This window comes from Plectrocnemia conspersa, unplaced genomic scaffold (genome assembly GCF_051122295.1).
Source record: "Plectrocnemia conspersa isolate PC_06_02 unplaced genomic scaffold, ASM5112229v1 ptg000011l, whole genome shotgun sequence".
NCBI classification, from domain to species: domain Eukaryota; kingdom Metazoa; phylum Arthropoda; class Insecta; order Trichoptera; family Polycentropodidae; genus Plectrocnemia; species Plectrocnemia conspersa.
The window spans coordinates 7,464,409-7,536,497 of NW_028277175.1; the positions used below are offsets into that span (position 1 = coordinate 7,464,409).

The 72,089-nt window shown below is 30.6% G+C and overlaps 1 protein-coding gene and 1 non-coding gene across 3 annotated transcripts; one reads left to right on the forward strand and one right to left on the reverse strand.

Moving 5' to 3' along the window:
- Window positions 1-20,782: 20,782 nt before the first annotated feature.
- Window positions 20,783-20,854, reverse strand: TRNAD-GUC (transfer RNA aspartic acid (anticodon GUC)). The gene has a single exon. It is a non-coding gene; the product is annotated as a tRNA-Asp (tRNA).
- A 27,544-nt stretch (window positions 20,855-48,398) lies between these two features.
- run (segmentation protein runt) lies at window positions 48,399-67,938 on the forward strand. Of its 2 annotated transcripts, none has more exons than XM_088198222.1 (3): window positions 48,399-49,017; window positions 55,226-55,393; window positions 66,283-67,938. In XM_088198222.1, exons 1-3 carry the CDS (start codon window positions 48,561-48,563, stop codon window positions 66,906-66,908), a joined length of 1,251 nt encoding a protein of 416 aa, XP_088054348.1. In that variant the 5' UTR covers window positions 48,399-48,560; the 3' UTR covers window positions 66,909-67,938. The 2 variants fall into 2 exon arrangements, with proteins under 2 accessions (XP_088054348.1, XP_088054349.1); XM_088198223.1 differs by having other exon boundaries at window positions 48,416-49,017; window positions 55,238-55,393.
- The last annotated feature ends 4,151 nt before the right edge of the window (window positions 67,939-72,089 follow it).

The following is a 72,089-nucleotide window of genomic DNA, read 5'->3' on the forward strand; positions in this document are numbered from 1 at the left end:
AAGCCACTGAGAAAATCCACAGCTGCATAATATATACACAGAAATATGAATGATTTAAGAAATTTCGGCAATTACAAACTATTTTTTTTTATTATTGTTCGTTAGCTATTCACTCTATTAGCATATCTAATAAAATATACTATAACCATGCCTGTTTATGTGGCTATAAATAACATAAAGTTAATAATATTAATTTCGCAAAACAAATAAAGAGCACAATATTTCTGTAGATAATGCAGCCGTACATCGAAAATAAAATGAGTATTTGCATTGTTGTAATACACAAAATCATAAAAAATAATACACAGCTGTGATCTTGGGTTAATCTTTTTTTGTATTAGGAAAATTAAATATTCATAATATTTCACTACAATAGTTTGACAAATATTCGAAAACAAATAGTTAAAAAATGGGCAAATATATTTGGTATTCAAATATTACAATATTTAGATTGGTCTCCTCTAGTACTATACATATTATATTTTAAAAAAATCTACAGAACTAAAAAAAATATGAATCACTGATTAGATTTTAACTCGAAATTCAAGAAACCTTTGGTTAAGCAACCTCAAAATTAATTTTAAAACTAAAAGATTATATGAAAAATATATATGTATTATTTGTTCATTATCGTGACGCATTGGGGTAGCCCATTAGGTCATGAATGACTTAATTTAATTAAAATAAATCAATAAATAAATTATAAAAATATAGAAAATGTTTATCAGACGAAAATTTTTTTTAGTATAAACTATTATTAATAATTATAATAATATTCTAACAAACACAAAATTTATTAAATCAGCCAACAAATTGAATTTAAAATCAAGAATTATTACAAGTGTAATTTATTTATAATTCTTAATTCAATTAAAAAGTATTGATATGATCAAAAATATTTCTAGAAATGATGTTATATTTTATAAAAATGTAGTGTAATCGATTAAAGAGTATAAATATTATAGTAATTTTTTTAGAAAATTTAACAGTATGTAATATACAGTATAGTTTGTATGACTGTTTTGAAGAGTACTATTACACATTAACATAACGTGCCAAGTTTCTCGCGGATCTGTTTATTTTTTATATTTATTTTAGCAACAATATAAACGAAGTTCACGCATAATTTAAATCAAATAATAATAATAATTACTAACACATCATCCGATTAATGTATAAATAATTATATCATGACTCAATTGTATAATACACAGAAATAAATTATTAAGAAAAATATCAATGTTTAGAAGAGAGACAATTAGCTTGATTTTTCAACATTCATTACACCACTGAAACCAGAAGTCCCCAAATATTTGTCGCGAGATTCATGAATGGTGCAAGTAACGAAGTTGCGGTGCGGAATGTGTCGCCGTAGCAAATCCATAGACAAAGTCCCTCCTGCGTGGGTGGCTACAAAGCGTAGCTCTCGTAGTACACGACGTAGTCCACAATAGGCGGGTCGCTCCTCTCTCCGCGTAGGTACAATGGTGTCTAATGAAAATTAACTAGAACAATGGGCTCTATATTTGGCTGCGCGTTGTGGACGAGCCTTTACATAGGAGCAGCAGTATGTAGTTGTCGAGCTCTAATTTGATAGCGCACCGGCTCAAGGACAATTTACGCGACACGTGAACGTGTTACGTCGTCCACGGGTGAACTATAAGGAGGTTATGTTCTTTCGGTGTTAAGGGATGTCGAGGCGGTCGTGCCCGGGAATGGCAATTCTGGGGATGTTTGTTGTGTTATAGATTAAATGCATGTTGTACTTAGTTCTTGTTATAATGATACAAGCATTGTACGTGTTCATCATAATATATAACATACTCAACTTATGTTAAATTCATAATATGACTTATTATAATAATATACAAGGCTATTAGTAATTAAATTATTATTTAGAACAGAGTTTCCAAACTTTACCTGCGATCAGGCCAGCCGAGAGGGAGGGAGAAGAGAGAGAGGCCCGACTCTGAATATATTTATAAAAAAAGTAAATACCGACCGCAAATAATGAATTTGAACTAAACTGCAGATGTTTGAGATGTATGTATTGTGATTTATTTCAGGTATAAGTTTTTTCAGCCTTTTTTATACATACAAGAAATAAAAGGAGTGGAAATTAAAAAAATATTTGACATGAGAGGAAATATTCAGCGAATGTAAATTAGTAGCAGTAAATTTAGGTATTCAATCTGAAAATTCAGACCAAATTTCTGAGGAAGAAGCAAAGAAATAACGAAAAATCAACAACAGCGCTGGCTGAGTTATATAAATTTTAAAAATAAGTCCCTGTGTCCCAAAAAAAAAAATTTGAGGAAATATTGTGCACATATTTCAAGATCCATAATAATGAAAAATGAACCATTCCTATCGTATATTTCACCGAAAATGCACTTTCGCTAATGGTTAATTCTACGAAGTCATATCGAATCTCGGCAAAATTTTGAAAAAAACACATTTATTTTTCAATCAAATAAAGTTTGTGAAAAACAAGATTAGCTCAAACATATAATTTTATTCGAATTTATATTCAATAACTTACTATCTGTTGTATACAATTTTTGGAACATATAGATCGGAGTCGTTTCATATTTGTTTTGTGGGGAATCACATGTAAATTAAATCAAAAAAATTAAGATCCAAAATTTATAGAGCATTTTAAATACATAATTTTATCGAATTAATTTTATATACCATAGCTAGTAATATTTGGAACGAATTTTATATGCATAAAAATCATATCCGTATCGACGTTTTTTGTGTAGATATGCATATCAATTAAATAACAAGAAAATAATTAACCGCGTTCGAATTATTGAAGTGATTAAAACAACAAATTTGCGTCTAAAAACGTCCAATACAAAAACGTAAAACGAACTTAATAAAAATTTGCAACGCACACCTGTTTTTGAGGTAAGCGTTAAGCAATAATCAAGGGTGGGCCTTTCCAATATTTTGTTTTTTTCAACGAATGAATTCTGCGAATTCGGTCATAGTAAACACGGCAAAAATGTTTTTTGAAAGCATTACAAAGCATTTTTTTGTCATCGCATTTCGAAACAAAATAAAGGCGCATAAATAATCATAGATTTTAGAGCGGCACTAGTCACTCGGGTATATTGAGAAAAAAAAACGACTATTGTGTTGCTCAAGTTTAAACCATTGTTTCACTCTAAAAAAATCCAAGTTCCATTTATAAATGAGATAATATAACGTTAACGAGATATTATACATATTCTAATAATTATTCGAATATTTGATTGAGAACCCTAGTTACAGCTTAGTAAGAAAATCAAAGACTTTACTGTTACTAAGAATGAATTCCGAACTCAAAAATCATCATCAATACTTCATGGAAAATATTGCAAAATAGTTGTTTTTAAGTCATGTAAGTGCTTTATAAATATTTTTAAAATTTTGTCATTTACTTTAAAATTGAATTCAATCAAAAATAATGTAAGACAGAAAAACATAATTATTCTGTTCAATCCTTTGAGCGGTACCGCCGTACATGTACGGTGGTTTACTGTTTTGATGTACCCCAGATAGTTAAATAATAAATAAAAAATATTATATTTAAATAATATTTTTTAAAGCTAATTTAATGAAAATTATTAATAATAAGTGAAAATAGTATTTACTTTATTTAAAATGAATAATAACCTAAACATATTCAAAATCTATAATAAATTAAGAATATTTAAAATCCATAATAAAATAAAAAATATTTTTTATTATATTATGGAAAAAAAAATATACAACTTACAGCAAAATAAATTAAAACCAAAATAAAATGGTTTTAATTTATTTTTATGTAAAATCTAAATAACCGACTGCATCACAACCATTGTCACGCGATCGTCGTAAGAGATAGTATCCCCAAATATTAATAGATAACAAAATACGTTTTATTAGCATTTATACGGTTTGATCAACATTAACCTCAATCTTCATACGTACTAGATATATATTACATGTTCACGTTTAAAACGTGGCTAGTTCAGTCAAATCTAACATATATGTGTATTAAATCGGAAGCAATGATAATGTTTATGTATTATAGAAGGAAAAACTCACTTTTTGTGCCTCGGAGCCCATCGCCGGGAATTCAAAATTTGAAGATTTCATTACGAAGATTGTTTTATGATTGTTTATCTTGTTTAATCAATGTTATTCTTCTTATCCTCAACACAGTATGTATATATTTAATTTTCATGGTTATAATAACACACCTAGTTAATTTGCAATCCGATTATTTATATTCAGTCAAATGACGAATTAATGAAAATTATTGTCGCGTAGCAATATTTTATTATTAAATAATAATTATTTAAAACTGTTGTCATGGTACTGTCGGCCATCTTGTTTTATATTTGAATGCTTATTTTTCATTGGTCGAAACAACCGGTGCCTCGGAAAGCAATGAAGCAAATTCAAATTTTATTTCTATTATTATTTATTATTATAATTAAATATATTTCTTTTGTTTACGTCTATTATTTATTATACAATGTTCATACAAATAGATACGATTTAAAAAATATAGAATTGAACGGAAAATGTTTTATTTAAAGTTATGAGCGTCCGGAAGCGGAAGTAGAAGTGGCTTAGAACAATTATATATATATATATATATATATATATATATATATATATATATATATATATATATATATATATATATATATATATATATATATATATATATATATAAGATAATAAATAAATAATTAGAGAAATATTTATGAAAAAATACGTTAAATTCACTCACTCCCATGTGTATAAATTAACAAAATAAATCAAATTTTTAAGTAAAATTAAATATAACACTTAAATAGTTATAACAAACGTGCTAAGCTAAACGATATATTAAGACCCTAAGTTTTTCATATATATTATTATTTAATGTCTATACACTTTAACTTAACTATTGTATGATAAAGTTAGACATTAGTTTCGTTGTGATTTTTCTACAATATAATTCAGAGTGATAATATTTTGTATTAAAAAATAGTCGGTAGCCAGAGATGACATTAAAAATATAACTTTTACTTTCCAATCGTTTCGTTTGTAGATTTAATGCAAAGGTACTTCCTCGCAAATAATTTATAATTGGTAAATTCAGCCAGAAATAGTTTGTTCCATTCTCAACGTTTGCAGCACATATTGATATAAAAAATAATTTTATTTCATGATTTTAATTACAAAACTTAATATTTTCCATGTTATTCTTGAAATCTTCAATTTGCTTTGAATTATCTGTATTTAAATTTAATGGTTAGATACCTATATTAATGTTTTTTTTTATATTATTCATTTAAAAAATTGTTATTTATTTTACTATCCTTTTTTTATGTACTTTTACAGCACATGAACTATAAATGTTACCCTTTTTTATAAGAAATATTTTATTTATACATTTATGTAATATACAAAATTAAAGATTATTTATAATTGATGCACAAAATTAGTATTTTAATACGCACTTTACTACCTTATTACTAAGTTTACACTTAAATCTACCGAAATATTAATTTACAACATGCAAACAAGGACCGCCAGGGCCGGCTCTATGATAATATATTACTCTTAATTGCCATTCGATGCGTTAATTTATTAATCTCGGCGTTTCGCCTTGTGCGAATATTGTCAGAATTATATATTATACACATGCAGAAGGGGTCGTTGTATAGTACCTACTTTAGATATTTAGGTAGGTGGGCGCGATTGCTGTGCAAGTCGTATCGCCCCTAAAGCTGACCAGTGTATAATCAGATTCTAACCCCTTCGCATTGCAAATAGAGCGGGGGTGGCCGTTTATTCCTCTTTTCTTTTAACTGCCCCCGTTCCTTTCCTCTGACCGGAGGCCCTGCTAATCCATCGCAGCTTCCGTAAAGTTAGGGGCGGCGCATGCATTTTAATCAAAAGCCATCTGATGATTGGCTGTAGGTATTTTAATATTAAAAATAGTTGCATCACAGTAAATTAAATGTCATAAGAAACTTCATAGTTATTTTAGAGGCAAAACTATAAGTCAAATTTTAGCTGATCAAAACTTGATGTTACATTAAATTAACACATTTTTCTTTATTTTTTGAGCATTCGAAACACATGTTATTGTAAATAATTATATTATGATTCACTATACATTGCCTGATTGTATAACATACACGTGCAATAATCTACTAAGCACTATGTTTTAATAAAATTAAAATATTATAGTTTTTAAATTATATATCAAATAAGTATTAAGCATTAATTTAATATTATTTTTAATTTGTTACGCAAAAACCGCAATGCATTACAGCTTTATCAATTACACCAGGAATATGTTATCTTTACAATTGCACAAATGTGAGATCGCATTAATTAGTTTTTCAGACATTAGTGATTGTTTTGTGTAAAATATGGATATAATTCGTGATAATGGTGTCCTTTATCCGCGGACAGGAGGTCTTGTGACAATGGAGAGAGGGTCGTGCCCCCAGGCGAGGCTATTATGTGAACTCTTTGCGCACATGTAATGCAAAATCACCAATACACACAGGAAATTATGTATGTAGATGTTTAATGCATGTATTATAAGTACTGGTTTAGGTGTGTATAAGCAGAACTCATATATCCTGCATAAAAAGCTCATACATAAAAGAACGCGACGTACAAAAGCTGCTACCTTAGAATATGAAAGCTCGACAAGAATGCGGTCAAATACAAACCATTTGAAAATATTCAATTATTCAATATGAACCCTTTTATTAAATTGTATTGTTAATATATAAATATAATTTGTAGTTATTTTTTGTATGTACGTTTATCTTCTATTAACAGTTAATTAAGTTGATATTATCCTGTTTAACAGCATATATTTGATTAAATCTACGGTGTGTATATCTTATTTTTTATATTAAAACCAATGATCTTTTTCTGGACTTTTATAACAGTGAACAAACCTATTTGTTTGATCTAATAATTTTTATTAAAAATTTTATTAATAATAAATATATATTAAACAATAAAATTAAATACGCTGAAAATCTACCTAAGCTTATAAGCAATAAAACTAGCAAAATATCAAATTTAAAGCTTTTCTAGAAATTCCAATTCATTAAGCTCAAAAGTACATTAATATATATTTGTCAAGAAGCAACACATGGTGGATTTTATATAATACATTGAGACAAATTAATTTTATTTCCTTTTAATTTTAAAAAGGTATTGTGTTTTCTAGAATCGATTAAAATACATCCATCCTTCGGTTTGTACGGTACATGCTTCACACAGTCTAGAAAGAAACATTTTCATTCATTTTCCAAGCAACTTTGGTTACTTTTTAAATTTATTTTAAGCCGCAAAGAAATGTAACAGTTTATTTCTGACAAAAATAATAATAAATAATAAAATGTGGGGGACCGATTTATTTGGCCATAAAACTAGGTGGCACAGCAGCGAAGGCACACTTTTTGGTGGACCACGACGGGAGTGCGACGGCCTGATCATTCGTATAACATTCAACAATATGTAACATATTAAAATAATTTTAATGAAATACTACTGTAGCGGCCTAACATGTGTCTAATTAATACCATTGTGATAAATTATACTATTAAATAATTTATTATAAACATAATAGAATTTAAGTTGAAATATGTTTTTTTTATTTAATTAATTTACACAAATTGACACAAAAATGTTTATAACTTTTAAACTATAATAGTATAAATATTGAAGAAAATACATTGATTAAAGCAGTACGTATAATTAGATTAAGAAAATATTTTATTTAAATAAATATATTATTAGAAAAATAACTTATTAATTCATATAAATAAAATATGTTGTATTAAAACATAGATTCTAAAATTATTAAAAAAGTGCTAGAAGTGGTGACTAAAACATTTTCACAACACATAATTTAAATGACGCTGATTTACATCTCCCGGCGCTAACGAATATAAATTGTACTATAGTTATTTATATTTTAATAGTCTATTTCAATATTTAAATACGTGTGGCTTTTTGTTTTTTTATTGAATAATATTGCAATTTTTTTTATTGAACTTCGTTCCACTACCATTTGATTGAGTGTACGTACATGAGCGTTTGAGAGCGGGCACACACGAACTAGCCGGGATTTAGTAATTAAAGGCCCACGGTGTACATACACGCACCGGTACGCATGTGTCTGGACATCCACACGCGTACCCCTTGTCTAACCCTTACCGCCTCTCTTTAAAAACGAAGATATGCATTTTCTGGGGGATGCGAAAGGGTCAACGCTCATTGGCGTACTTTATTCTAATCCGCACTTAAAAGGATTTAAAAGCGACATTTTGGATAAAATATCAATACAGACTCATAATTTGTATTCAAATTAAACATCATGAATCATTATACAATAAAAAAAAATAGATTCAGATTATCATTTTAATAATTATAAATTAAATCTGACGTTTTGTTTAGAATGCGCCATTTAATACGCGCAGCAGGTTTATGAAGCTCTGTCGGTTAAAAGAACGGTCAGTTCGACGCGAGGGCTAACCCGTCCCTTTTTCCCTTTATTCCCTTTATGACCCCCTGCTTTACATTCAGAAAACAATGACCTCGCTCGCCCCCAACGAGCCATCAACTACTGCTTAGTTTATGAGAAGGGCACGCCGGGGGACGTGCGTAATTAATTGTAGAAAACGGATAAGATTTACACGCATATCTCTGTGCAATAACATGGTGTACTTCGGGGCAATTGGCCGAGAAGAGAAGGAATCGAGGAAGTGGAAAATAGGAGCTGACCTGAACTTGGAAGTCTTGGAAGAGAGTACATAAATCAATTGTGTGTTAAATTGCAAGTGAACGGCCGCAAGGGGACCGAGCGACATTTGCTCGTTGGCTATAAATTAAGTTCAAGTTTTAGAAAGTACATTAGAAAATTGTCACAGTATAAAGCTTTAAATTTGACTAAATATTTAAACAATAGACTTCATTAATCTATTTTATTTATAACTGGCAAGATTAATAATAACTATATCTGTCTTAAGATAAAAATTCGAATATTCAGCGTCTAATGAATATGGCGATTTAAATATTTTGCTTTAAATATATAAATAACACAAAAATATGGATTTCTGTAATTTAATAACAAAAAGTACATGTTTTTGTTATCTTCAGGAAAATTTGATTAGTGTCTTAAACATTTAAAATATATTTACTCATAAATTTGTGTATTGGAATTTTAAACTTTTCTCACACGCGACAAATTAGATAGTATAATTCCATGGCATACTATGGTATTTTATGTCTGTCTTAATATTGTATATATATAAAAGCAGACATAAAATACATACGCAGAGATCGCACACGATAGACGACTAGTATAAGTCGCTGACTATTGACCTGAAGAACCTGGGTTCAAATCCTATTTTAACCTTGGTTTTTTTTTTAATTTCTGTCGTGTCTGGTAGATTGGAATTAGTGACTAATATATAATTTATTGTAATTTCAATAAATCATCATAGATTAGATTTTTTTATATTTATAATAATAAAAAACATGGATTTATTTCAACTTTTAAATCTTCCAAGCCTTCCAATTTGTTTTAATGTGTAATATTACACATATAACTTTAAACGCAACAGAAAAAAATAAACCTTGCAATATATTATTATTATCTTAAGTTATTACTATTAAATTAATATAATTCCGATCGATCATTACAGTTTAGGTTTACCTAGATTTTCCTAATCTCACGGATGAATTTCGTGATGATTAATTAAATCCGAGATAAGTCGTACATATAATTATTTAAAATTATCTAATAATGAGATCATCATATATGTATTTAACAAAAAAAAAATAAGTTATAAATGATATAAGTATTTTAGATTTCTAAAAATAGTAATATTTTTTACCATAAATAATTTTTGAAGAATAACATAATAATATCTAAATGAAAAATTTAGAAAAATAGTAAATTGGTAAAGAAACGGAAAACAATTTATTTGGAAATTTTTTAATTATTGAAAACCTATAATATAATATTTAAAACATAATAATAAAAACAAACATTGAAAGTATGATTTATTTTTTTATGAAAAGTTTAGTGGTATTCTTGTGTATTTATTTTGTATTTAATAAGCTGGTTTATTAATTAAGAGCGTATTTAGTAATTGGTTAAAAACAAAATTATTTTAATATATTCTAAATTAACTCAAAAAAATATTTCATAAAATATCTTTCAAACCCTAATGACAAAATTACAAAAGAAACTTGACACATGCATTTCAATATAAAACTATTTAATAGATCAGTTAAGGGAAGAATTAACTGCGATAAGTAAATTAAATAATGTAGTGAACCTAATATTTAACTCTTTTTTAAAATACAATTCACCAACAATTAAAAATTCTTATTATGATCAAATACATACATTATAGAGTAATATTTTATATTAAACTATTGTAAATGTCGGTCTTTCACTATCGTGAGGTACCGCAGCTAGAGTGTGTGAAAAACGGGACACGCATTTTCTTGGGTTCTGATTTAAAAAAATATTTTTAGTATTTAATTATAAAAATTAGATATCTTATAATATATTTTGTAGCTGTTCTTAATATGGTGAATTATAAAAGAGATCAAGAGATATTTCTACATATTTTTATAAATGTTCACCAGTTAGCTAACAATTTGATTTAATAATTGACATTCCAACACAAAATAATTTAATAAAATAAATAAATTCGCAATTGACACTGGACATAAAACAACACATGGAGGAATTCATCAAGGGTGTCCCGCCTAACAGAATCAAGGGTGAATGAAAGGACAGTCGAAAGAGGGGGCGGACAGCATGAAAGGAGGTCCGGTCATTCCCTGGCGAGTAAATGGGAGAGCCGGGAATACTTTGGACGCCGTAGCTAACAATAATAGGGCGACTTATTAGCGGCGTCTATCTGACCACACCCTGAAGGAGCTAGCCCAGTGTGCGTCTCACCCAAACTGTCTGCCAAATTGCCGAAGAAACGACCCTGTCCACTTTCACTGTCTGTCTTTGGTACCTTTGAATATTTGGCTTATGATAATGCTTATTGACCTTTTTTTAGATTGTAATTATTAATTTAAAAATATTATAAGATCAGTATGAACATATCTAATATTGTTTTATGGACACAATTAAAGATATTTTACTTAATATCATATTAGATGTTGCTTATAGAATCATCCATATTTTATTCTACAATAATTTGACTTGACCGTATCATTTCATTTTTGTTATTGATCTAAAACATTCAATCTATATTTTCTTTTGCTGTTAAAAAATAACAGATAAAGCAAGAAGATATGAACCATTTTTTACTACATATTAATCTCTGATTTTCAATCATAATTTTATTGTGAATCGATTATAATTTAGCAGTGCATTAAATTCACATGGCCATAGTACAACGCCTTTCAACCGGATATGAGCAGCCAGTGCGAAAAGCTTCGCCGATGAGTTATTTCACAGTTAAATTACGTTTTATACGCGCTTTCATTACGGCGGCCGCAAGTTGCTTTCGACAATTAGGCATATAGGGCGCCGAACGCAATTATTCAATTCTTCTCCTTACCAGCGCCCTATTGTTCTCTCTAAAACTCTCTTTATGTATGTGTATACGTATGTAAACTCGCATCCATCTTTGCCGCGAAAAGTCTTACAAATTGTGTACGAAGCGAAGGTCGCGAGAGGAAATTTAATCTACTGCTAGCTCCCTAGAATTTATCATACGTATGTGCCTAATAAATACCAGGGGCGCTTAAAACTGAAAGCAAATACGATATAATTATATTTACGAAATAAGAGATGTGTATATTAAACACATAACATTAACATCAGCAATATAATAAAATGACGCAGTTAGAGTAGAAATCTTTGCTTAAATTGCCAAATAGATATTTTTAGAACCTCAATAAAAAAACTATTAAACAATTGATCAGCGATTTATCTCTGTACAGTGTTTCAAGTTAAGCCACAGTCAAAATACCATTTTTTTCTTTCAAGCAGTCCCACCATTGCTAGATTTGTGTAAAACGCAATTAACCTGTCAAAACATCAGATAAAAATTTAAAATAAAACAGTTCCACATAAATCACCAATTATTTTTCAGAGTCGAGGAAAAAATGTTTGTTGAAGTTTTTCCATTTACCCGAACGCTACCATAAAAAATCGCTTTGATTTATATTCAATGATTTAGCCCTGAACTTACATCCGATGTAGCTTACACTGAATCGATACAAATGCTTTCACTTTGATTATCAGATCTTGTCCATCCAAGTAGTCACATTGAATCACAAGAGTTTTATTTGATTTTCGAAACGGCTTAAAGACTACGACGGAACACAGCACGTATCTATATTATTTATTATTTTTTTAGATTAAATTTAGACCATGCTGGCCTAACAGGTTACCCCAATGCGCCACGATAGTTGAAAACAAATTTTAAATTTATAAAACATAAAAAACGTATATATACATAAATATAACAATACTTAAACATAACAAAAAAATATAAAATATCAAAATTAAATTATACAAACTGGATCAGATCCTCGTAGCTAACATTAAATAAGTCAATTTGTAATGCCAGCTTATTAAGGAGCCGGATGGCCACAGCTATAGGCGAGTCGGCAAATGCGGATGTCCTAGCTCCAACGACATCAAAAGAGGTCGCGATCGTGATTCTCGAAAATGTTCCGGAACCCAAAACTGGAATTCCTCGAGAATAGCTGGATTGTCGACAGCACCTTTTAGTAATTTGAAAAAATGCATAGCGACATACAGCTTTCTGCGAGAACTCAGCGAATCATATCCCAACGCTCCTAAAAGAAAGGCGCTGGGATATAAGTATGGATAATAACCAAATGTCCTTTTGTAAAGGTATCTTAAATACCTTTTTTGAATTTTTTCCACTAAAGGGAATATTTGGCTATTCGGGGATTCCAAATTATAGATCCCGATTTAAGAATGCTACGAACTAAGGTGTCATAGAGGATGCGAATAACTGACGGATAGTCAAAGTAAAAGGCATTCCTCATAACAAAGCCGAGCATCTTGGAGATTTATCACAGACGTCGTGTATGTGTAGAGAGAACCTCCATTTGATCTCGAAAGTGATTCCGAAAACTTTAGTGGAAGTTTCTCTAGTCAAAATGTTACCACCGAGATGGTAGAAATAAGCTGATGGCGAACGGGATCGAAAAAATGACACAGTATGGCACTTTCCGACACTAAAGGGCAGACGGTTTACGGAAGCCCATCTCCACAGAGAGTCTAAATCACTTTGTAGAGAGAAGGAGTCCACAACAGATCGAATGCATTTATATAATTTTAAATCATCTGCGTACAGAAGAAAACTTGAATTTTTAATTGCTGTATTTATGTCAGTAATAAATAACACAAAAAGCAGAGGTCCCAGATTGGATCCTTGAGGAACCCTCGAAAGGGTAAAATATTATTTTGACAATCGGCCACCATAGGTTACAAACTGTCTACGATTGCTTAAATAACTCGAGAATAACCGAGTTAAATTATCCGAGCAACCGAGGTTCGACAATTTTTTTAATAATAACCTATGACAAACTTTGTCAAAGGCTTTCTCAAAATCTGTATACACGAAGTCTACTTGAATTCCCGCATCGAGAGAAGTTGTCACCGTTTTGGTGAACGACAGAAGATTAGTAACAGTGGAACAGGCAGTACGAAACCCGTGCTGTTGGTCTAACTTGCCGAAAGTGATTATAGAGATATTTATCAAATACATTTTAGAGGAGCAGCGAGTAATAATAATAATAATAATAATAATAATTATAATAAACATTTTATACATTTACAGCGAGAAATAATAATAATAATATTTATAATATACATTTAATTGCACACAAAACATGCAGCCATATTTTAACTGATTTGATCCATAAATTTGGCTTAAACTATATTTATGGAACAAATTATTTAAAAAATAATAATTTTATACTGTAATATTAATTTTGAGTTAACTTTTTAAAGCCAATTAGCTGCACTCCTCGAAGCCTAAAATTTAATATTTTAACCTTGTACATGCCAGCGCATGTATAGACAAATAATCAACACCGAGTAATACGCACTAAGTATAATCGAATAAATAAAATTTCAACTGTATAAAATAAATCTGAAGTAGATACTCCGAACTCATCCAAAATCTCTGGTCTTGTTTTTGGACGTTGCGACCATAAAACGCAAACGATTACACGTCGAGTTACGACATCATTTGCCAACGCCCCTCCTGTCATCATTTTCCAGGCCACCTAGCGGTAATGAGCCGGAACCAAAACGCTTACTCTTGCGGACGAATGTCTCTACTGTAGTCGGGACACGTCCCAAGTACACATACGACACATACACATGCGGACACACGAATATTGTACAACCTAAACATTATAAACTAAAAAATTCGTTAGTATAGGTATTATGATTATTGTTTTTATGTCTGAAAGATCATATGTCATTCATGAATGAAATACAAAATTATAACTCTGATACACTGGACGACTTTGGATGGGTGAGTCGTGTCAGCATTCATATGCTAAAGAAGACGCAGCTTATTCTCACATGCATGCTTCATGATTTCTTCTTCGACAGTCTTCACTTGCCAGTCTAGATTAAGGCTGTCTATTATATATTATATTATCGCAGATTTATAAAGTGCAACTACGTTTTTTACCTTTCTCCTTATTATTAAAAAATATAATAACTAAATTAAAAATTGCACTTTATGCAACATTAGTACTAAACAGTTTGTCTGTTTTTTTACACAATGGCAAATTAAAGCTATTGGTGTATATTTATATATGCAATTTAATAATCCATTTTGCGTTTATATATTTAAATATATATTTAAAATAAGGAGTAAATATTTATTATAATATGTTTATATGGTTTAAATAAATACATATTATATACCTTTTAAAGGACCATGAATTTCGGAACGTAGGATTTGGAATAAAAAAGTATATTTCGTATAAAATGACATTAACTATTTTTATAACAGTCTTACATTTCTATTAAACAAAATAATTTCATAAATGAATAGCAATAGGCTATGTGATTTACGACCAGGTGCTTTCAATGTGTTTCTTCAGCTTCTGTATACATATTTTTCTTATTTATTATATTATGCAGATGAGGTGTTTGTCTATCCGTCACCTGGTACGTATTTGCGTTTCGCACGTGCCATGTGTCGATTCGCATTAATCAGATTCCACGTGCGACGTCGGATTCCGCCGATAAATCTCGATCCGCGTCCAAATTTCAAAACTCGGTGTGACCATCTGCCACCGGCGGGAATTTGGGACAAGTTTATCGCTCCGGAACCGGGCGGCTTCTGAAGGAAGCTGGGCAAAAATAACAAATATGATGCCCTCACGCGTGAGCCCACACACGCTGAGTTGGTTAACCCTGGTTTGAGTGAAGAAGGAAAAATAACGAAAATTTTAAAAGATTCAAAACAAAACCATTCTAATGTCACAATAAAATTATCAGCATTTTAAATTAAAAAGTTTTATAAGATGGACGTAAATTAATGGAATTTCGATAGAGAAGACTCATCAATGGAAATTCGGATTAGTCATTCAAATCTCCGAACTCATTACTAAAAAACTATGCCAAAAAGAAACAGACTATAACGGAGAATCCTAGCGGAAGTCATAGTTGAGTTGACACTGTAAATCAGACAGCTGTCGATAATCAAGCGTATTCAAAGTGACATATACAAGAACGTCGTTTCAGCTTTTACCAGTAACGAGGGCCAAAGCTAGTTAGTCAATGGTTGTTTTTTAATATTTCAATTTCATTTTATTAAATGGCATGTAGTTTGCTGGTCAAATTCAAGGCGGTCACTGTTTAAATCCACGTCAAATTAATAAAATCATGTCACGTCGTCGTAGTGGAAACGCTCTGTTATCTAGCATTCATATTAAGACTTTTTATAACAATATTACGACTTACAATCTAGTTACCGAGCGTTCCCACTGCGACGGCGCCGACACGATTTTATTGCTTTTGACGTGAATTTTTGACTTCTGAGAAGGGATAATTGTTTTTGCGCACTCCTATTGAGCAAAACTAAATTTGAAAATACTTTGATCAGCCCTCTTATATCAGAAATCCATAATAGCATCGGTTAGGATAGTTATCATATGTTTAAAATATAGTAATAACAAAGTGTTAGTACTATATTTTAAACATATGGAGCAATATGTGAGATGCGACGTCTGTCTGTAGTTCTTCTGCTTATTTTCCCCTGAGAGATGAGATAGCTTAGTTTGTATTTTGAACTATACGTAGTTTTAGAACCTTCATTCTGTTTGGTTTGGGTTTGAACAGAAAATGGACGTTTCGCAACTGTCAAATAAAGTTTCTTAGACGTTTTAGAGCAGCATATAATTGCACTAGCGCCAATCAGTTAAATTATATTTACGCTAGAAGAAATATATATATACTGGTGAAAATGTATTTGGACTTCACTAGTGAAAATGTATTTTCACTGAAAAATATAGAAAATATATTGGTCATGAGTATGACATACATACATGCTTTTGGACTTCTAAATGTTAAATTATATATTCATAAAAATGTTATTTATATGGAATATAATATAACAAAATTTTAGGACATGATAACTTAAGTTTGAATTATTTCGACATGAAACTATAAACTATAATTAATAATTCCATTAAGTTTGTTACATTTTTTGGGGTATAATGGCAACAATTAAAAATATAAAGAAAAAATTGCTAATAAAATCTATAAGAGGTATAAAACGTTTTGAAAATATAAATTAAAATAAAATTTAGATTTATAAAAATATCAAATAAACAAATAATATTTTATATAAAGAATTAAAAAGTTAAAAACTAAGTTTAGAAAAATAATATTAATATTAAAAAAAAAAACATTTTTTTAAACAAAATTTTCATAAACAGTGAACTACTTAATTATTGCGTTTTTATATTTGACGGATTTTTATATAAATATAATTTATTATTTACTCTGGGCAGTTTTTACCCCGCGCTCACTCAATTCACGGTTATCAATTCTAAAACCATCAAAATAACACATAAGACGTGCCAACATCTGTTAGAATTCTTCAAAATGTCCGTCACAATAAATAGCGTAATTTATTGCAAGCATTTCACACTGCCACACAATATCAAATTTCACAATATTTTATTTTAAAATTAACAATAAATTTATACAGTAAATTCTTCATAACTTTGATTAACAATTGGTTCGAGACTTGACTAAGAATAAAAAATATCTTATTTTTTAATTTTTGTATTGAAAAGTTTTGCTTTTCATCGCTAGATGGCAACACATAAACATGTTTTATAACTTGATAATAATATAAGAAAGTGTGTATTTTAATTAGTTTATATCAATTTGCATGTGATAATATGTAATTAAATTGTATGTATAACAATTTTATTTAAAGGCCATACACGCTTGATTGGAACTGTTGTGCAAAAATGAAAGGTGCAACATTTACAATGCCAATAAATTCAACCGAACCATACACATTGTGTTTATGTTCAAGCACATGGTTCACCCCCGTGCGCGACGTTTAAATATTTTCATTGGGATTCGAAACATGGAAAAAATGCTTGTGAAAGATTTTCGATTTTGTTTCCATTAGGGTTCATTCAGACAGAAAGGGCTCGATGGCTATTTATTATACACGCCAGAATGAACAACCAGAAATGTTTGCACACGTTATAGCTCTAGCTGCTGGAAAAATACACATATGTTTGATTTATGGCCTAACCGTGATTAATAAAGGTGACATAGGAAACACATGGGGATTCTCGAAGCACGCTTTCGAGTGAAATACCTTTGTGTGCGATTAAAATAAACGATCCAAGAAATTTTATACACGATGCTTTTTTTAGGAGGGTTGCAAAGAAGATAATCTCTGTGTTTTGAGTAGCTGTGTTTTTTGCATCGAAGGGCGCAGAATAAAAAATGTTGAACATTGCCAATGGGTGTTTATAGAAAAAGGCTAGTTTGCCTTGGCGAAATGACAGGCCATTTTTTATGGCTAGGCATACTAACCATTATGGCCAAAGCTTGTTATAAAGCGAGCTTACCGAGCGGGTGCGAGAGTAGAGACGTAAGAAAAAACTACACGCCCATTGAAGAAAATACTACGTGGCACAGTGGTAAAATTATAAATTTAATTAATTTATACAAATACAATTATTGCTTATATAGCTTTTTTCATTTTAGATATATTGAAAATTAAATTTTTAATCGTTAATTGAAATAAAAATGGAGTAAGATTAATATAATAATCTTTTGACAAAAATTACTTGGTTATTTTTAATGAGAATCTATTTTTATAGGTATAATTTATGTCTATATACCATGTGACAATATAAAATATATTTTATTATTTTTTCATAAAAAAAATATATTGTTCAATATTAATTTATATGTAAGAGTCTTCCGAGCCTTCCAATTACATTTCACGCAACTTATTTTTATTTTTCACACATGTTTTTTACTTTCTTCTGATTTAAGTTATGATTGCTTTTTATACATATTATTACTATTATATAATTTTAATGATGAATCAATTCCAGACAACAGACATTATTTTTATAATTTAATTTTGTAGAAATTATGTTTTTATATAAAATAAAAGTAACGAAGAATTGAGGTTGACGTTTATCATAAATAAGCATAATTATAAATATTAATTAAATATATTTGTATTAATTAATTGTATTCTAAAAAATAAATATAAATATATAGCAACTGAGACATAAAATATTTTTAGATACAAATGTGACATTTACAGCATTATAAACCAATTGTATAAGTCACTGACTCATACATGAAATATCTAGGTTCAAATCCAATATGTACCCTATATGTATCGATGTATATCGTGTCTAAATCTATCTTGAATAGTGTCTATGATTTAATTTGATTTCAATTGATTTTCTCATGTTAGGTTTTCCTATATTTTCCTAATCTCACATAAACTTCAAGCTAGGTTAAATTTAAAATTAAAAATCACTATTGTTGTTTGATTTTTAATTTCCGTAAAACACACAATAATCAAGTTAAAAACTTATCTGTAATTTCCAAACTAATTTTGGAAAAAAAATAGCAGCATGAATAATTAGTACTATATATAGTTTATAAGCTGCCATAAAATTCTTACGCTTCACTAAAAGTAGTTCGAAATTATGTCTACAATACTAAATACTAAACTAAATTGATTTTGTGTTTCAATTACAATTTTGGATAGCAATTATTATATTTGATATATTTATTAAGAAGTATAAATATTTTAAATAAATTATCTTTGTATTAGAAAACATGAGTTATGATCCCGCTAAAAATCCCAACCGCCAGCCGACAATGGTTTGTATTTACACTTTTTCTATGGCTTGCATTGTACTATTCACTCGCAAATTCGGTTACAATGGGTCCCAAAAAAAATGCTCAGGGGTCCCCTCATATCTATGGGGGCCTTCTGATATCTTCATCATCATATCTACATACACACATACTAAAACTTGTCGGCACTTTGACAAAAGTGCATCTGTTACGCACTATGAAGAAAAAGTATCACTCACAAAGTATAATAAAATTAAGATCAAAAAAGAAATCTATAAGATAATCGCTTAATCCTAACTCATTACTAATTTTAAATACTTGCTCATTCATTCATAGTTTTATAGAATTTTAGACATTGCTTTGTAGCTCATATATTGTACGTATTTTTTAAACTCTGCTCTCGTCCGTTTTGTATCCGAATTGAATTATGTGCCAGCTCCGTCCGTTCGCCGATAAATAATCAAATTATCCTTTTCACAAACACAACAACGGCTTTTTGACCACCCTGTGCCGCCGAGCCGCGCTTTGCTCCGATGTACAGCGTGCACAAAAACGATAGGGCAAAACGCAGTGGCGCAAACCGCAACGCTCGTAATTAGATTGCGATTGTTTCGCGTCGAAAAGAATGAAGTATTTTTGCAAAGTTTTTTATGTAACTGATGTAGAGAAACAAAACCTGCAATATCCACGAATATCGTGATATTTAAAAAAATTAATATTGACACGTGTGTAGTAGAAATAAATTTGCTGAAAATGTGTTTGCAATTCGACTGTTTTGTGAAATTTGTAACTGGATTGATCCCCGGCAGTACAGTGGTTAGTATACCCTCACCTGAGAGACGAAGGTTAATAGAAATATTTTTTATCGTAAATTAATAAACATAAAAATTGTACAATAAGATAATTTAGAGGTAGAAGTAAGATTTCATTGTTTAAATAAGAAAACAACTTTGAACATTAAGACCTCAATTATAATACTGTTGCTGGTTTTTGCTCTCAAAAAAATAAAAAATAAAGTAATTAAAAAAATTAAATAGTTACCCAGACTAATTAGCCAAGCTCATGCCAATAAACTGGGAAATAATTAGCTAAATCAACTTATAAAATATACAAATAATCTATTATGACTTTACTAGAATATTACTTATATAGTCGATTTTGTATATTTTTTTATAAAAATTAAAAAATTTTACTAATTTATTAAAAATAATATTAATCCAATAAATAAGATTCTTTTATTAAATTTATATTTTTTCATTTCCATTACAATTTATTAATATTAAATAAAATATGTTTGCTTGACTTAAAAAAATAAAGTAATATTAAACAAATATATTATTATTTTAATTTAAAAAAATATTAAAAAAAAATCTCCCCGGCGGGGAATCGAACCCCGGTCTCCCGCGTGACAGGCGGGGATACTTACCACTATACTACCGAGGACTGTAGAGCGGATGATAAAATTTTCTAAGACCATAATCGGTATTGATTATTGATAAACATGAATATATGAATAATATGCAAAGCTATACTTATAAATATTATAACAATGATCTAACTGTTATTATAAATATATAGTATACATACATATGTAAGTGGCATAAATGCCGTTAGCATACTGAAAAGTAATATGGTCACATGTACATATGTATATTCATAATTTATATTATCTTTTGTACATACATATATTCGATATGAGTTAATGCGTAACAAATTATTTCCTTCGTGTTATTCGATACTGTGTTAATCATACATTGATAAACATAATCACATATTACGGATTTAAGCAATACAAAATAAACATAATTAGAATGCAATAACAACGAAATTATTTGTATACAAAATTGATTACATTTACAATAGGTAAAAATAAATAAATAAAGTTGCCTCAAAGTTCAATAAAACTAAATTATATGTAATAATAAAAATTATGTAGAGCATTTTTATCTTTGTAAAAGTTAATTTTAGTAATCTTATTTATTGTTAGCAATAAAAAAAATATCTAACATATATTTTGTGATTGAAAAAATATAGTGTTCTCGTATTTTTTATACTAAATATTATAGTCTATCCATAAATCGAAAAATATGATGCGTTTATGATAGCTTTTATAAATATCAATTTATAAGATTTATATTTTCAAAATAATTTTTAAACCACTTTTTTCCTAAAATTTATAAATAAATCGCCATAAAATTAATAAGAAATAAATAATATTTTTCAAGATTAATATAAAATATATTTTACTTCGTATTACACTTATATTTTTATAATACCTAAACCCTCCGTTTCTTTTAACAAAGTCACTTCGTACGTATAGTGCTAGACACCCAAGAATGCCGATTGCATTAGTACTAGTGTATCTGTGAATCTGTCAACTTATTGGTTCCTGTAAAAGAATTAGTAAATGCAATGAGCTCTGATTGGTCAGCTCTAGCACAGGATTGGTTAAAATGACATCATTGGGGATAAATGGGCAAAGTCAGTAGTTGATTTGGTAAGGAGCGGAACGGTTGTTTGTTTAGTTTGTGAAATACACGGTGTTCACCAACTAACGAGATGTCGGAGTATAGTAAATTAGGAAGAGGAAGACCATTATCAGGGCAAACAAAAGAAGTTGTTTTAAATTTGTATGCATATTTAAATAAGCTGTATGAAAGCAACGATTCGGTAATTATTTTTAAAATAATACACTGGTCAAAATATTTGTAAATAAAGCAATATGTGTATTTTTAGGTTGTACCTATTATGGACCAGGTAGCCGAAGCGACAAAGCTGTCGGTCAGAAGGATACAAGCAATTGTTCGGGAATTTAAAAATAACGGAACATGTGCGGCTTTATTTTCTCCGAAAAAAACTAGGATTTGTAAAAAAATACTAAAAAATTTGTAAATAATGATACTAAAAAAACAAACACAAAATTAATTAATAAAAAAAATGTAAACATTTTTTAATCACCCGGTGACGCACACTAATGCAATCGGCATTCTTGGGTGTCTAGCACTTATACGTATTGCAAAATTTTCTAGTCCCCAACTACACGCACCCAAATAGCACGTTCTAAATTTACCGTGCTATTGGTGGGTCTACTGTATCTACAAGTAAATATTAACCATCAGTCTAAAAGTCTGAATCGGTGACATCAATATTAATATAATTATAAAAGCAATAAAATCGTGCCGTCGGGTCGTAAGCTGTAATAATAATTATTAAAAAATACGTCACTGATTTACAGACATTGCCTTCAGTATGCTGTTTTATTACTTACTTAGTGGTGTCAGGACAAAATTACTCTGGAAAAATACATAACTAGACAATGAATAAATTACAAATGGAAAAAATTACATATTCACCAATAATATGTGCATATAGAATATCAATTGCAAAACTAAAAATATGTCTTATTTTCATAAATATATTCTGTAAAATGATTTTAAATAAAAAAATAAAATGAGTTAATTTCTTATAACTACAAAAAAATAAGTAAAGAATATTTCTTATAAAATAAACCAAAAAAATATTAATTCAAGTTTTTGATTTAACGGCTAAATAGAAGAAAATTAAAGTAAAAATATAACATCATTTGTATTAATTTAATTAATACAAATGATGTAATTTAACGTAATTAAACGTAATTTAAATAAGTATTTCATACTTATTTAAATTACGAATTAAATTTTATAATAATTTAGCATATCATTTTTTTTATTTAAAATCAATATTTATTAAAAAAATATACATTTTCAACTCCACTTTTGATATTTTATATGCACATTAAAATAGTAAGAAATTTTATTTCACTGACATGTAATGCGTGTGTAATTTTATCCTGACACCACTAAGTATGTAGTAAGACACCAAACTGAAATCATTGTCATATTTTTTTAATTAATTAAACACTATTAAAACAGCTTACAATCCATGGATGTCTCTATGCAAGACCTAGCTCGATTTATTTTAATTACTCATTCGTATGATTAGAAAAAATCTATAAAAAACTCAATCATTGATTGGAATTAATAATTACTAATTCCGATCTCTTGTACCCTGTTGTAACGCATATGTCTAACACCTGCCACATTGCAATGAAAGACCTACAATAAATAAAAAACAAAATTATAGTCATATTAGTCACACCATTTTGAACAATTGATAAAATTATATATAATATACGTCTAATTGCAACTAAACTCTACGATTGACTAGAAAAGGGTCAGAGTATGATAGAGATGATTTGTTAAATTTGCAACATTTGTAACATTTTCTCTACATTATTGTCACTGTTTTTATCATATCATGGTTTTTACTGTCCAATATAGTATTAAGTGTATAAAAATACTTCTTAAATTGCTTTGAAGTTATGTATCTAAAATTTTATAAAAAGTTCGACTTGTATAATCGGTAAAAGATTGCAGAATCTTATCTGCACGTTTTAAAGAATTTCAAAGCATAACAATGACTATGAAAATATTATTTAAACACAGACCTAATTATTTATTTTTTCTGAAATTTGACGGTACAATAATTTCTACCATAAAAGTACAAATACATATGCCTTTTTTATCATATATGCTTTACGTAAATTTCTCTAAAGTATAATTTAAGGTTTGTAAGTTGTCCAAAAAAAATCACCATCAAAGATGTACTCCTGGAAAGAATCCCCATGACCAATTTATCCATCCCAGCGTGAATGCCCTTGTAACCTATATATATTTCCATCTGTATAATGCATGTTTGATGCGCGGCATTGTCCCTCAGGTGGGATAATAGAATTACTCCAGATCAATAACCGGGATCCGGGGTCTAGATCCATTGTACCCTTGGGTAATTTTCGAAACCAGAAAAACCTTCTTCAAATAACATCCATTCGCATGCATCCGAGCGATGGTTTGATGAGTACAAAAGCGCGCGCCGCGCATTTGTCAGTCATATTAGATACATTTTATATGAGTAGATATTGTATGTTGTATTATGTATAATTCGGCATATAATAATACGTCAGTGGTGCTAGAAAAAAAAACTGAGAATCATATAAAATAATAAATATAAAGTTAGGTCCTAATTTATAATATTTTTTTCTGTGTAATATATATTATAACTTTGAACAATAAACAATTACAGATGATGTAAGAATAATATTCGATTGATATTAAGTATATATATTCTTTGGCAATTATATCACTGCGACGGTGACGGCACGATTTTATTGCTTTTGACGTGAATTTTTGACTTCTGAGAAGGGATAAATTTTTTTGCGCTCTTCAATCGGAAAAATTCGGTTTAGATGTGCTTTATTCGGTTCTCACTAGTACTATTGTTATATAAAAAAAAATATAAACGCTTGATAATCGAGCGTTTTAACCGTGATGGCACGATTTTATTGCTTTTGCCCTGGACTGGAAATTCACTATATGGCAACACTGAGCAGCAAAAAAACACGATTAATTATCAGGTAAATATTATGAGTTGCTATTTTTAATAATTTTTAATGGCAAATTAAAATATGATCTCAGAAAATATGTCGCAACGGTGGCTAATTTTTATATTTATTTGTAGCAAAGAAAGGTTAACTCATACCTATTTTTATTTATTCAAAAAGTTATATTATGATATTTAAAAATATATAAAATGCCATTTGTATCATGAAGCCCGGAATCATTGTTTTTTCATGGCTTGGGTTCGCTCTCGGCGGCCCTGGTTGTCGAGTGATTTTCGCGGAATCCAAATTATTCCGTAATAATTTTATTCTCCAAATATTATTTTTTCAAATATTTTAATAAATGAGATGTAAGAAAATCATAGCATATTTATCAAAATGGTTTGAGCAAAGTGTCATTACCTAAATTTATCGATATGTTGTTCTATGGTGATATGCATTATTTAATACCCACTATTATTAAGAAACACAAATTACAAACTAGTGGCTCGCAAATCTCGACTTCTCGACCACCCACCCTATCAACCCCCGTCACCCGTTTGCTGTGGAACAGCCTAAATTAAATGCCTCCCGTTGGGTGTGGATTACACACTCGGCTGGAGCATCTGCGAATCCACTACGGCCGGTCATTTTAAACGGCCTACGTCACGGCAAAGTGACAACCCGTAATTAACTTCACGGTGGAGCCGGTCAAACAGCGTACAACACAGAACAAAGGCTTTGACCGAGACGAAAATGCACCCGAAACGGAAAATATTCAATATGTGGCCGAGAGAGAAAAAACAATGATATAAATAAAAAGCGGAAAAGATGGAGAGAAACGGAAATGGTTGGCGACAACTGCGGATTGAGTTGTTTGATACCACATCGGTTCACCGTCTCATTTCGGCTTGCGGATATTCTTTGCGGAAGGGGAGTGTAGAATAGATAACCGCCCCGCGAGAGAAACGCTCTGGATGAAACTGTGCAATGGAAGATAATATAATTTTACTAGTAATAATATAACCTATAATTCAAAACTATATAATTCACGTTGGTACTACTATTTTTATGCGCATGTTAATTTTCAGTCATATTGGACGCATAGTTTGTTTTTGAGTCAAATATTGATGACGCATTATGTCATACTTGACATATCCGAGAAATACAATTTTTATATAATTTTAATTCGGTTCAATCGTCCTAAATTTTTCTAATCTCGCGGTTGAATACCATGATAAATAATTAAAATAAAATTAAGCAGAGTTGTGCATATTTACATTATCAAACTGTAACAATAGCTAATAATTAATGATAAAAAATGACACTATTATAAGACTTTTTTTATTGTACTGTTTACCCTACTATAACGCATTGGGCTAACGCCTTTTTCTAATTAAGACTAAATTGTATAATCAGTTTTGGGACCAAAAAGACAAAATCGCTGTTGTTTTATAGATTGAAGGAAATTCTGATGTGAGTGTATTTTATCTGTTTAAAACTTCTTTATATAAGACTATATATATTAAGGATAAATAAAAATAAAAACTCATTCATACAAATAAATCGCTTAAAAATATTTTTCCTTGCAACCTTTTGAAATTATTAACTTGAAAACGCTTGCATTTAACAAAATATATTGATTTAAATACTAGTATTAAATTTTAAATAAAATGTATAAAAGTTGTTTATACTTGCATTACAATAGGCTCAAAAGTAGGAAGTGGTCCTGATTTATTCACAAAATTTATATTTTTTTTCAATATTATTCATTAACGTAATTCCGCATGAGTATAAAATTACTCATTCTGCGGTTAAATTATAGTGATAATAAAATGGTATTGTAAATATGCATAAAATAAGTATATATTACTTGATTACTTAATTGAACGAAAAACAGATTAACCTCCTCAGAGATTTAATTACACTTAAGTGTTGTCAATTTGCCGCCTAGCTCCAGAGTAGCCAAATAAATCGCCCCCACTTACATTATTTTTTTTTACTCTCCACCCATCTTAAATATAAATTATTTAAAATACATAATTAAATTGCAAAAGTTTTTATCAAATCATAAGTATTTATGAATTAAGCAAAAAATATAATACTTTGAAACTAGCTTAATTAATAATAAAAAATGAGAAAATCATTGTTACAGGTGTATTATATAAAGACATACTGTTTCATACTATTTGTTACCCAATAACTAATATTGTCTATAGAATATGTTTTATATTATCTAAAAAAATATATTTTCCCATTGCATGGAAAGATCATATAAAGAGGTTACGGAATCTTAAATCGGTGACGTATCGGCAATACTCAAATCTCACATGATCTAACAGCGACTCGTAGGCAAATAAAGGAGGAATATTTTCAATTTGGTTATATATATATATTGTAGAGTAGTTCAACATTTGAAGGGTTTCGTTTAACTGGTCACGTACAAGTCATAGTCTGTAGTGATATATAATACTTTAAAGATATAATACGAGTAGAATATTTAATATCCGGAATGATCACCGACTGTAATTCACTGACGAAAAATTCACCGACTCTACAAATGATCGCCGATGATTTATTTCTTAAAAAGTTTGAAAAATCAGTTAACGTATTTAATTTCCCTGTTTGTTAATTTATCCGGAAAAAACAATATTTTTTCAATATATCATATATGAAAAAGCAAGAGTTCACTGACATGAATTTTATAGCGTAGCACTGTGGAAAGCCCCCAAATATTTTTGCAATCTGACGATTCCCACGAGGAGTGATTTCTTTTTTGTAATTGTTAATGTAATTCTTAGATTATCAAAACAAAGATAAGGCCGATTAGAGTAGAAACATTTTTTTGTTATTCAAAAACACCTCTCCTCTATTAAGAGCTTCCAAGAAAGCATGCAATTTTTCAAACATCTGACATGGCCCGCCCTTTCTTATGCAGCGGTAATTAAAATATGTACGTAAAAATGTAATTTCCACCAAAAAGAAAGATTCTATATAAAAAAAAATTAATTCTTGATTTGTAATTTTTTCGAGACAAGACTTTTGTCTCAATCCATAGTTGAAAGAAAGAAGCATTTTTTAATGACATTATCAAGAAAATCTAATATAATATTTTGTAAGCTATTTACGGATACTTTTATCAGTATATTACGGAAAAAATATTTGATATGTCAAACCTAAAAAAAAATAATCCGTATATCAAACCCCAAACTGTGAATTGTTATCCGTGGTTCTCAATGTAAAACAAATATTTTAAATTTACGTACATATTTTTTTATAATAAATTAAATTACTGTTTTTAACTACGGCCAACCATGCTAATAGAGAATATTATGAAATGATGAGATTTTATAAGTAAAATTTTATTGACGATGATAGCTTATTTGACAAAGAGCACTTGCGTTATTGTGAAAACAACATTTTTATTAGTGATGAATGCAATCAAGAAACTTTTAAGTTTCAAGTTTTATTACATTCAAGTTGGAAATAGTGAATGTAATAAAACTTTCAAGTTTTATTATATTCACTATTTCCAACAGTGAATGTAATAATACCTAATGAGATTGTCCCTGCGAGTTTAAATCATAAACATGATGAACCAGAAACAAGTGCTACCTGGATTTTTTTAATACAACTACTGAAAAATTTTCAGGAGTCTATAGATTAAGTATCTCTCAATTGTCTTTCAATGATACATTGAAAAAATGCAGAAAAAAATAACTACGTCAATAGTAAAACTGCGAATATAAATCCTTAGAGCTAATTAAAAAAACGTGTCAATTAAAAAAATAAAAACGTTTTTTAGAGTCATTAATGAATATGAAGTTACTATGGATATAAAAAAATATTTTAATGATCTGATGATTTCATGATCTAAAAATTATGAGACGATCTCTAAAATTAATGGCTTTTTTAAATATTTAGACAATAGATTTCAAGAGCATTAAATTCCAAATCGTGAAATTGTTTGACGAATCAATTTTCAAGTATAAGGGTTGAATATGATTCATTACATACAATCCTCATAAACCACATAATACATAGATAATCCGTGTGTATATTTTGGCTAGCTCGTGAAATTAATACATATATATTTTGTACCCTATTGTGGGTCTATAACATCGTGAAGATTTAATAAGCATAATATTTTATCTTAATCGAGAATAGTCCTTTAGTTTGCGATACATTGTTCATGATGAATGTTTATATTACTTGCTGATAATTTAATTACACAAAAATGCTATTTAATTACTACAATTATTTCTCACATAAGAGTCCTTCCATAAACAATTAAAAAATATGCTTATCATCTTTCATATCGAGGAATAAGGTCAAGTTTTCTATATTTAAGATTACAACTTTAATAAAAAAATATTTAAAAAACAACACCACGAAGTTCGGCGACGTTATAGTGTCGGGAAAATACGCCTTTAAGGGGAATCGAGTAAGTTGAGATCCTATCAGCGAGCTCAATTGCCCGTGCCAAACGCTGCGGATGTAGCTGCGAGATCATCTCGCGTCGAGGACGGGAAAAAGGAAGTCGTCTCGATACCCATTGTAGGCAAACAAAGATACACACACACAACTTTTTAGTAGCTTCCTTTATCAGCTTGATGGGATTTGGATGTTTTGTGTGACTCGCTTGTGTTTATATTACACAAAGCGGGGAATTGAAATTTCGCGTCGCGCTCCTCCTATCTGCAAACTGGGGGTTAACCTTAACTGAAAACCGAAAAAAAATATAAGCAAAACTGATAAAAAAAAGTCTATCTATAACGTTGAGATTTATTCGCGCGAGAGTGATTTTGTTTTGCGTGCATAATGATGGCTAATTTAACGCACGAAGTAACGGACGTGTAAAATTTTCATTATGAAATTTTCGCAACAGATGCGCCATGATGTGCGGTTTTCAACTTTTTGCTACAATGTGCATTTACGGCATCATATTTCAATTATGATGTTTCAGTTGACTGTTTATGTGTACATTTGTATAATGACTATTTTGCAGATTTGTCTAATTTAATATACATATTGAAATTGAAGCAAAAATCAATACTAATTAAACAATAGCAAATTATATTACAGTAAAATTTTTGTGCTTTTGATGCCAAATGTAATGAATATAAAATCTCCGTACAATGAAATATTATATTTAAAAAAATATATATTTTAGAGATTGAACTTGAGATCATTTCTATATAAATGATAATTTTTTTGCTTTGAAATTTACATCTTTTTTCAATTTTTTTAACTGTTAAATATGAAAAAAAAATTATAAAATTAACTAACATATTTTTTAAATGCATTAATTGCTAAATTACAACGTAATATTAATAATGCGAAGCTTGAAATTATGAGTGCAACGCGCCATATTATGAGCTCTTTAGGGAATTTATTTTAAAAATTCACCATCAAATTTTAATTTATTTAAAAATTTTCACTTGATTATCTTTGTACAATATTCATATTATTTATTTGCTATTTGCCAGAATAACAGAGATTTTATAATATAATGAGATCAATTTAGATCAGGTGTTAATGTAGAGCGTTTCATCAATTTTTTGTTAAGACACAATAAATATAAATAAATTATGGTAAATATAATAAAACGGTGTTGAATAGGTTAATACAATTTAATAGCACTATTTTTTAAGTACTCAAAACCTATCTATATATAGTTTTAAAGTGTATATATATTCCATACACGAACCGTCGCTTTTCGCGAAAAATATAGCACCGCCAAAGAGATACCTCGTGACGTCACATCCGGTTCCAGAAGCGCGGGACGCCATTTCCTGTCCGGCGCACTACCATCTATTTAGCTGACTTTGCCTTATTTCTCCCCCGCACCACCACCCACCATATCTCACCATAATCTCCCAATGGCGTCAACACATAAAATACGGAATTAAAACAAAACGCCGCAGTCAGGTAAAACAAACGTGTGACGCTGTCGACTAAGCCATACATATAAATATTGTTTTTCCAGGATGTTCTTTCACTATGCTATGCACCGAATACATTAAAAATTTATGTCCCCATATTTTAGTTTCATCGTAAATGAATATCGAATAAAAATTAATATATATGTAAGGAATTTGTTTAATAAAAAGTGAGTAGCTTGAAAAGCTTGTATAATCACCTAGTACGCAAAAGTCTCGGGATTGTGAATATTCTCTACATGAAAAAGTGCAACTTTCCAAAGTACACTAATCGAAACGATTTCAAAAAATCATATCCCAACATACCTTGTAAAAATTTTGTGGGAAATAAAAATGTTTGGTTTATATTAGGGGTACCCAAAAAAAAGGAACTTTTTTAATAAAAATTATTTTTCTAATAACAAATTTATTTTACGATATTATTCTACAAAATAATTTCCATCGTCAGATACATCTTTCTTTCATCAATAAGTTTCCTACGCTCGTAAAAACCGACTTCACTAACACTAGAAAGTCTTGAATGACAATTGTGTGCTTTTAGTTTATTCTGTCTATTGTCACGTACGGTCGACACTGGACGGCATAAAATTAAATATAATATAAATGGCACTCTTTTTGCTTTTTTGATTAGTGCGTAAATTTCAATAAAAATTTTAAAACTGCTCTTTTTTGATTTACAAGTAATCACTGTAGATCCTACAATTGTATTTAAAAAATAGTCAATACTTTTGAGCCCTATTAGAAGTCGATACTTGAAAAATTGCTAATTACGCACAAAGATTTTTATAATCCTCAATGGAATATATTTTAAGAAATACTTTGTCGGTGAAAAGTAAGGATTTTAAATTATGAAAGACTTTACCTTTTTATTATTATTAATAATAAACAGAAAAAAAAATTATTATGCCAAGATAAGAACTTGAGGAATTCCTTGTGATCCAATGCTCAATTATAAATAAGAAATATTTTTTAAAGTTCTGATATATACATCCATGAGTCTATGTTATACAAAAACACAACCTAATGTTGATTTAATTACGTGAAATTTTTCGCCGTCGCGATTAGTTTAACAAACACGGAAACGATCATTTTCCGTGGGTATTAAAACCCCATCAGGTGGAACCGTAAACGGTCATTCCGTTTATTGCGGGCAAAAGGTTAATTTATGAGTCACAGGTGAAAAATTTAACCGTAACATAAGGCAGACGGCACCGACGAAGCTCATTAACCCGCTCGAGCATTTATACATATAAGACATTGCTTATAGAAATTAGTTTATTTTTCATCTTCCCAACCCTGAAACTTCTGACAAATTAATAAATAAAAAAGAACACCCACCCATTCATCGATTTATCTGCGTTTATATGAAGAAAATAAAATATGTGAAAAAAATTTACGACTATCGTTACACCTGACGGTTTGTATATAAATGCGTTACATTCCAATCGTTTTTTATTGGCTCAGCTTTTGGTATGATTCACTTAGAATGTGAACGCGCGTGAAGGTGAGCTTGCGCTAAAATGGTTCAGAGTAATAAAGTTATTAAGGACAATAAAATCGAGTATTTATATATATTTTTTCTACTGCCTTTATGCATATGTCGCAGTTTCAGGTTTGGTGAACCATTGATGTAATATGAACGATAACTAAACTGTAAAATATTTAAGATTTTTTTTTTAAATAAATTATTTATATGAACCAACAAAAATTTTGTTTCAATGCAAAATAATTAAAGCATTTTTATAAATAATTTCATACATTCAATAAGAAAATAAATTAAATCAAAAAATATTTTTTACTCTACGTTTTTAAGCGAACCGGATACCCTGTTATTTTTAACTGTTACCCGGTCACTTTAATTTAAATATATTATTTGATTTATTCATATGAAATATCTCACACAATTTTCAAGATGCAAAATTCTTCGGCTATTCTTCAATTTCGCAAAACCCATTAAGTGGGCGATAAGAGCGGTGTATCGAAAAGAAACAAGAAATCCCTATTTAATAGTCCGAACGTATTGTTTCACAGTGTATGTTTTATGACACATTTAAATTTGGCATCCCCAAACATTTTTCAAAAAAAAATGCGAATATATGCAAAAATACACACGGCATACTCGGGTGACGGTTGTACACAAATATAATACACCCATACCTCGCTATACGGCCGCTCTTTATACGGCCTTTCGCTATAACGGCCCTCTTCAATTAAGGCACGTTTTCGATTTACGGCCTAAAATGTTTCGCTATAACGGCAAAAAAACTTTTTTTCGATATCGATTTTTTTTTAAATTTAAAAATAGCTTTAATTTGCATAATTTTAAAATGAAAGGTGAAGCAGCTAGCGCCGATGAGGCCGCATCTAAGGAATATCCCAACATTTTAAAGGGAATTATTGAAAGAGGTGGTCATAAACCTGAACAAGTGTTTAACGTAGACGAAACGGGGCTTTATTGGAAGCGAATGCCTGATGGTAAAAACCGAAAAATCTGCGCCTGGTTATAAGGTGTCTAAAGAACGATTAACGACTTTGCTACTTGGTGCAAATGCCGCGGGTGATTTTAAGCTAAAACCACTTTTAATATATTTGTCAGAAAATCCAAGACCTCTCAAAGGACTAAATAAAAATCAATTACCCGTCATATGAAGATCCAACAAGAAAGCTTGGATGACTAAAGCTACTTTAGAGGATTGGTTCAAAAATCACTTTTGCACAGAAGTGAAAAAATATTTGCGAGACAATAACTTAAGAGACAAGGCTTTGTTAATTTTGGATAATGCACCAGGGCATCCTACTAATTTATCCGAACTATCTGAAGATGTCATGATTGAGTACCTTCCGAAAAATACAACAGCTCTGATCCAACCAATGGATCAGGATGCAATAGCCACTTTTAAGGCATATTACCTACGCCAAACTTTCCGACAACTTATAAGGGAAACCGATGGTAAATCTTCAATTATAACATTTTGGAAAAACTATAACATCAAGGATGCTGTTGACAGCATCAGTGAATCATGGAAGGAATTAAAATTAACAAAATGAACCATGTTTGGAAAAAAATATGGCCAGAATGTGTAAAAAGTACTGATGCGGAAGTTAATTGCTTTCCTGAAATTAGGCAAAACATTTTGGATCTAGCACATGATCTCGGCTTTGAAGGTTTGAGCTAACGTGATGTGCTTGATCTACTTGAAGCTGATAGGGAACCCCTTTCATATAAGGAACTCATTCAGTTGCAAGCAGAACCGGCATTTGATGAAGAGACAGAGCCTGTTGTATTCAAACAGCTAACATCAAAAAAATTGTCAAAAGCTTTTTCCTATTTCGAGCAAGGAATAAACATCTTCCTTGAAAACGATCCTGACGTCGAACGTAGCGCTAAAGTTTCTCGAGGAATTAACTCAGCCATTAGCTGTTATTAATCACTGAAGAACGAAAGAGACAAAAAGGCAAGACAAACAACGTTGGACAATTTATTTAATCCTTACCAGTGAAAAGTGAGAACGACAGTGATCTGCAGGTTACCATTTCTTCATCGTCTTCAAATTAAAGCCATTTTAAAAAAAATATGTATGTATTCATACACATATTTTATGTAACATGAAGTTGTTTTATTTTTTTATGGATTATTGTTGGTTTTTGGAGTTTGTTATTATTTTATGTACAAATGTATGTACTTGTTATGTATTTATTTTTGATTTAAATGAAATAAAAAGATAAAATGCATTTTAAATGATAAACCATGTTACATATTTAACAAATTTGGAACCGATCCCATTGAATTTGTATGAATTTGTATTAGAATAATTGATTCGTTATACGGCTTTTCGCTTTGCGGCCAAGTTATTGTGGAACGTATCTAGGCCGTAAAGCGAGGTATGGGTGTATTGTATTGTTATTATTTACCGTCAGTGATATAAAATAAAAAAAAACTGTTGAATAAGTTCAATTTAATTAGTATTTTTAAAGCCAGTGTATAGCTAATAGATACAAAATTGATATAAAAATATATTAGTGTAAAATAGTGTAAAAAAGGTAACGCTGAAGGGTGGCCCCCGAGCCGAGCATCCCGCAAGGTGATTGATTGGCCATCGTTGTAAAGGAGAACCATTAAACGGCAATTACTTTTATAGCGGCGCTTCCGCCTCCTCCGGGGTGGCCCCCAGGTGGGGCTGAGCCCCCTCGCCGGCAGGTGGGGTCGAAACCGCCACTCGACCGTTTCGGGGGCGCCGTTTTACGACACAACTTCACGCTACACGCCCTTTGTTTCCACGCAATCGTAAACAAATTCGGAGTGATCGTCGCACGTAATCGGCCAATTTATGACGCCGCGACGCCATAGCCCAACCCTTTCCAAACTTGAAATGCTGGAAATCAATATGAGAGCCTCTATAGCGGCCATATTTGGCAAAATCTGATGATTTTTACAAAAAAATAACAACTTTCTGATACCTTCAATGAACAACTAGTCAACTATAAATGAATGATATGTTTTTTACCATGGATAAAATAAAAGCTACATGTGTAGAAAACGACAAAATTCACTTTAAGGCTTACTTTTTGTATATTTTTTAAGCAAACAAATTTTAATAAATACAAAAACTAAGGTATTAATAAATCATTTATTACTATATAAAATATTTTTTACGTAAATGTGAGCCATTAGGTGATACACATGAGACCGCTCTTAGCCTCGAGTTCTTAGTTACATTTCTTAGCGAAATAATTTTAAATCATATTTTGGGTATGAATACGTTCCGGTTTCGCACCATCGGTTCCGGTTTCACACATTGGTCCTCTGGTTTGATTGGGATTGTCTCGGTTGCACAATATTTCGAGATAGCTCCTGCAGCATTCTTAAGTAAATTTAATTTTCCGGGATGATTTTTTTTAGCTTCCTTTAGCTTAGGTATGAAAGTAGGAGGAACCAAAATCAAACAAATGACATTTAGTTTGATCCACCAGATTGTAACGTAAGTATTACCTTGAAGTTTTACGCCATTTGAGTAAGGCAATCCGAAGAAAACCGATAGAATTGTAAACAAAAAACGAATTTTGCACAACGATAACGCAACGGCTCACACTTTACTCCTAATTTGATAATATAAGGCTAAAAACGACACTGTCGTGATGCTGTATTTACTGTATACGATATATTATATATATATAAATACACACTACTAGCTGTCGGTCCCTCACTATCGTGAGGTACCGCAGCTAGTTCAACAAAACTTTTTGGTACTAAAAGAGCAATGTTTTGCAACTATAGATAGATAAAATCAAAATTGCTGAGTAATGTGAATCTTTAATTTTACGTTTTACCTTTTAAGCAATCAGAACATGCCTTAATCTAACAAAATACAATATGACCAAGATAAAAAATCAGGAGTGTCAGTGAAACAACTAAACTCCAAAAAGCAAATACCGACAACCTTGTTTTTATTTAGCTGGGTTTTATACAACTTTTCTTGTGACATATCTGCATTTGAAGTAGCGTAAAATGTTAGTTGAAAATATGAAATTTGTGTTATTTTAAATTTTATTTTATTGATACAATATTCCACGTATACTTTAACACATTTTAGACATATAACGTAATGAAAAAATATATATTACATACAGTACGAGTTACTCAAATATCAATATTGACATTGAAATGTTCAGAATTTAACCAGGGCTAAGTTTCAAGAGTTAGTTTTGAACTCTTGAGATATTAGCAATGAGATTAAGTTCAACTCATCATGCAAACAATGTATGATCCATACTTAAAATAAGCCGTCATTGTTGATCTATGTAAACTTCCGTCACACCTGAGTGTTCTTCATACACAATCTTTCCATGTGTTTGTACCTTCGAATTATAATTTCGTTAAGCGGTTAATGTACCAAAGACCCGGCCCTGTGTCAATCGTACAGGATTTACATTGTGATGGATGCGTGGGTATATGGATGTGTGTGTCAGTTAATAAAATCGAAAGGAAGTACTTTTTCGGTTTTAATGGTTAGCAATAATTACGGCCAGGTAACGTTTGGTATCGTATTTCACACACCTGTGAACCGTGACAGACAAACGAATGATGTCGAAACGCAACAGTTAAACTGAACTGCTATAATTATGTTGTCTGGGTTACAGTTTACAAAAAAATATTTCGGTATGCATATTGTTGAATATTAACATTTTAATAATTGAAGCAAATTACCTAATTATAACAAGAAACGCGAAATATTGATATATATTTTTAAGTAATATATTTACCACAAAGATAAAATATTTCATTTTATATTTAAGAATGTATGCTAATTTCAGTAAGTAAACTATTGTTTGTTAATATCTATTCTACAAAAATAATAAATTCGTATGAAAAAGCATAATACAATTTTAATTACGAGGCTACTTTTAGACGCACTATTTGTATATACATTTTATCCAATTATCGTATATTTTTATTATTCAGTGATTGTATAATAGATGTATTAAAAAAATAAAATACATATAAATATTTTATTTAAGATATTCTCAATGAGACTTTGTCTCGTTAAGTTGATTTATATAAAATAACTATATAATGGTTTGTTGTAAAGATAGAGTTAATTTTATCATATATTGTATAATTCATATTGAATTATTTTATTTAAAATAAATTTTAATTAATTATGATTATAAAAAACGATAATTTTGATACAAAAAAATTACAAATATTTGTAAAAACTAATTACAATCGTATTTACGTATCCATTTTTATATGCACCATTTGCTTAAAAATTTTACTTTAATATCGTATACATTTATTAATCATTAATTAAATAAAAAAGGTGATAACATACATATATGTACATATTTTAATTAAATTAATTAGAATTCATTTCATTTAGTTTATTGCTATAAAAATTACTATACAAAGATTTATTATGAAAATATAATTTATAATGATTGACTATACTATATTTTTAATATTGAATTTACCCAAAGGTAAATTTTGAGTACTAGATTTTAATTTATTATGATTACAAAAAACATTAATTTTTGGTATAAAAATTAATACAAAAAAATGCCTAATATATTTTTTTAATTAATAAAACTTCTAATGATTTATAGAAGTATTTTTAGCATATGTATATAGTTTATGTTTAGCCTATAATATTATAAATATATAATAAATATTTAGTGTACACTATACAATAAAAATTGTATTTATTTAAGATCATCAAGTGCAATAACATTATAAAAATGTTTGAAAAAGCTAATTACAATTGTAATTAAGTAGTTTTATATGCAACATTTGCTTATGAATTTTACTTCAATATTGTATACTGATATTAATCATTGATTGAATAAGAAATGGGATAAAAATTATAAAAGCATATATATTTTAATTATTTAAAATAAAATATCTATTATATATTCCCAATGAAAATTTATCTTTTAAAATTTTATCCTTTAGTACATTGATATAAAAATATCTACACAGACTATATAGGATTATTTTATTTAGCAAAAATATTGAATATTAAACTGATTATTTAATATTTTTGTTAAAAGTGTTATTTTAGCGAAATATACATGCTTCACACATATTTGTAAAAAATATGCAAATACTTTTTTTTTATATTTATAAATCATATTTAAAAACTTGTGCTTATAAATGAATTCAATATAAATAATTATAAATTTAGTGTCTAAATAAAATTAATTTATCATTGTAGGGAAATAATAAAAATTATTATAGTGTTATAATATTTTACTAACTTAACCTTCAATCATCTCTTGGCTGTATTTTTATTTCTAAATATAAAGTATAAGCATATATTTTATTTTACATAATACTAAACCTATCGATCAATTTCTTCAACCATATATCAATCTCATTCCGCAACACTAACCGCGAATAATCAAATCCGTTACATCGCCTTTGGCACACTTTAACGCTTCGATTTGGCGACTCAAACCATTGTTACGAATTTTTGATAAGGGTCTCTCGAGAGACGGTATTACGGCTCGTTGAGATCTCGAGCGGCCAGTTTCCAAAATAGAGCAGCTGGACTCCTTTATGCATCTGAATATAAAAATACATTTTTTTTCTGCCATATTAGACCCGTCTGAACCTAAACAATGTTCAGTAGCGCTCGCATTTTTTTCACTTCCTTGTTCCTTTTTAGCGAAAGCGCGGATACTCCATTATCGCGATGGATGTAGATTGAGGCGCATAATGCAAGAGGCATTCATTCGAAGAGAACAATGTGCTCAGCGTGCTGAAAAGTGACGATGGAGATGTATAGCAAATGGAAAACTGAGAAAATAAAATGAAATATTCATCTATATGGTGATCGCCGAGCTCGGCCCTGTTTTTGTGGGGTCAAAGGGCAGACATTATCAAAGCCGAGGAACAGATAGGCCTAGGGTGCTCCGGAAAGGACGGAGACTGCAAGTTCGGCGACATTATCTAAATGAGACATCAGATATGGGGCGATGGGTGCATCTACTATGCCATACTATTTATTTATTATAATAATGTTTAATGGAATATGGATTGATTAATTCAGAAGCGCAGATGAATTCTACAAATAATAAAATACAGCAAGTAATCAGAATTGATAGCAATGCGATAAAAAACATAGCTTATCTTGCTACATCCTGCATTAGTGAAGATTAAAACGCGTTCATGTTTAATCTTGTCTATATACTCTTATTTCTAAGAGTAGGTACCAAATCGAAAGCGGAAATAGGACAATTTGGAAAAACCTAAATTTAACTCTGCAGTAGATTAAGTAAATGGTAACTAAACTTATAGATAACAGGAGAAGTCATCATTTGTCTCAAGATAAGCGTTTATGGTAAAAAAGTTTACCTGCAAACACTGCTTGTATTTTTTATTTTTATTTTATATAAATTACGAAGAAAACAGATATTTTGTAACAACTTTTTTTTACTAAACACGCTTATTTTGAGACCAATGTCGAATCAAAGATCTAAGAAATTATTTCAATAAACCATTGGATTTTAACTAAACTAGTTATAAATTGCCTACTTTTTGATATCTTGTTTATTTCATATATAATATTCACATTTGTATATAATATGTAATGAAATACAAGGTACTAGTACTTAACTATGTTCATGTTTACAAATAACTTAAAGAGTAAGTAAAATACAATTGTTTTTTTTTAATTTAGTTTAAGGATAATTAAAAAAACTTTTGCAAATAAATAAATTGACTGCGTAAGCAAGTTACTGTAAATACATATTTGAGTATACATTTAGGAAGCAGTTAATTATTTTAAAGGCAGATCTGTCATTATATTTAGTATATAAAATGTGTTTACTTTAATTTTTTTCTCCTGGCAACGAATACTTTTTTATATCAGAATCCATATACGTATAATGACACAGAAAAGAAAAATATGCTACTTCTTGTATATAATTTATAATTGTTTTAATTTTGTATATTTTTGTCGCTAATTTGCATATTGAACACAAATTGTAATATAACAATAAACTAAGCAATAAGTTATTTTTTTAGTATATCAACATAATTATGTTAATAAATATATAAAATGCGTCATGAGGCCCGGAATCATTGTTTTCCCAGGGCCTGTGTTTGCTCTCGCCGAGAGTCTCGACGGCCCTAGCAATAGTATATTTGTATATATACATAATTAATGTTATACTAAACATATATTTTTTCATGTTGTGAACTTAATAACATTTTTGGTTATACTTCTATAATTTTAAACTTTTTTTCAAAATACTTTTTCTTATTTTTTTAAGTAAAGATATATATTTAAATTAATTAATAAAAATATTTTCATTATAAAATTTATTATTGTAGACATCTACGTCAATGTACCGTATCAAAGAGAGCTATCACGAAGCAACGTCTCTCGCCAGTAATGAGAGTGGAACGTCACAGCCACCAAATATCGCACGTCTATGCTAAAAGCGTCTTCAACTACATTTAATTTTCAAAATACGTGTTAAATTACAAATTACGTTCTAAATATTGCTAAAAATATAAATCAATACTATAGAGTCCATATTAGTATTAAAACAACTTATTTTAGATATAGATTTTATATAAAGATTATATAAAAAATATTCATATTCAGTTTTTTTTTATTATCTATGTTTATATTTTTAATAAAAATATACTATAAACTATATACAACTAACCTAAATCTAAGTTCAAAACATTGTGAATATTGATAATATAGAGATCAATTGATGAAGCACACATCATAAATAATTTGACTGTAGATCCGACTACATTTTTCCTATGTGTTTTCCTTTATTTTCTCGAGCTCTGTATGGGCTGGCACTTCCGCCAGCCCGCGGCTTGTTCCTACCGAGAAGAGGAGAACAGTCGGTGAGGGAATCCTCTGTTCCGCCACCCTTACACCTTTTTTGTTCTCTCGCCACCCTCACCCCTTCGTAGATCACGGATGGAAATGTACACAAAAAAATAAGAAAACATTTTTTTTACCATAAAAAACGGCCCAAATTTAACATAGACCCACAAAACGCATTTCCAATCTCATCCGTAAATTCAAAGACAATGAAAGGCAGACCCACAAAGACGCCGAAACTATTGTGCCGAATATTTAACAGCAGCAATAAAAATTTACAACGTCGATATCTGCGTGAATAGAATGTTTTGGTTGCATCCCTTGTATGACCGATATTTCTATTTATGGCCCCGGACCCTTTCTCCCCGTGAAATGGGCGCAGGGCCCTTATCTTTCGCCGCCCAACAAAAGAACTTTGTCGGCCACTTTATGAAAGTTTTACGACTCGGGATAATTTCGGTAGAGCTACTGGTGTAAACAAAAAAATAAACAATGCGCGCAAATTCTTTATTTTATTGCGTTATTAAATATACGAGAAACGCTTTTAGGAGAAGCTTTCTAAGCTAAACACGACACTTTTTATCGAACCACAGAAATATGAAAATAAGTTCTATTTATAAAAGATTTCTTCATTATAAATTTCTTCATTACACTAATTTTAAAATTATTGCACGCTTATTCCTGCGTACTACTGAGATTCGCTGGAATTGGATAATAAATTTAATTTTTATATTATAATATTATACACAGATTTTCACAGATAATAATATTATCATATAATATTATTAAAAACAAATAAAAGTCTAAGTGTATTATTATAAAAAGGTAGGAAATAAAAAATGCTATTAAAAAGTAAAGATCTACGACATTGTAATAAGCTAAGAGCAAAGTGATAAAAAAACTTCCGAAATGCTATCATAAAAAAACTTTTAAACAACTTTATATCAATAGGAATGCTTCTTTACGAAATAAAACTCCAAGTATTGAGATAATACTATCTGAACTCAAAATCTTATGCAATTTTGAAGACAAAATCTTATACAAATGTACATTTTAGAGGCTCGCATAAAATAATGTATTTTTCAATGGTTAGTAATTTTCCGATGTGGGCTTAGTCTTTTATGTGTGATACGTCAATGAAAATAGATTATATAACGTTTACTTTGAATATATTCAGCAGTAGGCGTGTAAAATTATAATAACTAATAATTATAATTGATCAATTTAGATTAGGTTGTAAACCTAAACTAAATTGATCAAGCAATTGAATTTTTTAATAATTTAAGAAATCACAATTTTTCAAATGTATTAGTATATAGATTTTATGAAATTTAATTAAAAGTGTTTGGCAAAAAATGTATATGTTAAAATCTCAGTGTAATGAGATACAGACAAACCATGGAGCGTTTGACATGAATCTTAATAAAACATCTATTATGTTTATTTTTCATATTTAATTTAATTTTACAGCAAAAAAGGAGATATAGTTTTGCTTTTTGTTTATCTATATAAGTTTAGTTTATCTATATAAGATTTTTAAAAAAGTTTAGAATTTAAAGTTAGTTATTTTGTCGTATACATTTTATTTTAGCAAATTTGTCGACAACGAAAGCTTTTTAACTTCTGCAAGAAAAAATAAATGCGACACTTTTAGTGGGGCTTGCAGTAGCCAGTTAGTCAAACAATTTTTGCCTTTTAATTGTTTTAAAATGTATCAAGAGATAGATAGACATTCTTATAAAAGCATAAAATGGCTGTGTTGTTTGCAAGTAAAACAGTAAAATCTTATTATTTTAGCTGAGGAATTACTCATATATTGGAAGGGTCCAAAAATTAAAACTTGAAGAACACCAGCAAATAAGGGTCCAAAATTTGACTTATGATTATCAATTTAAATTTAAAAAATTCTTTAGCTCATAAACGAGTTTATCTACGGTTAATGGAAATCGTAAAATATATATATAAAATGCCATCAATATCTTTAGGAATGTCTAAGAAAACTGCTGTTATAGCCATTCTTCAATTAAGCTTTTTGGACATGTTTTTCGATTAAAGTTGCTAACGAAATGAAAACACTTAAGCACAAATTGTGAGATTTTATTATTATTAACGTGCTTAACAATAATTAAATATTATAAAAACAAGCAGTAACCAGGCGCGTGCGGTGAGATACATTCACACGCTCGCGTGTTAAGTGATGAGAGTGAGTGAGAAGAGATGGGCATGCGGAACGCATGTAACGCACGCCCCTATCTCTCACTCACTCTCGTCACTTAACACGCGAGCGAGCGAAATGTAATATATCTCACCGTACGCGCTTGAAAATAACTACAAGAAAGCGTATGGTCCGTATCCACTTTACAGAGAACGCAGTTGGAAAATATTTTTCTAATGCTTAAATAGCAATCGATGGTTATCTGTGATTGGATTTTAAAAACTGTTTAGAAAAAGTGTGTGATTTTTATTGGGTCTATTTTGTAATTTATTTCTATATTATATTTCGTTACGTTATTTATTATTATATTATATTTCGTTACGAATCTGACGTTCGATCTCAGATTTCTTCGCCAGCCGGCGACATTCCGACCGAACGACCGCCGCCAGAGTACAGAGTGGATTTAATGCAAGCTAGCGTCAAGGGTGGGGGTCCTCCGTCCCCCACCCCTCGGTGGGAGGACCGCGAGCCGCAGCCATTGGCCAAACCCCAAACTGACTCCGCGGTAAACGCTCTGTCCCGCTCTCGCACATATGAAAACTCATCGCCACATCTCTGTCTGATTTTTGTTTTTGCGAGTTTTGCGTCGGCGGCGTGACGCGGCCGCCGCGAAGAGTTATGAACGCGCCGCCACTGTGTGCGTGCGAGCTTTCGTCGCGCGTTTTTACGAGCGCCGCTAATTACGTGGCATATATGTAGTAACCCAACGCCAAAAAATATAAATTTTGTAGCTGTGATAATGAGGATTGATATGATATGAAAAAACAGTTATATAATAAAAAAATCTGATGATGGCACAACTTGATTGCAAAATTAACTAATCGAAATTGGTTCGAATGATTTCTGTATTACGCCATACATGCAAATTACTATTTATATTAATATCTTACAAATACAGTAATAAGTAAATAATTACAGATTTGAACAATATTTTTATTTAGTTATAATATATATTTATTTTATTATAATTTTAAATTATGCCTATCTCTTACTTGATTTGAATAGATATGATTTTCAATAAAAAACATTTACCGTTATTTTTTAATATCGTTATTAGAAATTCGCTAAGCTGCATCCTGGATTCGACGAACGATAACATTTTTATATAAAGATTATTTATAACTTATCGCATCGTTTTTTATAACAGGATGCCAATGCAAAATTCACTTGAATCACTTTAAATTTATGAATGAAATGCCTTTTACGCTAGTTATCAGTCGCGCCGGATGTATTATAGTTATCAACGTATTTTTTTACCTGTTTAAATTTACACCAAGTTTTTTTATCATTTAACCGTCAAATCAACTAAGAAAAACAATGCCAATATATAAACTTACATGCAGTCGTGTCAATATTTACTTAAAATAAATTGATTTTATTATGAAATTGCTTAGTTTTGTATTGTATCATTAAGATTATAAGTACATTTACTTCTAAGAAAATTATTTATACATATGAATTATATATTGGATGTCTTTTATGCATTTCAAAGTATTGTAAAAAAAAATATCTAATTTGCAATTTCAAGTAAAAAAGAGGCTATTGAAATATATTGCATCAAAGCCTCCAACATTTTAAGGTGATGGAATTTAAAAAATGACTGAGAGGTGGGAAAAGGTTATATCTTAAGAAATAAATCATATTTTGAATCATTAAATTAATTATTTTTGTTTTGATTTTTTAAAAAAACGATGTTCATTTTGATGTTAGCTAAAAAATATAAATTTAAATATGTATTATGTTTAAAGTATAACATCAGATTAAAAATGGGAAAAATAATAAAAATTTGCGATATACGGCAGTAATTTGTGTAAAAAAATATTTGTAAAATCATTGCTAACAAATAATTATCCGTTATTTATTTAAAAAAATGAGCAGCTTATTACTTTCATTTAAATGAAATTACAATTTGTGATTCAAATACCAAAAAATGTTGTGCTGCGCGGCTAAATTCAAAAGTACGTTTTTTAAATAACAATTTTAGGAATTGAAAATACAAACTATTTTTATTTTAGCAAAATAGTCAGTGGCGTAGCTATGGGGGGCGAGGGGGGAGGGGGAGCCGCCCCGGACGGCACTTGTTTGGGGGCGGCATATTCGCGATGGAATCGTCTAGTGTGACTCTTTACCCTGAATGAACTAAAATATATTTATCCACGAATAGCAAGAGTTTAACAATGACCAATTAATTATTTAAAAAAATGCTGATATAATGAACTTGCAAAAAAATGTATGGGCGGGGGGCACTTTTAAGGATCGCCCCGGGCAGCACATAACCTAGCTACGTCACTGAAAATAATACACATTTGGACTGCGCGGGCAATTTACAAAAAATATTAAAATTCATCGCTAACAATTAACTCTTGTTTGATTCTTGAAATAAAAGAAATGAAAAATTTACTATTATATTTTTAAATAAAATGGTAACGTGTAACTTATAAATCCAAAAAGATTGTACTACCTAAATAAGTTTAGTTTTTCATATTATTTGGTAGTGAGAGGGGAAGAGCGTTCAGGGCTGGATTAGATTATAAGAAAAATAAAAAATTAACATGTAATGTTTTCAAAAAGTGTATTAAAGAAAAAATAATTAAAAATATTTTTTAGCAATAAAACGTCAAGGTGATCCTGATAATTTTAGTATTAAAGTAGCAAAGTTATTCATAAAATATTTATAAAAATTAAATAGCAATTCAAAATCGACATTTTCAAAATAAAATGGCTGTTTATGAGTAAAATATCAATATGTGAAAAATACATTGCCATATTTTTTAAAAAATTGAAAAAAATTCAAAAGAGAAAGGCAGAAACTCCTCACTGCCCCCCCCCTTTCTCAAATGCCGTCCCTGGTTATAACCCACGTCAAAAGCAATAAATTCGTGCCGTCACTGTCGCAGTTAAAACGTTCGATTACCTAGTGTTCATATTAAGATGTTTTTTAACCATATTACGACTTATAATAAGTGAGAATTGAATGAAGCATATCTAAACCAAAGTTTGACCAATAGGAGAGCGCAAAAACAATTATCTCTTTTCAGAAGTAAGAAATTCACGTAAAAAGCAATAAAATCGTGCCGTCGCCGTCGCAGTGGGAACATCGAAGTGATAATTGTTTTTGCGCCCTCCTATTGTCCAAAATTCGGTTTGAATCATATCAGTACTCTCATATAAGAAGTCCGTAGTAATATCAGTAAGGATAGCTATAATATTTTAAAACATAGTGTAATATCAAAGTATAGACAAACTATTGGGCAATTGTCTTATGGACGTTTGTCTGCATGTATTTTTTCCGCTTATTTTATAATGAGAAATTAATTGGCTTAGTTTATATTTTTAGCTTGACCTAATAAATGTTCTAAAACTACAATTAGTTTAAGAACTTTCACTATGTTTGGGTTTGAACAGAAAATGGACGTTTCGCAACTGTCAAATAATGTTTCATAGACATTTTAGAGCAGCATATAATTTCACTAGCGCATTTCAGTTAAATAATATTTTCGCTTGTAGAGATATATATCTACTGGTTAAAATGTATTTTAATTATATTAGTGAAAATATAGCTAACTGAAAAATTCACATTCATCGTAACATTTGTACATTGCATGTAAATAAATAATGATAAGTATGAAAATGTATATATTACTACGTAAGGAATAGTTGAAATCATATAATTTTACTAGCACCTGTCAGATAAATTATATTTTCACTGGTAAAAATAATATTGGTAAATCATATTTTTAAAACATAGTGCTACATGAGGTGCAGACAAACTATGGAGCAATATGCGAGATGCGACGTTCATATGTCTACTTCTTCTTCCACTTATTTTTCACTAAAATAATTATTATGGACTTTATTCAGTAAAAGTTCAGAAACTGTAATTAGTTTTAGGACTTTTATTAAAGCAAGTTGCTTTTGGTTAATTCGTGTAGGTTAGATTTGGGTTAGAACAGCAAATGAACGTTATACAACTGTCAAATTGAGTTTAATAGATATCTTAGAGGAGCATATAATTTAAATTATATATTCGCTAATAGATATCTACTGGTGAAAATGTATTTGGACTTGACTAGAGAAAATATAGCTTTATAGAAGGAAAAGTTGAAATCTTATAATTTTACTAGCACTTGCCAGATAAATTACATTTTACTAGTAAATATATATATATGTATTATATATACCGGTGAAAATGTATTCCGTATAAATGTATATTTAAAAAAATATTTTCGGAATAGATTCAATGCTGTTATTTTAGATTTGTTAAGGGGAATAACCCGAGAATTTCTGGTTAAGAATCAGGGACGTCATTTCAGATTTTTCAATGGAGGGGGGCAAAAGTTCGCCAGTCAGTGGTATTTTTTTTAATTATTTCGATTTCATTAAAATTAAATTTCATAATATTTTTATAAATGCCGTGCATTTTTCTAGCCAAATTAAAGAATGGACAAATTTTTCCACCAGCCCCCACCCCTCAAATGACGTCTATGACATTAATATATTTAAAATGACAGGCGTTAGCCCAATGCTTTACGAGGTAAACAAAACCGACAATTATTATTACAACTTATTATGTACGATCTATCTTGATTTAATTTAATCATCAAGATATTCATCCATGAGATTAGAAAAATCTGGGAAAACCTAATTTAATAAAATTATTTTTTATAATCTGTGTATTTTTCTCGTCGAAAATATAATAATTAACGCACATAATGATTGGCGATATTTTCCGATCGACGCGCGGTTTCCCGACACCCCCTTTGACCCGCCGCCCGCACGCGGAACACAATTACCTCAAGCTCACACCGATACATCACGAGCTTTACCCCGAAAAAAATACGCGCCCCTCTCGCTCGTTCACGCCCTGCGTCCCTGTCTAGCGCGCGATTTTTTTAAAAAGTGCGCTCGACACGTCTGCCGTCTCGCTCTGACGCATAGCGAACCGTATACATCAAGGCGCCGTGCGTCTCGGTCTGGCGCGCCGCTTTTTACGAGACGCCCTCACCGCAAAAGGGTGGGGGGACTCGCACACACATACACACACACCAAATATTGACCATCGGAAAAAGTTGTGTGACAGTCATCAGTCGAAATTGGGACTTGAGCCCGCTAACACGGGTGCGCTCCTTGAAGACGCCGCGGTCGCGAGCGCGCGCACACGTTCAACTTTAGTGAAACTTTTGCTTATGGATTTGTTTCGTTTTTCTTTCTATTTTGATTAAGTGTTTCGATGCATCTGCCCGCTTCGCAAAACCAGCGGCTCGGCACCGCAACCATGGCCGATATGTTCGCTCACGTGCAGGAGTATTACCAGCAGTGCCACGGAGAGCTGGTGCAGACCGGCTCTCCCGCGGTCCTCTGCTCCGCTCTGCCGGTTCACTGGAGATCCAATAAATCTCTACCCGTGGCCTTCAAAGTGGTCGCTCTGGACGACGTCCAAGACGGAACTCTGGTCACCATCAAGGCCGGCAACGACGAGAACTCCATGGCGGAGCTGAGGAACTGCACCGCCGTCATGAAGAACCAAGTGGCCAAGTTCAACGATTTGAGGTTCGTCGGCAGGAGCGGCAGAGGAAAGTCGTTCTCTTTGACCATCACCATCAGCTCGTTTCCGTCTCAGGTGGCGTCGTACATGAAGGCGATCAAAGTGACCGTGGACGGACCCAGAGAACCGAGAACCAAACAAAGTATGTCGATTTTATTGTTACAAATTCACTTGTTTTGGTTTGAATTTCATTATTTTTACTATTTTCAATGTTTTTTATTAATAAATTCGTCAGTAAAGCATCAAGTTGTGAATAATTAGTGAAATATTCTAATTTATTTTTAAATATACTTTTACGAAAAAACTATCATAGTTATATTAATTATATTATTGCAGTACTTGGTCAATCTAAAAAAATAACTAATAATTTAAACTAGAGAAAAACAATTGCGAGGCTTTTAGCATGATCTATTTTTTTTAATTTCTCATAAATATTGTTAATAGTAAGGGTGCTAAAATTGCACCTTAAGGTATGCCAGTAGCTTTGACTAATATTTGACGTATGATTTTAAATTATTAAGTTAAAAACTAAAGTAACAGTTTTACTGCCCATACTGTTAGAAGTGTAAATAAAATTTATTTATGTTATAATCGAAAAATTGTTAGTATCTGTTGCGTAAAAAAGCTAAGAACAAACTTCATAAAGGTGATATTTTATTTTCAATACAGTTCGTGTGGCACCCATTTGTGTCACCTATATTATTAATTTATTATTTTTAACATGATAAGCGTATGCGTATATGCCCAATGAGCAGTTTTAGGACCCATGCTTATTATACAATAATTACGAGTGATTTTACAAAAAAATCTCACTGCTTTATAATTAATAACTACAGCTAATTTAACATGTACATTAACGGCGGGGAACGCATATATGCGTCATTTGTTTTATTTAATAAAAATACTAGCACTATGGTTCTGCATATTAGCAATTAACCATATATTTTTTTACTAGCATCTGTGTACAAATTTATACATCTTAATATTTCAACTTAATATATCAAAAACATACATTAAGCTGCGTATTTTTTGTAACGTATTTATTTAGCGCTTTAACCACATATGTTACTTATATAAAATTTACTAAAATTGTTTAAAAAAAATGATATCTCAAATTCTAGAGGCTCAAAACTCGGGTAAAAAAATCGTTTTAATGCAATATTTACATACACATTTTTTCCCCATGAATAGGTCCTATTCTCACTACCTAAAATAATAATGCATGTTTTATGGCTACTTTCCTTCTATCGGGGCTTAAATTTAACAGTTACGAAACGAATATTTGTTGTTACAAATTATATTCGCTTAAATTTGGGTTTGGGTTTGAACACCAAATTGACGTTTCGCAACTGTCAAATTTGAGCGTTGCGTCGTTGGCCTCCGATAACAGGAAAGTACGGTTTTATTAATACATAAAATTTGGTCATATTTTTACTATTATTTTTTGTTTGTCAGATTTTTTTTAAAATGAATATACTTAAATTATTTTTGAACTAACCTAAGCTAAAAAAAATGGCCTTAATAAGAGAAATATACCCTAATATACATACATATATGTAGTAATAATACATATTATAGAACATCTTTTCTGTAGAATTTTTAAACTGAGTGTATTTCATTTTTTGAATAGTCTTTATTATACCTATATGATAAGGGCTATTCAAAGTATGAATCAGCCTATGCAAATGTTTAATAAATTTTATGAAAAACTGTTACATCTCATGTAAATATGAATACATACATAAAACAGATAATATAATATTTAAAGATCTAATCTAAAAGATTTTTACTTTAAATGTTATTTTGAAAATGATATCGAAATTTCGCGCCATTATTATTTTTCTATTCTTATAATTAATACTTAGTAAAATTTTAAGACTAAAAGTTGAAAGTATATGTTACTATATGTATTATAAAATTAAAATTTAGATTTAAAATAATAAATCAATTTATCATTTAAAAGCCATTTATTTATATAGACAATTTTTTTTAAATACATTAATAATACGGATATATTGTAAATTAGTAAGTTTTATAAATTACAGTCATCTTGGATGTTTTTATTTAAATTAAAATAAAACAAGATGATTCCAAATTATTCCTGAGATATAATTAATTGCTCGACTTTTTAATTATTTTTTCTTTAAAACGTATTCTAAAAAACATATTTTAAAATAATATGCTAAGGCATATGTAGTAACATATGTTTTGGTATTTTTCATACAAAGGTACAAGTAGAAAGATAGGTAATTCAATACATTAAAAATAATTAACAATTGCTCAAAAATGTTGCTAGCAACTGATGCGTCTTTCGTTCGTTGCTTTCTTTTACTCATCCCATTTTACTTTATGTTATCGTTTTTTTATTGGCTCCCTTTTTCTTTTGTCGTCTTTAAATGCTTTCGGCATAGTTTTTATTTTTATGACTCCCAAAGATTTCTACAGCGCCTTTTCTTCATTGTTTTCTCACAACACTATCTCCCTAATTGGCGGTCCATTTGTTGTCTCTTAGATCGAATTTAAGCCCAGTTAACACGTTAACTGCCGCATGCGACTATCTCTAAATAAATAATAATTCAAATGAGATCGCCCGCAGCATCCAGCAATCATCATTAATAATAAAAGATGAGATAAATCATAGTTTGCTAGAGTAGATACGTACGTACACAGCTTACGAAACTTTCCCCCTCGATTGCGGGTCAAGGGGGCCCGCAAACTCGCAAACTTCACCCCATTGTTGGCATCTGCTGTTCTCCATAGACCTTGATAAAGAGAGCACCCTGCGCAATCTGGCCTATATGACGATTTTTTCCCTCGAACGTGTAAACGCGACTTTACGATCCACGAACACGTTGCCTCGCCTTTGATATCGGCCCGACTTATAAATTTACCAATATTTACGCTGTAAAAGTCTCATCAAAGTTTTTACGATATAGCGAACGTCTTAATATAGTGATTACTGCACGCACACACACACACACTGGAAGATCTAAAGTTAAACACGAAAAGACATGCGAGCCGACGATGGAAAGTTTGAAATTTATCAAGCAATCATTGTAAATCTCCTTTTGACGTGTGCGCGTGGGAGTGTCGTGCATTAGACGTGTAAAAATAAACATGAAGAAAATATGGTAGCTGTGGCCAGTTCTCAAAAAATATATATGACCACTAGTGACACGATCTGCTATTAGTTACGGTTAATTTATAACGTATTTTTAATTTTTAGAAGTGTTTTATATCTTGATCCACTCGTTTTTAACAACAAAATTAAGACGATTGCACTATGCTGCTTAGTAATGTCAAATAATATATTATTTGAAGTTATCATTCCTTTATAAATACTGTATTTTAATTATTAAGAGAAGGGTGGAGTGAGTTAGAAATGCGTTAGAAATTCCACTATTTTAATTATGATATGTAATAATAACCAGCATGATAAACCAGTGGTTTAGATCATGACCTGGGTTCAAATACCACATTTCTGTCATGTCTAGAAGATCTGAATCAGTGCTTATTATATACTTATAAGCTTATTAAATCATTACGGATTATGTTTTTCTAGATTTTCCTAATAACACGAATGAATATCGTCGTGAATAATTAAAATAAAATTGAAGTAGGTCGTGCATTACTCGTAATAATAACTGATAATTAATTAATTTAAATTTTAGTCTAGTGTCTCACTACTAAGTAGTTATTGATTTACCCCCTTGTAACGCATTAGGCTAACGCCTGACATGTTTAAATAAAGATTTATTAAAGATAATAATATTTTTAAACTAATACGAACCACACGTTCTCGTCATTTTTTGTTAATACACGAAAAAAATCTGTGAAAGACTTGAGTAATTTATGAATTTAACAATAATATCATAAGATCGATAAATTCATAAAGAATTAAACTGAAAACACAAAGGTCGCGGGTTCCAACCACGGCAGCAGACTCAAATTGTTTTTTATAAAAATGCGCTGTTATTAAGAACCGATCCAGCTGCATTGATTAGAAATTATGTCACAGATGTTAATTTATATATAATTATATATATTACACCGATTCCTAAACTTTGTCTGGTGGTTAATACTTCTGATTGAATTTCTAAGTTAAAACAGATTTACTCCGTTGAAATGCATGTTAGCTTACAACGAAAGATTGTAAAATAAAATATACATAAAAAATATATGTCCTATAGATGCAAATTTCACGCGAAATCTAAAACATCTATGTTTTTAAACAAATACAATCACGTTATAAATTATATAAAAAAACATGTAAATGCCTAAATATATTGAAATTTAGTATGTAAATGTTACACCTACTCGGTGAAATCGCTTATTGCACGAAATGAGCAAAAATTTGCCTAATTCATGAAAAAAGCAAACCCGTACCGTCATTCACGAATTAGGCAAATTATCTGCCGAATGCGTGAATTAGGTAAGAATTATATTGCTATTTCGTGTCTTATGTCGTATTAAAAATATCTAATCATTATTGTCGTCTTTTCTTTGCTGCTCAGTACAGTGTAATATCGAAGAACAGACAAAATATGGAGCAACATGTGAAATACGACGTTTGTCTGTACTTCTTACATTTATTTTCTCATGAGAATAAATTAACTTAGTTTGTATTTTGGATTTGACCTAATAAAAGTTCTAAAACTATATTTTGTTTTAGAAATTTCATCAGGTTAGGTTTGGGTTTGAACAGCAAATGGACGTTTCGCAACTGTCAAATTGAGCTTCATAGATATTTTAGAGCAACATATTAGCGCTTATCAGTTAAATTATATTTTCGCTATTAGAAATATATATTTACTGATAAAAATTTATTTGTAATTTACTAGTGAAAATATAACTTTATCAAAAAATACATATTCACTGTAACATTTATACATCGGATGTAAATAAATAATCATAAGTATGTAAATATATATATTACTACATATAAAAAGTTGAAATCATATAATTTTACTAGCACCTGCCAGATAAGTTATATTTTCACTGCTAAAAATATGTATCTACTGGTGAAAAAATATTCCAGTATAATTTTACTGAAATGATATATTTTAAAAATACTTTTAGGACAAATTTGAACTGTTTTTTCTAGATTTTCATTTAGGAATAACAACATGAAATTGGTTATATAATTTATTTATTTTGCTGCATTAAATCTAGTTGTTAAATTACCGATAATACAATATATAAAAACATTAAATTTATATAATTCAGCTGATGTTGTTGTTGATTTTTCGTTTTCTTTTTGTTTCTTCCTTAGGTGGATGCTTTTGAAGGCAATGTTCCGCTTCTTTTATTTATTGTATGTATAAAAAAGGCTGAATGAACTTAAACCTGAAATTTTTCTATGATTTTTTTCCAGAGTCTGGCCCCTCTTTCTACATCCTACCTCTCGGCTGGCTTTTCCAGAGTCGGGCCCCGGGAATTTGTCTCCATTCCCATACTTTATATTAGATATCTTAGATTATTCTTGCTTACTTTTAATAAACTGTAATCGTTTAAAAACAATTACAGCTTAAGAAAATCCATAAGTTCAGTCTGCATTAGTATCTTCTTACGCTGTGTGCCATTTATCGATCGATACTCTTGATTAAATCTTTCGCGTTCGATTCGCAATTGCGGTGTCGGATTGTCAAAAGCTTGGCTACAGCTCTATCTACGCGCACACAGCACACATGCGCTCCGTCCGGTAGCCAAGACGGGTAAACAAACAGAGCGAGGGGAAGCCGCGGCGGTGTTCCCCATGGCGGTAATGATATTTGAGCGAGGATTGATAAAACAAACACCGCGGCGCCGTTCAAAAGGACGCAGTAAAACACTGTTTACCGAAGCATACTTCTTTGAGCTCTGCTTTTTTAACGGCGCTTTCGTACGGACAGCGATTGCCAAGCGCGACATGCGAGCTCCTATGCTAAATAATATATAGTTAAGCACATTATTAATGTGAGTTGAACCACCTTAAAAATCTAAGAATGTATCTATTAAAATATTTAACATTCACTGGTGTAATGTGATTTTAATGGTGGGGAGTATGTAATGCGATGTTGTGCGCGATTCGCAATAAAGTAGATTTGTTTGATTTTTCAAAACGTTAAACAATGCTATGCAACTTAAGCTCGACAAATGTTAGGTTTTATCACAACTGATTGTTTACGCTCGCACTCGTTTGTTGATCGTGTGAAACGTCTTTATGTCTGTCGGCGGTCTTTTGCTCGCAGTTTGCGCGTGTTTATACCTACGTTTTGATGCGCGCTATAAAACTCGCTTTTATTATAAACGAAGCAACCGACCGTATAACTATAATAGCACTATGCCGCGTTCACACTAATGATGAATAGTGATGTTTTCAGATTTTGGCTACGGTCATCCCGGAGCGTTCAGTCCATTCTTGTTACCACCCGGGTGGCTGGACGCTGCGTATATGAACGCCGCCTACTTGCCTGAGTACTTCAGACAGCCGCTGCAGATCAGGCCACCTTCTGCGATACACCCCTCACTGATGAAAGGTAAGATCATCTCAATTAAGTAAATTAGTACAAACACTTGTTAAGCCCCGTTTGATAGACAGATAACCATTCAATAATGCATTATCGTGTAACTCACCGGGTTTTTTTTTACAAACGTTGTCAACTGCCAAATCAGTCACAGACCCCCCGACACATACACACATTCACGGCGGCGGTACACACGTCGCGATTATTTATGAAAGATCGACCGTGTCATGCGGCACCGATCCGGGCGGCCGGAATAGGGGGGCGGCGGTTTCGGTCGTGGGGTAAGTGCAAAATGAAAAAGCCGTGTCCACCCCGGGGAAGTGTTTCGCTTTACACTCTTGTACCCACTTGCGCCCCGTGAGGGATGTGAGTTATGACCCGCGGCCCGGCCACACGGAATCGATAGTCTCTCGCTCGTTTATTATTCCGGGCCCCACATACCTACATGACGATTCATTTCGCGTGTATGCTTAATGAACGTTTTGGGAAACGCTGACAAGAAATCTTGACGCGCGTTCGGATTCAATAACGGGTTTAAAAGCGGCCCTTTAGCTGCGGAGAGATCCTAACACAGCTATGTGTTATATAAACATATACTTAATGATTGGATTAAGCTTTGCCATAAGAGTTGTTTTGAACTATGACATTTGTACAATATAATCATCCACAGTGCATTTCCAGATTAATTAGCAAACAATGAACATATGATCATAAAGATTAAATTAAATAGTCATTTCTCAGATACCTTTAGATGAGGAAATATTTTTTTTAATGCCACTTAATATATACCGAATGGTCTAGCCGTATTTAATTTAATTTATTTTAATACACGTACATTTAAAAAAAATGGTCAGGCTATAGACCAGTGATGCGCAAACTATTTTCATTACTGACCTGAGCTCGAATCCCATTTAAATCCAAATGTTTTTGAGAAGTAATTAAATGATTTGACATTTTAATATTGGTTAGCAAGAAAAAAATAAAGATATTATACTACGTTTTTATCAGCAGTGAAAAAATATGTTAGGCTTAGGTTTGAATAGCTTGCTAAAATTTATTAAATCTGTCTTATTGTCGCAAAAGTATTTAATTAGTTATATAAATAACCTTAGAACATCTACTTGCTGACAAGTGGTGTCTCAACTGACATTTGCCGGCAAAAAACGTTTTAGAACTAACCAAAACTATATTGTTTTTTTAGCGTGTCTGAGAGTTAGGAAGTAATGATTTTTATCATTTTAGATTTCTCAAATCTCACGGATGAATAATTAATAGTGTATAATTAAAATAAAATCGAGCTATGACGCGCATGTCGCTATTTATTTTATGCAGTAATAATAGTTTAAAATAAACAAAACAGATGTTTGTGATTCACAGATTGATTTCAGTCTAGATTCTCTTCACTTATTAAGTAGTTGTTGATTGTGTTTACATGGTTGCAACATATTTGGCAAACGCCGTATAATGTAACAAAGAATAAAACATATTTTTAAATTTGAACGGCGTTCCGGAAAGTTCTGGCTTGTTAAGCTACATGTTTTGAAATTTGCTTTTATCAAAAATTGCGGAAAACTGTGGTAGTATTTGGCAAGGAAAAGTCAAATTATTTTTGACAATTTTATGCCAAATCATTTTAATCAACATTCATTAAAACTATTTACAATAAATAGATCTGCTCATATCGTACGAGTTCTTAAAAATTACTTCTTCTACATCCAGTTTTTTTTTTATTTAAAAACTTGACAAAAAAATATAGCGTTTTTACAAAAAAATCAGCAATTTAATTTTTGTGTTTTTTTTTTCGCAAAAAAAAACTCGTATACTAGGTAGTATGTATAGAGAACAGATTTTTCGTTCAATATATAATCATACTTTTCATCATAACGATCAGTATTTTTAAATTTGAAAGTCCAATTTGCTCTGTGAATACTGTTTTTATTATAGAAAATACTGCCATTGCTTTAAATTATGTATTAACTTACAAAAACGATATTGTATAGTATATTATAATTTATGTCGGCGCTAAATCACACATTCGAAGTGAGGTACACCAAGGGGGTGGGATTGAGGGACCGCACTACACCGGGAGGGCATGCAACAGCTTCCCTTTTACAGGGTTAGCATCCCTTTCATCCCCATTATCAGGGGTGAGTCACACAGTGTTATTTTACTTGTCCGTTACGGCCCGTCGTGCTCAAGTATTCTCAAAAAGAATACAAAGTGCACAAATGAGGGACGCTCTTAGTTTTATTTTCATTATTGTTCGATACGCGTTTTTCACTACTTTTTTATCGAAAGCAGCGCTCTCTAGACTTTTAGATTGAACAAAGGATTTTTTCCGAAAGCCAAAGGCGGTATCGCGTTGTATAAAGACATCGCGATACTTTTTTTGGTTTCGGTCTCTATGGAAACGGCGCTCGAACTCAGCGTATGTATGATGTGCAAAAAAATACATATGACTAAAATGTAACTGTGTATGTGTGTGCAGTGATGCACTCAAGTGCAGGTCCAGAGAGAGGTAAGAGCCGTGTTGCTTTGCGCATAGAAAAAGTTTGTGGAGAGTCCGTGTGGTGCTGTGGGTGGCAAAGAGGTGGAGGTTCACGTTTCAATACCTGTGTGAAAGGACTGGGGAAAAAGGAGTGAAAAACGAACGAATAACCTCTGGTCAGGGGCTCTCTACGCCCGGATAATATAGAGTGGACCTCACTTACACCTGAGGTATAAAACTGGCGGAGCTCGTTGCTGGAACACACGTATACACGTATTCAACACTGGCTAGACGTACTATATATTTAATTTATTTAACCTAATTAAATACTTTGATGTAATCAATAACGAAATAACACGAGGGGCTACTTTTAAATGCGCTATTTGTAAGACTTAAACGTCTATTATTTTGTAGTATTTACCATCATTTTTTTCAATAAAATTTATTAAGAAGCCTATTTCTTAATAAAACCGTATCACCATATCATTATGTGTTTTTAAAACCTTAATATCGGGCTATAATTTTACAGATCGATCATAATATAACATTGTGGAAATCTTAGGAAAGCTTTGCGTCATACGTAATATAAAAAATAAATTATTATTTATACTACTTTCGCTACAAAAATTAACTTTTATGTTAATCTTTGCAAGTCCAAAGACATCTATTTCATATCTAATATATTTTTAATGTTTTGAAGCCATTTTAAACGACTTGATGATAAAATTTCCAGTATTTTATTTCATTAGTTACTCAGAGATACTTCTATAAATATATAAAGGTATAAAGATTTAATAATTTCTAACTAATTTAATTTATTAATTATAAAAAATAATATCAATGAAATGGCCGCTATTGGACCTTTTGCAGCAGCATTTTACGACTTTTTGGTACATTTCAGGCTCTAACAGCGTAAAATTGCATGATATTGGCAGCCAGTTGCCTCCCCCCCCACCTTGAATTTTGCCAGAAAAATGCATATGAATTTTAATAAAATCGAAATATTAAAAGAACGACCATTGACTGGTTAAATTACCCCCCCCCCTCCACCACTGTAAAAGCTAAAATGACGTCCCTGGTTCTAAACTTTTAAACCAGAAATTGTCGGGTTCTCTCAATAAAAATCTATCTCGAAACGTATTTTTTTAAATGTCATTTCAGTGAAATTATATCGGAATACATTTTCACCGGTAGATATGTATTTTTACCAGTGAAAATATAATTTATTTGGAAGGTGCGAGTAAAATTATATGCTCTTAACTTTTTACGTATTATTTATTCACATGCGATGTATAAATGTCACAGTGAATGTTATTTTTCAGTATAGTTATATAGGCGCTAGAGAAATTAAATGCTGCTCTAAAATGTCTATGAAACACTATTTGACAGTTGCGATACGTCCATTTTCTGTTCAAACTCAAACTTAATCTATTGAAAGTTCTAAAATTAATTGTAGTTTTAGAACTTTTATATCCAATGTTACACTGAATGTGTATTTCTTGGTAAAGTTATATTTTCACTAGTATACATTTTCACCAAATACATTTTCACCAATGACTATATATCTCTACTAGGAAAAATATAATTTAACTGATGCTAATATGCTGTTCTAAAATGTCTATAAAACTCAATTTGCCGGTTACGAAACGTCCATTTGATGTTCAAACCCAAACCTAACCTATTGAAAGTTCTAAAAATAATTGTAGTTTTAGAACTTTCATTAGGTCAAGTTCAAAATATAAACTAAGCCAACTCAGGGAAAAATAAGCAGACATCGCATCTCACATATTGATCCATAGTTTGTTTGCATTTCGATATTACACTATATTTTAAAAATATTATAGCTATTCTTATTGATATTACTATGGACTTATAACACAAGAGGGCTAATCAAAGTATATTTAAACAGAATTTCGGTCAATAGGAGGGCGCAAAAATAAGTATCACTTCTCAGAAAGCAAAAATTCACGTCAAAAGCAATAAAATCGAGTCGGCGCCGTCACAGTGGGAATGTTCCCATTGCGACGGCTAATGTTTCCACTACGAAGGAGGAACCCACTTGAATTTACCTAGAAAAATGCCTACAATTAAATGTTATGAAAACGAAGTATTAAAAATACAACTACTGACTAACCAACTTTAACCCTTCTCCTGAAAAAATTTAGAACGACGACCCTGCATTTTACACTTTGAATCCGCGTGATTATTGACAGCTGTCTGATTTACAGTGTTGGCAACATATGACATTCGAATAGGATCATCCTGTCAATTCTACACTTACTATTATATATTACTTGCTGAACATTACCTTTTTAAAAAAATATATATTTAGCTAGTTAGTTGGATCAAACACATGCAATAAAAAAGATGCAATAGAGAAGTTGTAACATATAAGTAAACAAACAATAATAAAATAATATTTGCATTGACGGATAAAAAAATCGTCACGAAGTTGACTTAGTGTGCCATATCAAATAGAAACTATTATATGGTAACTTTTCTTATGTTATGTAAAAGAACTGGAGAAAAATTAAACAAAGCAGATGTTTTAGATCATACGATAGACAAATGTAACCAAACTTAAATGTTAGTAATTGTAATGCACGTACATAAATATATTTAGTGATTCATATAAAAAAAATATTTTAATAAGAAACAAGACCTTATTGTAAACAACCAATGAAAATATAATAAGACTATACGTGTTAATAGCTCCAAAAATAATATTTTGCAAATTTGCTCAATTTCAACTGGTCTCAAATTTTTTTTTTATGTGCTAATCTATTATTGTTATCCAAGCTCTACAATGTATTAGCACATATTTCTAAAAACATAAGTAATATTTAAAGACTTACATATTGAGTGTTTATTGTAACATGTATTTCAATTCTTAAAAATAATTTCAATACGATCGTTGTCAACCGTCAGAACGACGTCAATTTTGAAAACACACATGCTCCATTGTTTGAGGTCCGTACCCTCGGCGTTAATATCGGCCATTTAATGGCGAATGAGGAATTTTCCATTTATTTTCCCCACCGCGAAAGTGGATGAAAAGTTAACCAAGGTCTGCTGCGAAAGCTTAATTAAGCTAACAAGCTTTCGGAAAGGGTTTAAATTTTTCGCTCTGATCCCTTTTAATGCCGATCGCGCGCACAAACATACGTCTATATTTTCCGCCATATTTTTTTCCACGTTATTTATAAATAAAAAAAAAATAGAGGATTTTTTTTAATTTTATCAATTTGAGTTGACGATCTGGTAATCCGACGATGCCTCCGAAATGCGCCACCCTCAGTAAGTAAAACGTGTTCGCTGATCTCGCTGCAATTATGCACCCCTTACATCTATCCACCACCCCCTCGTGGTTCATTTGGCCCTACGGCCAGGCTTAGGGCGAGCTAATAAGCAACCCTCTGACGCTAAGACCTTGTGTCGTTTATGCGCTTTGTTGCAAACGGGAAAAAAGCAATAATGCTGAATCTGCCATAAATTCGAATAGTGGCGCTTTAATAGATTTTAAATCTGATCTTACGCCATTGGGATGAGAAAATGTATCAGACAGAGCAGGACGGCAAACATTATAATACAATGCAAGGGAAGTTAATGAAACGCTACTGTATAAATTTGAATCTAGACATTATTTCTTATTTTTAATTAGAAACATAGAAAATACTGTTTTTTATATTTAATTTCAACTTTTGCCAAACATTCATTACTATCGTACAATATTTTTAATATTTATTAAATATTGTATTTAATTCGTTTATAAAATAGAATCAACTGTAACAAGAAAATCCATAAACTGTAATAACATTTTTTTAAAAGTAACTTACTTATTTTTAAATAAATAAATTATTCAAGGCAGAATATCTTGTACGAGAAAAGGTGTCATCTAAACAATAGATTGCATTACAAAATCGTGCATCTAGTTTTATATATAAATCTATTTATCTTTTCTTTGTGGGAAATATATTGTTGTCTAATAAAGAAAAAAATATAAATGCGACCATATTTGATCAGCTCGGTAGACTAAGTGTAATACCTAAAAGACCTTGGTTTGAATCTTATATACATATATGCTTGCGTTCCTCAATTTCTATCATTTCTATAAGATCGGAATTAGTAATTATTAAATAATTATTATTTCGATCGATCGTCACAAATTAAATTCTATTAAATTTCCCTAATCTCACGGATAAATATAGGGATTAATGATTAAATAATGCATTCTCGAACGAACGTAAATACATAGTGACGTCATCGCGGGGGCGTTTATCGTGATTTCCGGTCGTAAGCATGTAAAAAAATATATTTTTACTTTTAAATTAATGCTTTATTATCCAATACGACTTTAAGTTTTGATAACCACCTACCAAGCAAAAATATATATTATATAATTAATTTTTAAATTAATTTTTCTATTCAAGATAGTATTTTTTTATATTCCTCTTCATTAATTATGGTGATTAATATTAAAAATAAATTGAGATGGGTCGTATTGATTAAAAGCTGTAATAATATTTATTTTATGTTATCAATGAAAGATATCAGCATTTTTTTTATTTGACAATTTTATGCTTAATAATATATTGTGATAAATGTACATAAAAAATTATTATAATATTAATAGCATTAACACTTTGAGGAGAATCGCAGTACATGTACGATTTTTCGATTTTCCACCGTTTTGAGGTACCCAAATAGTTACTATTTTTACATATTATAACTGAATAAATAATAAATATATTTCAATTAATTTAAATGATTTCTACAGAAAATAATAGCAATAAATTAAAGAGTATGAAATAAATTAACGTTACAAAAAATATTTAATATTAATTTTTAAAAAAATATTGAAAGCCTATGTATTGATATAAAAAAATCCACAAAACCGAATAATATATAATTAATATGTATGTTAAATAAATTAATGAAATTAATAAAAACATAAAAATAACAAAAAATAATAAAATAATTCAAAGCAATAAAATTTTCAATAATTCAGAGCAATATTTATGTATAAATATAGAAAAAATCACTGATTTTTTCTATATTTATAAATAAATAATAACAAATAATTATGAAAAAATAAGTAAAATTAACTCACTTCTAGGTTAATACAATCAAATTAAGAAATGTTTATAAATTAACTTACTAATTAAAAAAATATAAATAGATTTGAAATTCATAATGCATCCTCCGTTCATAGTATATTACATAAAGGCATTTGCAGGATAAAAAAAGTAAAAAATATTATAATTGCACGAATTTCGAATTGCAAGTAATGATTAAGCTATACCAGTGGTCGGCAAACTTATTGGCCGAAGAGCCAAATATGTACATTACAACGATTCAAAATAGTTCTGAGAGCCAAATCTGTTTTTTAATTTAGTAAACCTTTATTATAATTTTAAACCTTCATTAAATTACAGGTACACTGAATAAAACTTGATTTCACACTTAATAAAGATTTATTAGTTGATAAACAATAATATGAAAGTAAGGTATCCATAAATTTAAATCATGACAATGACTGACAAACACTTAATGCAAACAATGTCCTTGCATCTCCTTGGAAAGTTTCAGTAAGTCAGGTTTATATGTTGTTGTTTTTGATTTTAGGCATGATTCCAGGTTCTCATCAATAAGACAACTTTTCAGTTTACTCTTGATAAAGTTCATGCTTGAAAAGGTTTGTTCGCATTAATATGTAGAACCAAAAAGGGAAAGAACAGCAAACGCAAGCTTTTTCAGCGGATCTTAAGAGTCAGGAATACTATTCCAAACGTTGAAAATGATCATGACTTCATTCTCCAGGTCTTACAAAGCAGACCACTTGTGTTGTGAACTAAGATCACATTCGTTCTTCTCCGATATTTCCAAATCAATACAAAGACGTTCAAATTTGGAGCTCCATATTTTCTTGTTTTTTAAATCCTGCAATTATATTTCAAAGTTACTAATGTCAATGCCAAAAGGAGAAAATTTCAACTCAGTTTATTGTAGCATTGAGAAGATTTTTGTCGAATGCTAAGGTCACTTTGAAACCTGCTGAGAAATGCTTTCCTCATATTTAAAATTGTTGTTTTGAAATGGTGTTTGTCAATAGAGGAATTATTTTCTTGGCGATGCTTCAGCAGGCTCGGAAAGTGAAACAATGTTTCCCTTTCAAAATCTTGAGCAAAAGTGTTTTAAAACGTTCTTTCTTGATAACCATCGAACCTTGTTATGAAGCAGAAAATCAGCGTACTCACTCTTCATTTCAACTAAAAATTCTCTGAATTGACGATGATTAAGAGTTTTAGCTACAATGGAGTTGATGATCGTGATCACTAATCCCATAACTTTACTAATTTCTTCCGGAAATATCTGCGCACAAAGCGCATCTTGGTGAATAATGCAATGATAAACCAATATCTCGTAATTATTTTTTTCTTTCAAAATGGCAACAAACCCTTTTCTGACGCCAGTCATACTTTTGGCCCCGTCTGTAACCGCCAAGTACGCAGATTGACAGCTGTCATACTACTACGCTGCGCTGCGCCCCTATCGGACGAAACAGATACTACGTCAACGCTCACGTACACATTCAACGTTGCATGGAAAGGACACTCGACCAGAATTAGCGCCCGGGCCCGTGGATATTTGTGCCAGAGCCGCACTCAAGGAGCCAAAGAGCCGCATGCGGCTCCGGAGCCGCACTTTGCCGACCCCTGAGCTATACTATAAAGTTTGGTACAGCACATTATTACTATTACATATGAATTTAATTTAATTATAATAAAAAAATAGTTATCATCCGTAACATAAAGCCATTTTCAGCATAAAAAGCGGCAAAATTATCACAATTTGACGAGTTTTGGTGAAGGGCTAGGAATGATTTTGCTATTTTATAAAGCAGCACATAATTACCATAATATGTGAGTTTAATTAAATTATTATAAAAAATAGTTATCCTCCATTTTTATTATTTTACATAAAGGCATTTTTAGTAAAAAAGAAGGGCAAAATTATCGCAATTGCACGAATTTTGTCTAAGGGTAAGGGAATGATTTTGCAATACTATAATGTTTGTTACAATACATTATTATTATTACATAGAAATTCGGTTGAATTATAATATATTTAAATAGTTATCCTCTATTCTTAGTAAATACTTAAAAGCATTCGAAGTTAAAAATATTACAATTGCCCGAATTTTGTGAAAGAGCAAGTAATGTGCTATATTAAAAAGTTTAATACAGAATTTAGTTAAATAACAATAATAAATTGTACCTCCGTTCTTAATATATTGTACCTTTGAATTAGAAAAGAAGGTCAAAAATATCACAATTGCACGAATTTTGTCAAATGGCAAAAAAAATATTTTACTATACTACAAAATTTGGCACAGCATATAATTACTGTTACATAGAAAGTTGGTTAAATGATAATATAAGAACGCAGTTAACCTTTGTTTTCATTATATTACATTGAGGCATTTAAAGCATAAAAATAAATTTATAATTATCAAAGAATGATTTTGCTGTACTATAAATTTTGCAATAGATTTTTTTACAAAATGTTAATTTTAGTTACTTTTATAATCTAAAATAATACCTTATTAAATATAATCAAAATTATAAAATACAAAATCATTGCAAACTAAAAAACGAGACTCTATTGAAAAAAAATATATAGGTAAATATCTTTTCGTTTATAATCAAGTGTTTTTATCTTTGTAATATACAATATTAACTATTATAAAACTAATACATTTTCTTTGTTTTAAACACCTATTTTCATCTGAGAATGTTGGAAAATCTAGAATTGGAGCGGGTGGTTTTATTATTATTATATATCCAATTAATGAAAAAACATTTATCAAACCATTCGAAAGATTATAAATATTTTATATTTGATGTTTTTTGATCTATTTTATAATCAACATATATAAAATTCCATGGCCAAAACATATCTAGCCAAACTATTTCTTTACAATGATTATGAAGGTATAATATATTTGTTAACAAATAAGATTGGCAGAAGATCATCTCATCGATATCCCATTGTATTTTTTTTTGCAATTCAACATCACATAAAAAGAGATATATTACATATATTCCGGTCCCGAGACGCTGTCCGCTCATCCGGCCATCATTTTTCCGACCCTTGCGATCGGCATACCAGTGCATCCTGCTTATGGATTATGCACGACGTCCGTCGATGGTGGCCGTCATGGTTTTTGTGTCCGGGACGTGCATATGTCCGTCGCCGTGACAAACATAAATCGAAAAACGGACATTGAAAATGTTTCAACGTTGATTTGTTGCCAGACCGCGTGTCGGGGAGATAACTCATATATACAACCCACCCACTTTTTGCCATACGTATTCGATCAATGTCCAATAAAATCTTTTTTTTGTTATAGGATCACCGGCCACATTGCCTGGAAGCTCCCCGGCTGTGCCAGGAGCTGATTTCTTTTCTCTGGCGTCTACTGGAATCAACCCTTCAGCTTTGCTGCCGCCGCCCGGTGCCTTCTTACCTCCGAGTGGCTTACTACCCTTCGCGCCGCACCCCACAGACTTAACCATGAAATCATTGCATCAAAGCGGACTCAATCCTTACGACACTTTCACAAATTTAAGCAGATCCTTCCAGAGCAACACTTCATCAGCTGACGCGCTAAGTGTGCGATTATCTCCCACGAGCAGCAGACAGAGCGTCACGCCTCCAGCGCCATCTAAAAGTCCCGATAAAGAGATAAATTCAACGAACGACGCCAATTCGAGTGAAGACTCTGAAGATGAAACCATAGAAGTAGTCAAATCTGCGTTCCACCCAGCGCGAACGGCAAGTTTAGAGCTCCTGGAGAGAGACGCTAAAAGAAGAAAAATCGAACCGCGAGAGATCCAACATCCAGATTCTACAGTGCAAGACAAACCAAAATTAAAAAATTCCACCGGTAAAATAAGAGGAGGTTCTGCGAGTCCAACGTCGACTAAAATATCAGCTTCTGTTTCGACGCATAAAACAGTTTGGCGGCCATATTAATTATTGATGATGATTATTTAAAAATTGTGCAATAAAATACACCATATATATGTAATACATTCCCATCATTTTTTAATGGCGCACAGAATCACACGCCCGGTTTTAATATGTTCTGTAAATAGCGGCCATCCGGTTTTCCGTTATTTTCCGGATAAGCCGATAATGCCGCGTGATGTATGCACGTGTGCTGTAAATAGTTTGCGAGAGGGATTAAATTATTATTTATAGATTTTTGTTCTATGGGTAAAACGGCGGCGCATTCGGTGCGGCCAAATTAATTATTTGCACTGTACGCATACGACACGATAGAACAATGACGGCTCGTGAGGGGGCGCAGCTTAGTTATACTCTAAAAACTATTTGCATAGTATTCATAAAATATGTATCTATAACGAGTAGATAAATTATGGGTATTTTTAAGAAATCAACCTCACGAGCCTCCACTGCAGAATAGTCAGTGAATTGCGTTTGACAACGCGCACGCAATTATGAGGCAAAAGTGCATCGAGTGTGCGTAGAAAATTAAACCAATTCACTTTGAAGTTTTAAGTGTCCTCGAAAACGAAATTGCCCATCGAACAACGAATGAGTACCTAGTTTATACGTATCGAAAATGGTTTAAATTTTATAGTTTAACGATAACAGGGTAAGAATTGATGTAAATATTATTTAATATGACGATTGTAATTAAGCAATATTGTAAAGTATAAGCCGCCAAATTTTTATATTAAATTAATGATATTCGTGTGTGTACGAATTGTCGATCGGCGATTGAGTCGCGTGATCGATTGTAAAGTTTTAGCTTGAAATATATGTGAATAGTACAAATATGTGTAAATTGTGTATGATACATAATTTCGTATGTATGATAAACTGTATTGTAAAATAGTAGTGCGATGATGGTATTGTAAATTAAACAAGACTTGTATAAAATATGAGAAAAATGAATATACGTATATGAAGAATATAAATATAGATAAATATATATATATATGAAATTTATTGATTAATAAATTTATGCAATCGAAAATTTGAGTTTTTCTAACCATTAACATATATACAATATAATTCATTTATAAATAATATAAATATTAATGAATCATTCTAAAACATTTCAATATTTTATAAAAAATATCATTCGTTAAAAAATGAATTAAATTATCAATAAAAAAATTATATAATAACACAGCGAAACATCTTTGAGATTTATATTAGATAAACCAAAAATGAAATTCGTTCTTATTATGAACAAATCAGTAATCGTCACACTGTGAATCGCGTACCATAAGATAAAAAAAATCTTGTTTAAAATCACCAAATATACATATTTTAAAAATAAAATTTCACTTAATTTAAAACAACAAATATAAGACTTTGTGACCTCTACGATAATTTTTATTTTTAACACTTTATCCCAAAGGGTTAATAATGTAGTGATTAGAATTGATGTATTTAGATTACCAAAGAAACGATAAGGTCGATATTTGTAAGTAAAGTTAAGAAAATCGTAAATAATTTGTACTATATAAATACTGTTGACCTCTAAGAGAGCGTGCATATTTCATCTATAACGGACCCACCCTTTCTTATGCAGCGGTTTTAAAACATTCAAAAATGTTCATACAAATTTAATTTTTAGCAAATAAAATTCTCGATCTGGCATTTTTCTCGAGAAGAGATACTAGGTGGTATTTTGTAATATATAACAGACAGAATCTACTTGAACTTCAAATTGAAGAAAGTTAATCAAGAAGGATGTGCGCGAGTCTGCTTTAGCATAGAAATGCTCGGTCGGTAATATTGCTAAATGTTGCTAATAACTAGGGATTGCAACACTTGTATTATCGCAAAACCTACTGGTAACTTGAGAAGAATGATTGAGGGTTGCTTATGGATGACTTTTTGCTTACGCTTTGTGATACAAGGGTCTTCATATATCATTCACAATAATTTGCTTCAAATTTGCAATTTTATAATAAAAGTTGTAAAATATAAAGCAGCATTCACCCGACCAGCGCCCGACCGATGCGTGTTCATTAGGCATGCGCCACACGCGCCGCGGTCTGAAGATAACAATGGCGTCCGTGGCCAGCGGTGCGTGAAACTCTGCGAGCTGGTCACGCCGACGATCCCCTGCCAATTAGGAGAGTCGACGACCACTTTTTACCGACTGCACTCGCTGAGCCAATTATCCAATTATATATCCATCCGTGTGTGCCTGCAAAATTCGCCATTGGACATATTTCGCGTCTTGCCGAACGCCGCTGAGAGGGAGGGGGTCGAATGTCGCAAATTTGACAGGTTCGAGGATAAATCCGTCCATGTACTTATACCCTTCCGCGTGTGTACACGTCATAAAAAAGTGGGGGCCGTGCCCAGATTTGCGTAGTACGGTGCGGCATGACGCGGGACGAAATCGGTATAATATTATGATATATGATCCCGTAGCGGGCGAGCGAGGGTGGGACACCCGAGAAAAAGGGAACAATCCCGACAAATCAATTTCGAATGTTTTTTTTATGCATTATTATTTTATAAATTACTTGCTTTATATGGCAATCACGATGTGTCCTTGCCTCGAGTTAGTTATCACGTGCTTATGTAATTTACTACCACCTGCTACGTTCCTTTCGCAATTGAATCTCATTACTCCAATGCGATCACAGCATTAGAATTTTTTCAACAATATATTTTTTTGGCTATGGCTTTTTTAACTTATAATAAAAATAATTTTTTTTTTTAATATTTATAAATTAAATAAGATGTTATGTACATGTTAATAATAATATTATTTAAATAATAAATGTTTTACATTGTAATATATTAAGCATATACAATGTTATAAAAATATATTTTTTATAACAGTTACTAAAGAATTGTTCCACCTCCGTTCTCGACCTAAGCCGTCACGATCGACAACAGCGGCCGGGTTTCCGTTTACGATTAGAGTTGATAATCTCCCGGTATCACTATCTATGTTAGAGACTTTTTAACAACCTGTCAGATAGTATTGATTAATTATAATCCTGTGTGGGCACCTTGTGGTCTAACAATTATATATGTATAGTATATATAAGATCATTATAATTAAATTTAATTGTTTTTGTGAAAATATTTTTTTTTTGTATTTTGCTAATATATATTTTTCTGTATAGGGTGTATTGGCGTAAATGAATTAAACAATATGGTTTTAATTGTGGAAAATTTAATGTTGAAATGTCAGTAAATTTGTTAAATTTTAAATAAAATTATTAGTATAACTAACCTAAGCGGTGAATATCGATAAAATATGTAGAAATGCCATTACCTCATTTATAATTCACCATATTGAGAATAGCTACAAAATAGTTAAAATATTTTATATCAATAATTAAATCCAAGAAGTTGAGGGTCCGGTACATACATAAACTCACTAGATGCGGTACCTCATGATAGTGAGGTACCGACAGCTAGTGATTTATAAATGTGTTTTTTAATTAACTTTATAATAAAATTGCATTTTTTTATATTGTATATTTTGCGCAATCCAGAACTCTAGATAAAAGACAAAAACATTAAAAACTCATACTAATTTATCTTTGAAACAAGTCGAGGCAGAATTATTTCGCAATTTTACAAAACAACAAATTTTATTTTTTCATAAATAGTATGTATATGAAGAATTGAAACTCAAATATATATGTTAGAGACTCTACTATTTATTATTGTAAAATCAAATGTATTAATTAGGTATGGAAATTTTTAATCATCCTCCATATTTCACTGACCTTTGCCCTACATATTATCATATTTTTAAATATTAAGACTTATTTCTTTGAAGTATGAAACAATAATATATATGAATTAAGAATACAACCTCTATGCGATAAAGAACATCGTTATATATTTCATAATCAAATATAAGGTGTATTTTTGCTTTAAAATGATATTTTTTAAGCATAATGGTAATTTATTAGCGGATGACCACGCACATATATATAATGTAATTTATTTTAAGTAATACTTTAAGGCTATCGGCGAAAAATAAAAATTTTGATTTACGAATAACTTAATAATGATATTATTAATGAGCAGAAGAAACATTATTAGAGAAAGATTTACTGATGTGTCCCATATCAACACATTGGCGACGATTTGAAATATATGATTAAAAAAATTTAACCGTATCGATCATTTAAGAATTAAGGCATAGCAGACCATATCAAAAGTCTGTTCAAAATCAGTGTATATGATATATACAAAAAATAAAATCAGGTCTAAAAATCTTAATGATTCATTGAAACTAAAGTTTGGTTTAAAAGATATTTGCGTTTACAGAGCTTTGAATTCACAGAAATCTCACATTGATCGCCTGTTACTACCGGAAATATTTTTTTGATAAATAAAATGGTTTTGTTATCTGATAAATATAATCATACTCTAGAAAATAAATTTTTGGTAGGAACAGACGAACAACGTAAAATTACTGAGAATTCAACAAACTATTGTACATAAGATTTTTTCAATAGTATGTTATATGTCACTGAAAACAGAAAAATGTATTGAAGTTAATCAACGTCACGCAAAAGCGAAATAAGTGTTAAATTTTAACAAAAATATAAATATAAGTATCGAGCTACGAAAAGAGTTTTATATATTGTACTTTTTTTTCTCTTTCACCAAATGCAAAAGTTGTAACCCGTTCGGAAGCTTTTTAACCCTCTACAAAAGACCGAGTTCGGCTGCAATATTAAGGGTCGGAACCCCATCGGCGGCACCACATGTGCCACCTTATTCAGAGGGGGCAGCAACAAATTCAATTGCAAAGAAAAATATGACGCCACCTACCCACCGCCGAAGGGAGTCGTAAAATATGACGTATTAGAACGAATGTTACGATTAATTACTTCGTACAGTATAAATCAACTTATAATCGTCTATTATTATGAAGATAAAATGATAAAAGAAATATCCTAAGCTCAAGAAAAAATATATACTATGATTTATATTAACTCATAATAAGAAAAAATCACTACAGCAATATTTTTATAAAAAAATACACAAAGTAAATATATTTTAGGATTTTATTTGAAAGGTTTGAAATGCTTTGTCTTATAGGGTAAAAGCAATAGTAGCGCTTTTATTTTATTACAAATAGGAATACGTTGCACTCTTGTTATAAACAAGAATAAAATTATTAAA

Excerpts from the sequence above, each read along its gene's own strand:
- run (XM_088198222.1), top strand. The coding sequence starts at position 48,561 with ATGCATCTGCCCGCTTCGCAAAACCAGCGGCTCGGCACCGCAACCATG. Across the intron at positions 49,018-55,225 it reads AGAACCGAGAACCAAACAAA|TGATGTTTTCAGATTTTGGC; the intron begins GTATGTCGATTT and ends AATGATGAATAG. Across the intron at positions 55,394-66,282 it reads ACACCCCTCACTGATGAAAG|GATCACCGGCCACATTGCCT; the intron begins GTAAGATCATCT and ends TTTTTGTTATAG.